Below are 72,089 nucleotides of genomic sequence, written 5' to 3'. Positions count from 1 at the left end.
ACATTATATGCACCTTCTGTCACACAAAACCAAGACCTCAGACAGGAGCAAACACATTTCAGCTGTCACTTGTTCTATCTTTATCCCATTTATTTTCACACGTGATTACCACATTTTGGAATTCATCTGCAAGTCAGAGTAGTTCCTTCGCAGCAAGACGGAGCAGGCCCGAGAAGGTGCTAGAAGCTGACCATGGAAAACTCATCACACTAAAGATGACAAAGGAGATACAGTCAAGCACACAATGTGTGGAGTCCGAAGCAAAATCACATTAATTACCAGAAGGGCCTGTGCTTGGGACTGATGGATAGGGGATGCTCAGTAGCAAGGGTTCTAGGGACAAGGAAACTAGGGAGAGTGAGGGAGCAATAGTCTGGAATGAAGAAATATTAAAATGACTTAATCTCTTCCTCAGTGACTTGAGGCAAATCCATGATGATTTTAGAGGTTTGTTTTTTTCTTAATTTTCCTTTTATGATGGAGTTAAATATCCTCTCTACAAGGTATGTCCCCCTATACCATGTAACTAGAAACTTTCACATCCGTAGATTCAATTCTTCAGGTTGAATGAGTATCCCTAAGATCACCTTTAGAAATGTTTGTATTCCTGGGAACAATAAATATGATTCCATTAGTATGAACTAGATGAGCAACTATTCTGTCACCTTGTTGCTGTTCAGTCACTCAGTCATATCCAACTTTTTGTGACCCCATGGACTGCAGCATTCCAGGCTTCCCTGTCCTTCACCATCTCCCAAAGCTTGCTCAAACTCATGTCCGCTGAATCAGTGATGCCATCCAACCATCTCATCCTCAGTCCTCACCTTCTCCTCCTGCCTTCAGTCTTTCCCAGCATCAGGGTCTTTTCTAATGTCAGCGCTTCGCATCAGGTGACCATAATATTGGAGCTTTGACTTCAACATCAGTCCTTCCAATGAATATTCAGGGTTGATTTCCTTTAGGATTGACTGGTATGATCTCCTTGCTGTACAAGTGACTCTCAAGAGCCTTCTCCAACACCACAGTTCAAAAGCATCAATTCTTCAACATTCAGTCTTCTTTTTTTTTTTTAATTTCAGCCTTTAATATATTTTCTACTAAAAATCAAGCTGTCAAGACAGGAAAATATTATTGGTTTTGTTATGACAAAACAAGTGAGAATTTTTAATTCACAGAGGATGAAAACATAAGACATTGATCTCACTGTACATACAATATTTCAATAAGATGATTAGCCATGGACTATTAAAACATTTAAGACTTCACATACACACATGTGCACTTTGAAACAAGAAACACAGGACAGTTTTAATCTTTGATATGTTGTAACTACCAAAAGAAAGAACATCACTGATTCACATCTAATTGTTTTCCTGGCATACAATCACTGCACAGGCCAGGCCTAGGGCATATTATATATTATTATGGACATCTTTAGGCAAATATAAACATTCTCATTTGGGGGATTTTTCTCCCTGCCCAAGATAATCTGCTTCCCCATTGCTGTCAAGTAGCTTAGTTTGTTATCAATTTAATAAGATCACAACAAGCAGTACTTTTACCACAAAACTCAGGCGAGAGGTTTTTAGACAGGTCATACGTCATACAAAAAATATTTGTTCCCAAGAAAACAAATCTGTAAGTTGTAAATGCAGTCCTAAGAAAAAGAGTGAGTCTTGGTTACAAATCATTCACTTTCAAATACTGATGAAAAAACAGAGTGAAGGGGGAGGGGGTGGGGAGGGCACTGGTGTGGCAGAGAGCAGAAAAGGTGTTGAAATGAGGGAGACATATTTTCCACAGGATATATCAGATTCACTTGATTTTTTAAAAATGAGGTATTCACAACAAAGGAAACTATAAGCAAGGTGAAAAGACAGCCTTCAGAATGGGAGAAAATAATAGCAAACGAAGCAACAGACAAAGGATTAATCTCAAAAATATACAAGCAACTCCTGCAGCTCAACTCCAGAAAAATAAATGACCCAATAAAAAAAAATGGGCCAAAGAACTAAACAGACATTTCTCCAAAGAAGACATACAGATGGCTAACAAACACATGAAAAGATGCTCAACATCACTCATTATCAGAGAAATGCAAATCAAAACCACAATGAGGTACTATTACATGCCAGTCAAGATGGCTGCTATCCAAAAGTCTACAAGCAATCAATGCTGGAGAGGGTGTGGAGAAAAGGGAACCCTCTTACACTGTTGGTGGGAATGCAAACTAGTACAGCCACTATGGAGAACAGTGTGGAGATCTCTTAAAAAACTGGAATTAGAACTGCCATATGACCCAGCAATACCACTTCTGGGCATACACACTGAGGAAATCAGATCTGAAAGAGACAAGTGCACCCCAGTGTTCATCACAGCACTGTTTATAATAGCCAGGACATGGAAGCAACCGAGATGCCCATCAGCAGACGAATGGATAAGGAAGCTGTGGTACATATACACCATGGAATATTACTCTGCCATTAAAAAGAATTCATTTGAATCAGTTCTAATGAGATGGATGAAACTGGAGCCCATTATACAGACTGAAGTAAGCCAGAAAGATAAAGACCAATACAGTATACTAAGGCATATATATGGAATTTAGAAAGATGATAACAATAATCCTATATGTAAAACAGAAAAAGAGACACGGATGTACAGAACAGACTTTTGGACTCTGTGGCAGAAGGCAAGGGTGGGATGTTTAGAGAGAACAGCATCAAAACATGTATATTATCAAGGGTGAAACAGATCACCAGCCCAGGTTGGATGCATGAGACAAGTGCTTGTGGCTGGTGCACTGGGAAGACCCAGAGGGATGGGGTGGGGAGGGAGGTGGGAGGGGGGATCGGGATGGGGAATACATGTAAATCCATGGCTGATTCATGTCAATGTATGGCAAAAACCACTACAATATTGTAAAGTAATTAGCCTCCAACTAAGAAAAATAAATGGACAAAATAAAAAATAAAAAAAATAAAAATGAGGTAGTATAAAAACGTGCCAGTAAATGCAAAAAGAAAACAAAATTAAAAACCAAAATGCACATTTCCAACAGAAAAAATTTCTAAACTTCCTATAGTTTTCTTTATTCGGATTAGACATTTCATTTACAGCACTTAATCTAGAAAAATACATTTTAAAAAATCTTCAGCAGACCATGCTCTCTGTAACAAAACTTTTCAAACCTTGTTTTATTATACAAACTGATCTACATTAGTAATGTAAAAAAGAAATTCTCAGTTTTAGTAATGCCATTTTCAATCCGACCTCCATGTAATTTACATATGGGTTTCCACTATTCATACTGCAGAGCTTGAATTCTGTAATACATTTTTCTAACGTATTCTGTACATATTAAATAATCTAAAAGTTTCCTCTTTTAGTTCATTTACCATTTAGCAAGTCTATTCATCATTTTTCCAGTACCACATGCATTACAGTGATTGCTGTAAATGTAATTAAAATCTAAAAGTGCACACAGTTAACTTCCTCAAATAATGGCCTACTTCTGGAGGAAACCTAACATTCATGGAGAAGAATTACCAGTATCGTGATTAGAAACAAAGGATTAGAATGTACTCTGAGACTATACAGCACAATTATATACATAAGCTGAAAGACAGTCTTCAGCCTGAACTTATATCAAAGAAAGTTCGTTTCTCCACAGGGTCATAACAAGAACTCAATATGGCACTAGAGAGAATTAGGATTGCTAGATACAAGTCAGTGTAGTATAGACAGCCCCAAAATACCCTGAACTGGCTTATGCTAAATTCAATTCTAGTATATCACAGTGTTTTAAATACTATTAGTGTGCTGCTATGTTACACAGTGAAGACAGCCAACCTTCATCAAGGGATGCTGTCTGGGTTGTAATGGGTCCTAGCACTCAGACTGCCACTGCATGCAGAAACCCTGGAAAAGAAATACACAGGTTTCAAAACAGACATACTTAACTTTGTTTTAAATGCCCAGGAGCATTTTCAAAATAACTGATTGTAAGTGTTGTTCTATCAAGTAATGAATCTATCAAATCGTGAGAAGAAAGTCTACATTATCCAGTTTGAGGAGAAAAAAATATATTCTTACCAAATTACCCAGTGTATATGACTGGTTAGAATTGCTGGTTTTAAATTTTTTTTTTTTTTAATGAAATTCAGAGTGTGAAATGCAAACATTCAGGATAAAATTAATTCAAAAGTACACACGGGTTTATCAACTTGCAACAAAGCAGCAAATAACACACATCTGGACCCTTCTGTTCCCTTCTGATCCCTCAGAAAAGTGCAGAAGAAAAGAGTCACTGCTTGGTCCAAACATACAATACTTCAGGTGTGAGGATCTGGAATCTGATGAAATCCAGCTTCTATTCCACAGGTTGTCTTCAGTAAGTGTCAGCATTCAAAGATGGAATTTTTCTCAAGAAGAATTAATTCTATGATTTGATTCTGGTAGACGGTGTGGACCACTATGTTACCAGTCTCCTTCTCTAGCTTGAGCAGAGTGGTACCAAAAACAATCGCTATGCTGATAGGTCATTCAGTTTTTTCCTCCATTTTCTATAATTCTTTTGAGATGTCTGAACAGAATCTGCATTGTGTCCTGATTTGACTTTGGCAACTGTTTGATCAGGTCCTTCACAGCAGAGACACGCTGTCACGGTTCTTGTTTAATTGCATCAACAAAATCATTAAAATGATTAAGTGTAAAGAGAGGTTCTGGTAATTCTCGAAAAAAAACATTTTGAGGGCTCCAGTGATGACATGAATATCTTCCCATTTACTATCCTTCAAGTCCAATTTCTCATCATGCTTGACTGCAAACCTCAGCTTCTGGATCAATGCTAGGTTGCACTAACTCTGTAAATCCCATCAACATCCAGCCCATATTGCTCAACACGTTCAATGCATAATTTCACAAATTTTGTCACTGTGCCATTCTCTCTCTGACACAGATTAGCAAGATTAGCTCCAAATACCTGATCTTTAATAGAACCTTTTTCACGAACAGCTTGCAAAGTGGGGCATTGTGTAAGAAACTTCTTTAAGTTTTTCTTGTTTTTTTTTTACCCTGTTCTGAAGAATCTATACTAGATACTTTCATGGAAAGAAGTTTCTTTGGCTTCTTCTGGTCCTTTTCTTTATCAAGTTTTTCAATTCCTGGTGAATCTGGTATCTCCTGTTTGATTGCTTCATTGGGTTCTACTGTCTGATTACTGATAGTACTACTGAGAACATTAAGCCAATCATTTATAAGAGTGTCACTGTCAGACTGAATCAGCAAGTCTGTTCCTTGACGGGTTTTCAGCTCAAATACATTCTTTTTGCTGGATTTACCTTTAGAAGCCATCTTGATGGTTGCTCCCTTAAGGTCCACTATGAACTCTGGTTTGGACTGATCACTCCCAAATCAACTTGTGCTACTTCCTTGGGTTTTGGTGAAGAGAAAAGATGAACCCTAAAAATGGCCCAAGAAGACAACCAGTCTTTTGAAACTTTTTCCCATTTTTAGTAATTTTGTTACATTTAATAATCCATATTTCTCTCAAGAGAAATATGGATTATTAAATGTAATGTTCAGTCTTTTTTATGGTTCAAACTCTCACATCCATACATGACTACTGGAAAAAACATAGCTTTCACTTATACGAACCTTTGTCAGCAAAGTGAGCAAAGTCAGCAAAGTGGGGAGTCCTAAAGGAATTGGACCCAGGGCTGAAAAGATTTAGTTGGGAGTTTAGCTTTTAGTTCTGTTCATTTCAGTCACTCAGTTGTGTCTGATTCTTTGTGACCCAATGGACTGCAGCACGCAAAGCCTCCCTGTACACCACCGAATCCCAGAGCCTGCTCAAACTCACATCCATTGAGTCAGTGATGCCATCCAACCATTTCATCCTCTGTCATCCCATTCTCCTCCCACCTTCAATCTTTCCCAGCATCAGGGTCTTTTCAAATGAGTCAGTTCTTCACATCAGGTGGCCAAAGTATTGGAGTTTCAGCTTCAGCATCAGTCCTTCCAAATAATGTTCAGGAGGGATTTCCTTTAAGATGGACTGGTTGGACATCCAAGGGACTCTCAAGAGTCTTCTCCAACACCACAGCTCAAATGCATTAATTCTTCAGCACTCAGCTTTCTTTATAGTCCAACTCTCACATCCATACATGACCACTGGAAAAACCATAGCTTTGACTAGACAGAACTTTGGTGGCAAAGTAATGTCTCTGCATTTTAATATCCTGTCCTTTTCTTCCAAGGAGCAAGTGTCTTTTAATTTCATGGCTGCAGTCATCATCTGAAGTGATTTTGTAGCCCCCCCCCCAAAAAAAAAATGAAGTCTGTTACTGTTTACATTGTTTCCCCATCTATTTGCCATGAACTGATGGGACCAGATACCATGATTTTAGTTTTCTCAATGTTGAGTTTTCAGCCAACTTTTTCACTCTCCTCTTTCACTTTCATTAAGAGGCTCTTTAGTTCTTCTTTGCTTTCTGCCATAAGTGTGGTATCATCTGTGTATCTGAGGTTACTTATATTTCTCCTGGAAATCTTGATTCCAGCTTGTGCTTCATCCAGTCCAGCATTTCTCATGATGTACTCTGCATATAAGTTACATAAACAGAGTGACAATATACATCATTGATGTACTCCTTTTCCTATTTAGAACCAGTCTGTTGTTCCATGTCCAGTTCTAACTGTTGCTTCTTGACCTGCATACAGATTTCTCAGAAGGCAGGCAAGGTGGTCTGATATTCCCATCTCTTTAAGAATTTTCCACAATTTGTTGTGATCCACACAAAGGCTTTGGCATAGTCAATAAAGTAGAAATAGATGTTTTCTGGAATTCTCTTGCTTTTTTGATGATTCAACGGATGTTGGCAATTCAATCTCTGGTTCCTCTGCCTTTTCTAAGTCAAGCTTGACCATCTGGAAGTTCACAGTGCATGTACTGTTGAAGCCTGGCTAGGAGAATTTTGAGCATTACTTTGCTAGCATGTGAGATGAGTGCAATTGTGCAGTAGCTTGAGTATTCTTTAACATTGCCTTTCTTTGGATTTTGAATGAAAACTGACATTTTCCAGTCCTGTGGCTACTGCTGAGTTTTCCAAATTTGCTGGCATATTGAGTGCAGCACTTTCACAGCATCATCTTTCAAGATTTGAAATAGCTCAACTGGAATTCTGTCACCTCCACTAGCTTTGTTCATAGTGATGCTTCCTAAGGCCCACTTGACTTCGCATCCCAGGATGTCTGGCTCTATGTGAGTGATTATCTGGGTCATGAATATCTGGGTTGATTTTAGGAAAGGTCAAAACAAAAAGGCAGACTCAACTTGTATAACTTCTATGAGGCCAAGAACATGAGAAATAAGCATAAAGGAAGAATAAGAGCCAGGAGTGAATGGACCATTGGATAAAAAGCACCAGAAGTCCATTGACTTCCTAATCTCCCCATTAAGTGGACATGTATTACTTATTCTCTTACTTGACTTCATCATGGAAATGACTTGGTTGACCTCTTCTCTCATTCACAAAACTCTCTTTTCCCTGGAGAGTTACCTTTGGCCTCTCCTTCTCCTTTATCTTCTCTATCAAAATAAACACGTTCTATTGAGTCTTTCTCAGAACTATTTTTTTCAAATCTCTCCCCTCCATCCCATTGCTTCTTTCACTGTCTTAATGCCATCCCTCATCACTTAGCACCAGAACACTACCATAATCCCTTCATAATTGCTGCTTCTGCAAAACTCCTATCCCATTTCTACACTAACATCAGAGTATCTGAAATCTTAAATTTAACCAAGTCTTTCCACTGCTGAAAATCCTTCTAGTACCCAAATGTTTTGGCCTTTGTCAATTGGTGAATACAAATGAGGCCATATTAATACTCTTACCAAAGTCACAATAGCTCTCAGCTTCTACCTGTTTGAATATAGAAAGTTCAGCCTTTTACAGAATATTTCTAGAAACCCTCGGGATGCCTACAGGTGTCCATAAGTCCTTCCTAGTCATCTCTTATTGATGCAGATGTCTGAGCCAGGATTCTGCAACCTGAGATCTATAAAGTGCCTAGGAAAAAGCACTTCAACCTGAAGTTTGTGCTGGCTGAAGTCACTATCACCTAGGGGCTCTGACCCTTAGAAACTACTATGTGAGCTATGTGGCATATTATTTGAACACCCACTAGTAGAATGTGGCTACTACCACAGTCTCTATCAAGTTAATACCCAACATATACAGGTCAATAATAAAAGATGTCAAAAATAGAGGACCACTGCTGTTCATTCCATAGTTTTCGGTCTATGACAGAGCAAGTGACTACCCAGCCTTCCAAGCAGATATGACTACCTCTGAGGGACTCTCACTGCCAACACCCACCCCAGAGGATCATCAGCCAGGCCTTCCTTCTACCCTGTAAGACAAAATATGAGTGAGGAAAACCCTCGGGCCAAATCCCCCTCCTCCCACCTCACAGAGAAACTCATCTCAGGAATATCTCTTCCCACCCTGTTCATCTTCTAGGATGTGCATATTGTCCTGAAAACTGGGGAAAGTGCCAGAGGAATAGGGAGGCTTTGGCTAAGAATTCACTCAAGATATCTATATACCACAATGACATCCACAATGGCTCAGTGATAAAGAATCTGTCTGCCAGTGTAGGAGGTGCAGGAGACATAGGTTTGATCCCTGGGTTGGGAAGATCCCCTGGAGAAGGAAATGTCAACCCACTCCAGTATTCTTGCCTGGGAAATTCCAAGGGCAGAGGAGCCCCATGGACTACAGCTCATGGGGTCACAAAAAGTCAGACACGACTTAGCAACTGAGTACACATGCATTGGCTACATTGGAGGGGACCTATAGACCTTGAGGAGAACCATAAGCTGGAAAAGGAAGTTAACTGACCCCACACTGCCCTCAGTAGCTCCAGAGAAATTCTTAGATATATTATACTACTATCATTTTTTAATTTTTTTATTTTTAAGTTATTTATTACTCCTTTAACTTTCATTTTTAAAACCTACTATTACATAGAAAAAAGACCCTATTTTTAAAGAAAATTTCATATATATATATATATATTTGTTTTAAACTTTTGTGATTTTTTTTAATATTGTATTTTTGAGAGTCTAACCTCTACTCTAGATTTTTAATCTTTGCTTTTTGGTATTTGTTATCAATTCTGTACCTTTAAGAATCCAATCTTCAGTACACATTTTTACTTAGGAGTGTGATTACTGACTTCATTGCTCTCTTGCCTTTTGACTCTCCTTTTTCTTCCCCAGGTCACCACTATCTGCTCCCACCCCCTTCTCTTCTCTACTTAACTCTGTGAATGTCTTTGGGTATTCTGGGCTGTGGAGAACACTTAGGGAACTGACCACAGGTTAGATTGGCCTCTCTCTTTTTGACTCACCCTCCCCTCCTCCTGGTCAACTCTATCTCCTTCCTTCTTCTCTTCTCTATGGAACTCCGTGAAACTCTCTGAGTGTTCCAGACTGTGGACAGCACATAGGGAATTGATTACTGGCTAGATTGCTCTAACCTCTTATGATTCCCCCTCGTCTCCTTCTGGTCACCTCTATCTCCATCCTCCCTCTTTTCTTCTCCATGTAACTCTGTGAATCTCTATGATTGTCCCCCACTGTGGAGAATCTTTTCACCATTTCAACATTCACTAGATGTTTTATCATCAGTGCTGTATGGATGGAGAAGTATTGAGGCTACTGTAAGAATAAGACTGAAAGTCAGGGGCAGGAGGCCTAAATCTAAAACTTGAGAACACCAGAAAACTCTTGACTCCAGGGAACATTAATCGAGAAGAGCTCATCCAAAAGCCTCCATACCTACACTGAAACCAAGCTCCACCCAAGAGTGAACAAGTTTCACAGCAAGACATACCAAGCTATATCTCCAACAACACAGGAACATAACCCCGAGCACAAAAATACAGGCGGCCAAAAGTCACACCAAACCCATAGACATCTCAAAACTCACTACTGGACACTCCAGCTTCACCCATCAGAACACTGATGCAAGCTTCTCTAACCAGGAAACCTTGACAAGCCATTCATCCAACCCCACCCACAGGGACAAAACTCCACAATAAAGAGGAACCACAAACTTCTAGCATACAGAAAGGCCACCTCAAACACAGCAACCTAAACAAGATGAAAAAGCAGGTAAATAAACATGATAAAAGCCTACCAAACCAGACAAAAGAGGAGGAGATAGGGAGACTACCTGAAAAAGAATTCAGAATAATGATAGTAAAATTAATCCAAAATCTTGAAAACAAAATGGAATTACAGATAAATAGTCTGGAGACAAGGATTGAGAAGATGCAAAAAAGTTTTAAAAGGACCCAGAAGAAATAAAAAAGAGTCAATCAATAATGAATAATGCAGTAACTGATATCAGAATCACTCTGGAGGGAACCAACAGTAGAATAACAGAGGCAGATGATAGGATAAGTGAGGTGGAAGATAGAATGATGGAAATAAATGAAGTAGAGAGGAAAAAAGAAAAAAGAATTAAAAGAAATGAGGACAACCTCAGAGACCTCTGGGACAATGTGAAACACCCCAACATTCGAATCATAGGAGTCCCAGAAGAAGAAGACAAAAAGAAAGGCCATGAGAAAATACTTCAAGACATAATAGTTCAAAACCTCCCTAAAATTGGGAAGGAAATAGCCACCCAACTCCAAGAAACTCAGAGAGTCCCAAAAAGAAACAACCCAAGCCAGAACACTCCAAGACACATATTTATCAAGTTAAAGAAGATCAAACACAAAGAACAAATATTAAAAGCAGCAAGGGGAAAACAACAAATAACTTATAAGGGGATCCCCATAAGGATAACAGTTGATCTTTCAATAGAAACTCTTCAGGCCAGAAGGGAATGGAAGGGCATATTTAAACTGATGAAAGAGAAAAACCTACAACCCAGATTACTGTCCCCAGCAAGGATCTCATTCAGATATGAAGGAGAAATCAAAAGCTTTACAGACAAGCAAAAGCTCAAAGAATTCAGCACTCCCAAACCAGCTCTTCAACAAAAGCTAAAGGATTTTCTCTAGACAGGAAACACAGAAAAGGTTTATAAACTCAAACCCAAAACAACAAAGTAAATGGCAAAGGGATCATACTTATCAATAATTACCTTAAATGTAAATGGGTTGAATGCCCCAACCAAAAGACAAAGACTGGCTGAATGGATACAAAAACAAGACCCCTATATATGCTGCCTACAAGAGACCCACCTCAAACCTAGAGACACATACAGACTGAAAGTAAAGGATGGAAAAATTATTTCATCCAAATGAAGCCCAAAAGAAAGCAGGAGTAGCAATACTCATATCAGATAAAATAGACTTTGAAATAAAGGCCATGAAAGAAGACAAAGAAGGACACTACATAATGATCAAAGGATCAATCCAAGAAGAAGATATAACAATTATAAATATATATGCACCCAACATAGGAGCACTGCAATATGTAAGGCAAATGCTATCAAGTATGAAAGGGGAAATTAACAGTAACACAATAATGGTGGTAGAATTTAATACCCCACTCACACCTGTGGATAGATCAACCAAACAGAAAATTAGCAAGGAAACACAAACTTTAAATGATATGATGGACCAGTTAGACCTAATTGATATCCATAGGACATTTCTCCAAAAAACGATGAATTTCAGGTTTTTCTCAAGTGCACGCGAAACCTTCTGCAGGATAGATCATGTCCTGGGCCATAAATGTAGCCTTAGTAAGTTCAAAAAAATTGAAATCATCTCAAGCATCTTTTCTGATCACAATGCAGTAAGATTAGATGTCAACTACAGGAAAAAAAACTATTAAAAATACAAACATATGAAGGCTAAACAACAAACATCTGAGTAACCAACAAATCACAGAAGAAATCAAAAAATAAATCAAAATATGCATAGAAACGAATGATAATTAAAACATAACAACCCAAAACCTATGGGATTCAGATTCATAGCAATACAAGCCTACCTCAAGAAACAGGAAAGAAATCAAAAAAATAACCTAACTCTACACCTAAAACAACTAGAAAAAGAAGAAATGAAGCACCCCAGGGTTAGCAGAAGGAAAGAAACCTTAAAAATTAGAGCAGAAATAAATGCAAATGAAACAAAGAGTGTCATAGGCAAAATCAACAAAGCCAAAAGCTGGTTCTTTGAGAAGACAAATAAAATAGACAAACCATTAGCCAGAGTTATCAAGAAAAAATGGAATAAAAAATAAACAAAATTAGAAATAAAACTGGACAAATCACAACAGCCAACAGAGAGAAACAAAAGATCATAAGAGACTATGATCAGCAACTATGTGCCAATAAAATGGACAACTTAGAAGAAATGGACAAATTTTTAGAAAAGTAAAACTTTCCAAAACTGAGCCAGGAAGAATAGAAAATATTAACAAACGCATCACAAGCACAGAAATTGAAACCATAATCAGAAATCTTCCAACAAACAAAAGCCCAGGACCAGATGGCTTCACAGGTGAATTCTACCAAAAATTTAGGGATGCACTAACACCCATCCTACTCAAACTCTTCCAGAAAATTGCAGAGGAAGGTAAACTTCCAAACTCATTCTATGAGGCCACCATCACCCTAATACCAAAACCAGACAAAGATGCCACAAAAAAAGAAAACTACAGGCCAATATCACTGATGAACATAGATGAAAAAATCCTCAACAAAATTCTAGCAGAGCCCAACAACATATTAAAAAGATCATACATGATGACCAAGTGGGCTGTATCTCAGGGATGCAAGGATTCTTCAATAGTAACAAATCAATCAGTGTGATACACCACATTAACAAATTGAAAGATAAAAACCATATGATTATCTCAATAGATGCAGAGAAAGCCTTTGACAAAATTCAACACTCATTTATGATTAAAACTCTCCAAAAAGCAGGAATAGAAGGAACATACCTCAACATAATAAAAGCCATATATGATAAACCCACAGTAAGCATTATCCTCAATGGTGAAAAATTGAAAGCATTTCCCCTAAAGTCAGGAACAAGACGCGGATGCCCACTCTCACCATTACTACTCAACATAGTTTTGGAAGTTTTAACCACAGCAATCAGAGAAGAAAAAGAAGTAAATGGAATCCTAATTTTAAAATAAGAAATAAAACTCTCACTGTTTGCAGATGACATGATCCTCTACATTGAAAACCCTAAAGACTCCACCAGAAAATTACTTGAGCTATCAGTGAATATAGTAAAGTTGCAGGATATAAAATTAACACACAGAAATCCCTTGCATTCCTATACACCAATAATGAGAAAACAGAAAGAGAAATTAAAGAAACAATACCATTCACCATTGCAACAAAAAGAATAAAATACTTAGGAATAAATCTACCTAAAGAAATAAAAGACTTATATAGAGAAAATTATAAAACACTGATGAAAGAAATCAAAGAGGACACAAATAAATGGAGAAATATACCATGTGCATGGATCAGAAGAATCATTATAGTGAAAATGAGTATACTACCCAAAGCAATCTATAGATTCAATGCAATCCTTATCAAGATAGCAACAGTATTTTTCTGAGAACTAGAACAAATAACTTCACAATCTGTATGGAAATACAAAAAACCTCGAATAGCCAAAGCAATCTTGACAAAGAAGAATGGAATTAGAGGAATCAACCTGCCTGATTTCAGGCTATACTACAAAGCTACAGTCATCAAGACAGTATGGTACTGGCACAAGGACAGAAACATAGATCAATGGAACAAAACAGAAAGCCCAGAGATAAATCCACGCACCTATGTATACCTCATCTTTGACAAAGGAGGCAAGAATATACAATGGAGAAAAGACAATCTCTTTAACAAGTGGTGCTGGGAAAACTGGTCAACCACTTGTAAAAAAATGAAACTAGAACACTTTCTAACACCATAAACAAAAATAAACTCAAAATGGATTAAAGATCTAAATGTCAGACCGAAACTATAGAACTCCTAGAGGAAAACATAGGCAAAACACTCTCTGATGTAAATCATAGCATGATCCTCTTTGACCCACCTCCCAGAGTAATGGAAATAAAACCAAAAATAAACAAATGGGATCAATTTAAATTAAAAGTTTTTGCACAATGAAGGAAATGATAAGGGGGGAAAGAAAGCCTTCAGAATGGGAGAAAATAATAGCAAATGAAGCAACTGACAAATAATTAATCTCAAAAATACACAAACAACTCCTGCAGCTCAATTCCAGAAAAACAAGCAACCCAATCAAAAATGGGCCAAAGAGCTAAACAGACATTTTTCCAAAGAAGACATACAGATGGCTAACAAACACATGAAAAGATGCTCAACATCACTCATTTTCAGAGAAATACAAATCAAAACCACAGTGAGGTGCCATCTCACGCCTGTCAGAATGTCTGCTATCAAAAAGTCAACAAACAATAAATGCTGGAGAGGGTGTGGAGGAAAAGGAACCCTCCTACACTGTTTGTGGGAGTGCAAACTAGTACAGTCAGTATAGAGAACAGTGTGGAGATTTCTTTAAAAAAACTGGAAATAGAACTGCCATATGATCCAGCAATCCCACTGCTAGACATATACACCGAGGAAACCATAATTGAAAGAGACACATGTACCCCAATGTTCATTGCAGCACTGTTTACAATAGCCAGGACATGGAAGCAACCTAGATGTCCATTGACAGATGAATGGATAAGAAAGCTGTGGTACACAATGGGACATTACTCAGCTATTAAAAAGAATGCATTTGAATCAGTTCTAATGAGGTGGATGAAATGGGAGACTACTATACAGAGCAAAGTAAGTCAGAAAGAAAAACACCAATACAGTATATTAACACATATATATGGAATTTAGAAAGATGGTAACAATGACCCTATATGCGAGACAGTGAAAAAGACACAGATGTAAAGGACAGACTTTTGGACACTGTGGGAGAAGGCGAGAGTGGGATGATTTGAGAGAATAGAATTGAAACATATATATTATCATATGTGAAATAGATCACCAGTCCAGGTTCAATGCATGAGAGAGGGTGCTCAGGGCTGGTGCACTGAGATGACCCTGAGGGATGGGATGGGGAGGGAGGTTGAAGGGGGGTTCAGGATGGGGAACACATGTACACCCATGGCTGATTCATGTCAATGTATGGCAAAACCCACTACAGTATTGTAAAGTCATTAGCCTCCAATTAAAATAAATTAAAAAAAAAAAACACAACTTAACATTCAGAAAACTAAGATTATGGCATCTGGTCCCATCACTTCATGGCAAATAGATGGGGAAACAGTGGAAACAGTGACAGACTTTATTTTGGGGGGCTCCAAAATCACTGCAGATGGTGACTGCAGCCATGAAATTAAAAGACGCTTGCTTCTTGGAATAAAAGTTATGACCAACCTAGACAGCATATTAAAAAGCAGAGACATTACTTTGCCAACAAAAGTCCATCTAGTCAAGGCTATGGTTTTTCCAGTAGTCATGTATGGATGTGATAGTTGGAATATAAAGAAAGCTGAGCACCGAAGAATCAATGCTTTTGAACTGTGGTGTTGGAGAAGACTCTTTAGAGTCCCTTGGACTGCAAGGAGATCCAACCATTCCAACCTAAAGGAAATCAGTCCTTAATGTTCATTTGAAGGTCTGATACTGAAGCTGAAATTCCAATACTTTGGACTCCTGATCGAAAAACTGACTCATTTGAGAAGACCTTGATACTGGGAAAGATTGAAGGTGGGATGAGAAAGTGGGAGAAGAGGATGAGATGGTTGGATGGCATCACAGACTCAATGGACATGAGTTTGAGCAGGCTCCAGGAGCTTGAGAGGGTAACATGCAGGAAGGCCAGGGGTCTCCAAATGGAGGAAATAGGCTGCAAGTGTCAGACATTTTTATCTTTTTAAGCGGCAGGAGGAAACAAACTAGTGATATATATTTTTTTCCCTTCTCTATACAAATTTAAAAGGAGGTTTCTCTTAAAATACTGTGTTGCCATAATGACACCTGCTTCTGCCTGAAGTTAACTATTCTCAAACATTGAGTTAACAAATGCATTCTTCTTATGGAAATGTTTGTCTTAAGCTATGTTAATGCACTATGCATTTACCCCAGACTCTGTCTTCAAGTTGGTTTTGCCTCATGGCTCAGAACCTACTTGACAAACCATTATGTTATACTCAGGCATTGTTCCCCTAATCTATGTAAACAAAACTATTTGTATGGTAACCTGCCTTTCTACAAGATTCAAGTCAATCATTTTATGGCCTAGAATGACTTGTGTGGTGCCAAGATTATTCCAAAATACATCTTATGGATGAGGGGACTGGTGCCATTCTGAGTTTTAAGACATTCCTTTCTTTCATTAACAAACTGCTAGTGACTATATAACATCCAGCTTAAGACTAGCAGGGGGGTACTCTTTCTGCCCCCTTCTGATGCTATGTCAGAAGCTTTCTCTATCTCCTTTATACTTTAATAAAACTTTATTACACAAAAGCTCTGAGCGATCAAGCCTCGTCTCTGGCCCCGGATTGAATTCTTCTCCTCAGGAGGCCAAGAATCCCGGCGTCTTTTCGTGGTTTAGCAACAACCTTTCAAGCTGGTGATGGACAGGGAGGCCTGGAGTGCTGCAGTTCATGGGGTCACAAAGAGTTGGACACGACAGAGTGACTGAACTGAACTGAAGATACAATAAATATCATCCCCATTTTACAAATAAGAAAACTGAGAAACAGAGAAAGCAACTTGCTCAAGGTTTTAGAGCTAACAAATTGTAGAACCAGGATTAAAACCCAGAGAGTCTGGTTCAAAGCTATATGTACTGGGCCTTCCCTGGTGGCCCAGTGGTTAAGAATCTGACTGCCAATGCAAGGCACATGAGTTCAATCCCTGGTGCAGGAAGATGCCATGTGCTGCAGAGCAAAAAAGCCCATGCAACACAACTACTAAAGTCCATGCTCCACAATGAGAGAAGCCAGCACAATGAGAAGCATGCGCACCACAAAGAAGAGTAGCCTCCACTAGCTGAAACTAGAGAAGGCCGGAGTGTGGCAACAAGGACACAACTTAGCCAAAAACTAAAAAATAAATTAAAAAAAAATAAAGTGGCCCTTTACTGCTGCCTAAAAAACAAAAACTACTCTGAATTAAACCACTCATCTTATTGGAGCTGTCCATATATAGCTGTGTGTGTGTGTGTGTGTGTGTGTGTGTGTGTGTGCATGTGTGTGTGTGTGTGCACACACTCAATCACACTCAACTCTTTGCGACCCCATGGACTGTAGCCCACCAGGCTCCTCTGTCCATGGAATTTTCCAAGCAAGAATACTAGAGTGGGTAGCCATTTCTTTCTCCAGGGATCTTCCTGACTCAGGGATCGAACCCATGACTCTTATGTCTCCTGCATTGGCAGGCGGATTCTTTACTACCAGCACCACCTGAGAAGTCTACAGCTCTAAGGAACAGTGATAATCTTGCCTCAGTTAGGTATGTGTCCTCCTTGCCTTCCCCTCCCCTCACCAACCACTACCACCCCACCTCACTGATAGCCTATTCAAACCTTCCGGTTACATCATATTCATAGCTTTAAACAAGCCTGTTCCCAACATGTGTGTGGGATGGGGACAAGTGTACAAATGGAGGTCTATATACCATGTGTCCAAATAAGTTTAACAAACTGTTAAATAAAATATGTTCTGTCTTCCTACCTTGATAAATATTCCTACGTAACAACTTGGAAGTTCAGGTTTGAAGAATTCTTGAGCTCCTTAGAGTTCATAAACATTTGGCAACACGAAGAAAGCTGGCCTACCTCCCTTCTCTTCCCACTCCTGGATGAATACTACATGATCCTGTCTGGTATATACGAGTGAACACTCTAGGCTGACTGTGAAAGATTCACTCACACATCCCACAATATCATTCTGGGGCCTAGATGTATACACACTAACAGTATAGTCTGCCTTTGGGAGACCAGACCCTAGAAAGAGACCTATGAAAGCTCTGGAAATAGGTTCCAAGCCTTTAGGGAGATTGAGAGAGAAAGAGGTTACAACAGTACCTGGTACACGGTAAGAGCAATAGAAATCATAGCTATGATTAATCCTCTCATAAAAAATAAAGACATCATGTGTGCAAATGAGGCAGAGTCCCACCTCTAAAAAAAAGCATAGCAACTACTGACTGCCCATGCACAGAATCCAACATGTTTTGGCAAGAGTAAGTTTATGAGCTGCAGAAACACAATCTTCTGTCCCAAACCTCCTCAGTTTCCATGAGTAAATTTAAACACATTTTTTTAAAGTACAGAGAATCACATTGTATGCAAACTCTTAATCTGTTGGTAAAGAAAATTAAATAAAAACATATCCTTAAGCTCTTTATGATGAACCCAGCTATTCTTCAACACAAATGCAGAGGTTATTAGTTTTTTCTATCATAAAGTTCAAAGAGTTGGAGAAAAAGACATGCAATGTGTGAAAATTAAATAAGTGAAGTACAGCATTGCCTAAACAGTGTGAAGATAAAACTGAAAGTTGCTCTACTCAAAGTTAATTTCCCCCAGGTACCAGAAATTTCACCAAGTGAAACTCATTTCTTTGGGCATCTTATCCAAGAACCACACTCTTGAATGCAATTATGAGCTGGAAGTTCTTTTATTAGCCCATTTTTAGCCTGAAATTATTAGTATGAAATTTATCACCAGATAACCAAGAGCTGAGAGCAAGGTCTTAGGGTCTAGATTCCCCAAGGTCTTCACTGATAAAAACAGGGGTGAGGGAGCTAGACCACCCCAGTGTTCCAAGGACAGAGCCAGAAAAGCAGAGAACGCCCAGAATGTTTTTGCTTCAGTGGTTGTACATTTCCAACTCAACAACAATAACAAAAAAGTACAAACATTCTAATTTAAAATGAGCAAATAACTTGAATAGACATTTCACTAAAGAAGATAAACAGATGGCCAAAAGTCACAAGGAAAAGTCACATAAACAAATCATTAGGGAATTAGAAATCAAAACCAAATGAACTATTACTTCATACTTACTTAGATGATTAACAAAAACAAAACACAACAGAAAATAGCAAGTGTTGGCAAGAATGTGGAGAAATTGAAGGCCCTGTGCACTATTGATGGGAGGGTAAAATGGTGCTGCTGCTGCTGTGGAAAACAGGATGGTAGTTACTTACAAAATTAAATAGAATCACTATGCAATCCAGCAATTCTACTTCTGGGTATATATCTAAGAGAACTAAAAACAGGGTCTCAAACATATTTTGTACAACCATATTCATATCAAAATTATTCACAATAGCCAAAGGGTGGAAAGAAGCCAAATGTTCATCAATAGATGAATTAATTTTTTAAAATGTGGTATATTCATAAAAAAGATTATTCATTCTTTAAAAGGAGGAAAATTATGATACATGCTACCACATGAATGAATTTTGAAAATACTATGATAAGTGAAATAAGCCAGTTTCAAGAAGACAAATACTGTATGGTTCCACTTATATGAGAAATCTAGAATAGGCAAATTCTAGGCCTAGATAGAAAGTAGAAAAGTGGTTGTCAGGGGCTGGGAAGCAAGGAGTTATTGTTTAATAGGTGTAGAGCTTCAGTTCAGTTCAGTTCAGTCACTCAGTCATGTCCAACTCTTTGCAATCCCATGGACTGCAGCACACCAGGCCTCCCTGTCCATCACCAACTCCTGGAGCTTGCTCAAACGTGTGTCCATTGAGTCAGTGATGCCATCCAACCATCTCATCCTCTGTCGTCCCTTTTTCCTCCCACCTTCAATCTTTCCCAGCATCTGGGTCTTTTCCAATGAGTCTGTTCTTCACATCAGGTGGCCAAAGTATTGGAGTTTCAGCTTCAACATCAGTCCTTCCAATGAATATTCAGGACTGGTTTCCTTTAGGACTGACTGTCTGATCTCCTTGAAGCCCAAGGGACTCTCAAGAGTCTTCTCTAACACCACAGTTCAAAAGCATCAATTCTTCAGCACTCAGCTTTCTTTATAGTCCAAATCTCACATCCATACTTGACTACTGGAAAAACCATAGCTTTGACTAGACAGACCTTTGTTGGTAAAGTAATGTCTCTGCTTTTTAATATGCTGTCTACATTGGTCATAGCTTTTCTTTTTTTTAATTAATTAATTTATTTTAGTTGGAGGCTAATTACTTTACAATATTGTAGTGGGTTTTGCCATACATTGACATGAATCAGCCATGGGTGTACATGTGTTCCCCATCCTGAAACCACCTCCCACCTCCCTCCCCATCCCATCCCTCAGGGTCATCTCAGTGCACCAGCCCTGAGCACCCTGTCTCATTCATCAAACCTGGAATGGCGATCTGTTTCACATATGATAATATATATGTTTCAATTCTATTCTCTCAAATCATCCCACTCTTGCCTTCTCCCATAGAGTCCCAAAGACTGTTCTTTACATCTGTGTCTCTTTGGCTGTCTCACATAACTTTTCTTCAAAGGAGCAAGTGTTCTTAATTTCATGGCTGCAGTCACCATCTGAAGTGATTTTGGAGCCCAAGAAAACAAAGCCTGTCACTGTTTCCAATGTTTCCCATCTATTTGCCATGAAGTGATGGGACTGGATGCCATGATCTTTGTTTTCTGAATGTTGAGTTCTAAGCCAATTTTTTCACTCTCCCCTTTCACTTTCGTTAAGAGGCTCTTTAGTTCTTCTTCACTTTCTGCCATAAGGGTGGTGTCATCTGCATATCTGAGTTTATTTATATTTCTCCCGGCAATTTTGATTCCAGCTTGTGCTTCATCCAGTCAAGCATTTCACATGATGTACTCTGCATATAAGTTACGTAAGCAGGGTGACAATATACACCCTTGACATACTCCTTTCCCAGTTTAGAACCAGTCTGTTGTTCCATGTCCAGTTCTAACTGCTGCTTCTTGACCTGAATACAGATTTCTCAAGAGGCAGGTCAGGTGGTCTGGTCTTCCCATCTCTTGAAGAATTTTCCACAGTTTGTTGGGATCCACACAGTCAAAGGCTTTGGCATAGTCAACAAAGCAGAAGAAAGCAGAAGTTGATGTTTTTCTCGAATTCCACAGGGACAGAGACCCAGAGCTTCATTTAGGGAAGATGAAAAAGTTCTGGCAATGGATGGTGGTGAGGGCTGCACAACAATGAATGTGGGCTTAATGTCACTGAACTGTACACTTAAAAATGGTTAAATGGTAAATTTTATTTTGAATATATTTCCCCATAATAAAAAAGTATTACTACCTGCCCACCATAATACTTTTCACCCCCATGAGAATACTATGTGGCTAATATTTATAAACATTTTATAAGACTTGTATCTTAAACTGTTTGGAATTCCAGACCATAGTATATTCATGTTTGTTCAATGCTTCTAAAAGGGTCCCAAATCTTGGATGAAACTTGTTCTAGGAAGACATTGGCCCAGAGGTTACAAAGCAGAACACAAGGTCCTCTGTCAGCAATTTGAGTACTGAAGGCATAAAATAGTTTCTTAATTGTGGGATTAATGACATTTGACATCAGATAATTCTGTTGTTGAAGGGCAGCCCCATGCACTATAGGATGTTTAGCAGGCACCAGTTGCCACTAGACTGAGCCCTATGTGAAAGGTGGTCCTGGGCAAGCACAGGATTCCAGTGAGGAAAACAAACTTTGCCTACTTAAAAATGTGGCTGAGAGTGGTTACGTAGATGTAGGGAGGTCTGTTAACTGAAAATGTTTTAAATGATTCTTAATTCATTAAACTGCTTAGTCTCTAGTTAAGCAGAAGAGTTATTTTTCTCTGAATTTTTTTTGCCACCTAATTTCTATCTTTGAATTCTCTTCTGTTCTTTCACTGAGTTCTTTTTTAAAATTAATTAATTAATTTTAACTGGAGAATAATTACTTCACAATATTGTGATGGTTTTTGCCATACATCAGCATGACTTGGCCACAGGTATACATGTTTCCACCCCATCCTGAACACCCCTCCAACCTCCCTCCCCACCCTATCCCTCTAGGTTGTTCCAGAACACCGGTTTTGGGTGCCCTGCTTCTTGCATTGAACTTGAACTGGTCATTTATTTTACATACAGTAATGTACATGTTTCAGAGGTCTCAAGTCTTTAAGTCACACAATGAAGTCAAAGTACCTCACATCAGTGACTTTATAGCTCTTTGGGAAGGGAAAACTTTCCATCTTTTCTGAGTTCATAAACTAGGCATTAATGGGCCTTAGACCTTGGGAGCATTATGATTATACTTCCTATTTATTTTGGGCCTACTATGTGCTCGGCACCATGAAAAGAAAGTGAAAGTGTTACTCAATTAGTTGTGTCCAAATTTTTGCAAACCCGTGAACTGTAGCCAGGCTCCTCTGTCCATGGGATTCTCCAGGCAAGAATACTGGAGTGGATCGTTGTGCCTTCTTCCAAGGGATCTTCCTGACCCAGGGATCAAACCTGAGTCTCCTGCATTGTAGCCAGATTCTTTACCATCTGAGCCAGCAAGAAAGCCATACATATGACTTAATTCTTACCTTCATTTTAATCCTCACAACAGTTCTCATAACAATACCTGTGAGGAAAGTGAAGTGAAGTTGCTCAGTCATGTCCTACTCTTTGCAACCCCATGGACTGTAGCCTACCACGCTCCTCCATCCATGGGGTTTTCCAGGCAAGAGTACTGGAGTGGGTTGCCATTTCCTTCTCCAGAGGATCTTCCCGACCCAGGGATAGAACCTGGGTCTCCCGCATTGTAGGCTTTACCGTCTGAGCCACCAGGGAAGTCCATGAGGAAGACGTTTTATTAATAATATTCATTTTCTATATGAAAATGAAGCTCAGGAAATTTGAATGCCTTAAGCAAGGCTGCATGACTTAGAAGTGGCAGATTTGAACATAGGTCTGTCTGACCCAGGAGTTGCACTATACACAGTGCCTCCCAGGGTGGATCTAGGCCCCCTACTTCAAAGCAGATTCAACCTGGAGAGCAGGGAAGAGCTGAACCAGAGGTTTCTTCCAGTCCAGGGACTTGGGTGGAGGACGGGTCGGGTGGCGAAGAAGGCTTAGAAACCAGTCCACTTACACCAAATTTCCAACTATAAGTGCCTCCTCTGTGACTGGCTCAATCACTGTATTTGGCTATCTAGATTTGAGATATTATGGGATATTGATATTATCTGAACTTGTCAAGTACCTTGCTGGTTCCCATACAACCTTTAAGATTAATGGTTCTCAAAGTCTGGTCCTAGACCAGTAAGTGTACCCAAGATTGTCATAGTTTTAAGCACTCAGAGTCCAAAGTTCTGGAAAACTCCCCACTTTCAGGCAAGCTAAGATAGTCACCCTGTGACCCACAGCATCAGCATCACCAGGGAAGTTGGTGCACCATCCCAGATATGGTGAATCAGAAACTCTGAGGGTGGCACTTGGCAATCTGTTTTAACAAGCCCTCCAGGCAATTCTGATGTGTAAGAAACACTCCAGAACAAACCTTCTGGATGACTGGGGAAAGTGCTCAGTTGTTCTTCTGCCTTTTTCTCTGAACATTCAAATAAAACATGCTATTGAGAGAAAGCCTACTGCTTTAGGTTTTTCTCATTTTTCTATCTCCAAGGTTGTATGGAATTACTAAGTAAGTCAGAGCTTTGAGTGAAACGAATAAATCCATTAGGCAAATGCTTGCTGAACATCTACTATGTATCACTGTGTATTCCACCACTGTTCTTGTTTCTTCCTTCTTAATTTTGGCAGTTGCATTGTCCACAGTATTGAACACTATATCATATGATATGATATATGTGGCATCTAAGAAAAATGATACAAATGAACTTATTTACAAAAAAAAACACAGGCTCACAGACATAGAAAACAAGCTTATGGTTACCAAAGGGGAAAGAGGGTGGATAGAGAGATAAATTAAGAGTCTGGGACTAGTAGATACACACTACTACATATACAGTAAACAAGGACCTACTGTATAGCACAGGGAACTATATTTAATATTTAATAATAACTTATTGTGAAAAGAATCTGAAATATATATATATATATAAAACCAAATCACTGTGCTGTATACATGACACTAACACAACACTGTAAATCAACTATACTTTAAAATAATAATATCATTATAAATAAGAAAAAACAGAATGTAGTACTTTGGGCAGGAATTTGAATGTTCTGTGATTAGTTAGAGTTTTCCTATGTTGCCTCTATAAACTTAGTGTATGCCTTTATAGGATTAAGAGGTTAGAATGGAAAGGAAAAGTTGTGTGTGTGTGTGCACACGTGCATGTGTGCACATGGGCATGCATGCGCTTAAGAGAAAATTTTGGTAAAATAAGATCCCTGCATCTTGCTTTAACCTGAGCAGATGGAAACTGTGCCATGAATGTTATACAAAAATGCACTGACACAGATCAAAGGAACCATGAGATCTGGGGACAAGGGGGTAAGAATTGAAGGCCTAAAAGAGCAAAGGGGCCCAAGAACAGATGACGCGAAGGATGACCATTAATGAAATAATGCAGCAAAAGAGCAAAAAGTGACCTGGAGAAAGGAAGATGTCAGGTCATTCCAGGTGCTGTGTAGAGCACTTGGGATCCTACCTGGCATTTGGAGGGGAGTCGTCCTATCCTCAGGGCCTTTGTCTGGGGCACAGGATGCAGTAAAGATCTTTCAGTCCCTTCCAAAAGGGTCCTACTGGACCCAGGGTCAGGAAAATTCCCAGGTGTCTTGGCTCTACATGTGACTGCACAAAGCACAACTGTTCTATGATTTAAAAAAAAAAAAAAAACAAACTGTGTGCTGCAAACTGTAACTGAATTTTAATTGATTAATAGTGGTAATGCTGATCTCTGGGTAAAAAGTTCTATGTACCCATCCCAATAGCTTTGCTGTTAGCAAGCATGGCTAACAAAAGTATAAAATGGCAACAACGCACTTTTTACTTCTGTTTAATGAAAGTGAATAAAGAAAAAAAAATGGTTCAAAATGCAAAATATTTTATTCCATTCAACATTTTAATTATATCCATTAAATTATACAAGCTGGATTGATTAGCACTACATTAAGTCATTAAGTTTGACAGTCTGACCACCTTGTGCTAAGGATGGCATCTAAGTGCCCTCATTTATATGCATTAGATTCACTCATGTAGGGTCTCCCTGGGAGAAAAGTAAAACTCATAATAATAAAAAAAAATCACCACTGGTAAGACAATACTAATTCTGAGGAACAACATCACAATTTTGCCTTCAGATTCTGTCAACATAAATGCAAACCTACTTCAGACAGGAACTTATAAACATAACAGGCAGATGGCATGCGGAAATTCACACAACTTTAGAAAAATGCAATAATATTGTGCTTTGTGTTGGCAGAACTCCTTCTTTGAAAGGAGCTTTAATCTTCAGATATGTGTCCTGTCTCTTTAGCACAGTCCTGTAGTCCGGGTGCAGATAGGTATGTAGTGGAAGGGCTTAGCAAGGTCATATCCTGCACATCATTCTGGGGCCTGAGAAAGAGTTGGGTCTTTGGATAAAATGAGCACCTCCTGCTCCCTCTATTCCATACACTATGGCTACCTTCTAGGCAACAGAAGCAAAGCTGACCTCCATCAGACATCCATTGACTGCTTCATTTAATCAGAGTATACATAGAATATAATCAATCATTCCCTTAATGAAGAGCCTCTTGGCTATGGGTGCATATTAAAATCAACTGGGGAGCTTTTAAAAGTTACTGGCATACTCAGATCTTCCGACTTTTTCATTGGAAGAATAAATATAGTATCACTTATTAAGCATAAACTTTGGGGGTTTTCTCTTTGTTTTGTTTTGTTTTTGCTCACTGACTTACTGAGATATAATTTACATACCAACCAAACAATTCACTCATTTAACATGTCGACTTTGGCTGTCACCTTCTGATATAAACTGCATTCTGCCTATGGAATGTGTCTCCTGCTTTCACTTTACTATGACTCATCCAGAACTTCTTATTGAATGAAGCCAAGGACGCTTACTCAGTAGCCTGTCCCAGGAATTCATCAGAGACCTGGGATGATGACCATCATTTTGCACCCCATTTCCCTGCAACCTCTTTACAAAGGATATTAATAAACCTACTTCCTACCTGTCAAAAAAATAAAGTTTCTAATTCAATGGCTTTTAGTACATTCAGAGTTGTACAACAAAAATCACAATCCATTTTGGAACTTATACTATCTGTGTAACTATGAGCAAGTTACAGTATTTTGATCAGTATTTTGTTCAGTATTTTGATCCCTTAACTGTAGAATGTGAACAGTAATACTTTTTTATTTGGTATATGTGAAAATTAAATAAAATATTTGGTATATGTGAAAATTAAATAAAATATTTGGTATATGTGAAAATTAAATAAAATTATGTGAGTGGAAAGAAATCCTTCACTCTTTAACTATCACCATTATTGCTGCACTAGCACAAGGTAAATTCAAATCTAATTTCTGACTCTACAGATTTACTTATACTGGATATTTCATATAAGAGGAATCATACAATCTGTGGCCTTTCATTTCTGGTTCCTTTCACTACTATAGTGTTTTCAAGGTTCATCTATATTATACCATGAATCAACACTGAGTTCATTTTTATGGTCAAATAATATTCCATTGTATAAATATAACACATTTTGTTTCTTCATTCATCAGTTGATGGACATTCATATTCTTTCCACCCTGTGCTATTATAGTAATGCTGATACATTTGTGTACAGTTTTTTTTATTAACATATGTTTTTCAGTTTGAGGGGTATATACCTAGGAGTGGATTTGGTAGGCCAAATGGTAACTCTATATTTTACTTTTTGAAGAACTTCCAGAATATTTTCTAAAGTGGTTACACCAATTTATATCCCCACCAATAATGTATGAGATTTCCACTTTGTTGATATCTTTACCAACAGTTGTTACTGTCTTTTTTATTATAGCTATACAAATGGGTATGAAGTAGTATCTCATCTTGGTTTTAATTAGCATTTCCTTTGTGACTAATGCTGTTGAGCATCTCTTCATATGCTTATTGGCCATTTGCTTATTTGCTTTGGAGGAAAGTCTTTCTGATCCTTTGTCTATTTTGAGTTACTTGTCTTTATATTGCTGACTATTAAATATTCTTTATACACTCTAGATAAAAGTCCTTTATCAGAAATATGATTTACAAACATCATCTTCTCCAAGTGTATTTTTACTTTCTTAATAGTGCCTTTTGATTAAGAAAAGTTTAAAATTTTCAAGAATTCCAATTTCCCTATTGTTTTTCTTTTGCTTTTGATGTCATATCAAATATTTATTGCCAAGTTCAAAATCATGAAGATTTATTCCTATGGTTTCTTCTGAGAATTTTGGAGCTTTAGTACTTACATTCATGCCTTTGATCCATTTTGAGTTAATTTTTACATATGGTGTGAGACAAGGGTCCAAATTTCCTTTGCATATGGATATTCAGTTGTCTCAGCACCATTTGTTGGAGAGAACATATTTTCTCTTCATCGAAACATTTTTGCACCCTTGTTGAAATTAAATTGATCATACACTTATGAGTTTATCTCGGGACTCTGAATTCTATTCTATTCACCTATGTGGTGGTGGTTTAGTCACTAAGTCATGTCCGACTCTTGCAACCCCATGGACTGTAGCCTGACAGGTTCCTCTGTCCATGGGATTCTCCAGGCAACAATACTGGAGTGGATTGCCATTTCCCTTTTCCAGGGGATCTTCCCAACCCAGGAATAGAACCTGGGTGTCCTGCCTTGCAGACAGATTCTTTACCAACTGAGTTACGAGGGAAGCCTGTTCACTTATATGGCTATCCTTATGCAAGTAACATACTAGTGTGATTACTACAGCTTTTTAGTAAGTTTTTAAATAGGGAAGTGAGAATTTTCTATTTTGTTCTTTTTCAAGATTTTTTTTTTTTTTTGGCTATTCAGAAAGTGAAATGAAACTTGCTCAGTTGTGTCTGACTCTTTGCAACCCCATGGACTATACAGTCCATGGAATTCTCCAGGCCAGAATACTGGAGTGGGTATTCTTCTTCAGGACATCTCCCCTTCTTCAGGAGATCTTCCATACCCAGGGACTGAACCCAGGTCTCCTGCAATACGGGTGGATTCTTTACTAGCTGAGCCACCAGGGAAGCTCAAGAATACTGGAGTGGGTAGCCTATCCTTTCTCCAGCAGATCTTCCCAACCCAGGAATCAAACCAGGGTCTCTTATATTGCAGGCAGATCCTTTGCTAGCTGAGCTATCAGGGAAACCCTTGGCTATTCAGTTCAGTTCAGTTCAGTCACTCAGTCATATCCAACTCTTCACGACCCCATGAACTGCAGGGAGAAAGTGAAGAAGAACTAAAGAGTCTCTTTATGAAAGTGAAAGAGGAGAGTGAAAAGGTTGGCTTAAAGCTCAACATTCAGAAAACTAAGATCATGGTATCCGGTCCCATCACTTCATGGCAAATAGATGTGAAAACAGTGGAAATAGTGGCTGACTTTATTTTTGGGGGCTCCAAAATCACTGCAGATGGTGATTGCAGCCATGAAATTAAAAGATGCTTACTCCTTGGAAGGAAAGTTATGACCAACCTAGACGCATTTTAAAAAGCAGAGACATTACTTTGTCACCAAAGGTCAAGGCTATGGTTTTTCCAGTAGTCATGTATGGATGTGAGAGTTGGACTATAAAGAAAGCTGAGCACTGAAGAATTGATACTTTTGAACTGTGGTGTTGGAGAAGACTCTTGAGAGTCCCTTGGGTTACAAGGAGATCCAACCAGTCCATCCTAAAGGAGATCAGTCCTGGGTGTTATTTGGAAGGACTGATGTTGAAGCTGAACATCAGGGAGGCCTGGCATGCTGCAGCCCATGGGATCACAAAGTGTTGAACATGACTGACAGACTGAACTGAACTGAACCACACCACGTCAGGCCTCCCTGTCTATCACCAAATCCCAGAGTTTACCCAAACTTATGTCCATTGAGTCGGTGATGCCATCCAACCATCTCATCCTCTGTCGCCCCCTTCTCCTCCTGCCCCCAATCCCTCCCAGCATCAGGGTCTTTTCCAATGAGTCAGCTCTTCGCATCAGGTGGCCAAAGTACTGGAGTTTCAGCTTTAATGAAACTTTCAGCTTTTAATGAAACTTTCAATGAACACCCAGGACTAACCTTTAGGATGGACTGGTTGGATCTCCTTGCAGTCCAAGGGACTCTCAAGAGTCTTCTCCAAAATCACAGTTCAAAAGCATTAACTCTTCTGCGCTCAGCCTTCTTTACAGTCCAACTCTCACATCCATGCATGACTACTGGAAAAACCATAGCCTTGACTAGATGGATCTATGTTGACAAAGTAATGTCTCTGCTTTTTAATATGTTGTCTAGGTTGGTCATAACTTTCCTTCCAAGGGGTAAGCATCTTTTAATTTCATGGCTGCAATCACCATCTGCAGTGATTTTGGAGCCCCAAAAAATAAAGTCAGCCACTGTTTCCACTGTTTCCCCATCTATTTGTCATGAAGTGACAGGACCGGATGCCATGATCTTAGTTTTCTCAATGTTGAGCTTTAAGCCAACTTTGTCACTCTCCTCTTTCACTTTCATCAAGAGGCTTTTTAGTTCTTCACTTTCTGCCATAAGGGTGGTGTAATCTGCATATCTGAGGTTATTGATATTTCTCCCAGAAATCTTGATTCCAGCTTGTGCTTCTTCCAGTCCAGTGTTTCTCATGATGTACTCTGTATAGAAGTTAAATAAGCAGAGTGACAATATACAGCCTTGACGTACTCCTTTTCCTATTTGGAACCAGTCTGTTGGTCCATGTCCAGTTCTAACTGTTGCTTCCTGACCTGCATACAGGTTTCTCAAGAGGCAGGTCAGGGGGCCTGGTATTCCCATCTCTTTAAGAATTTTCCACAGTTTATTGTGATCCACACAGTCAAAGGCTTTGGCATAGTCAATAAATCAGAAATAGATGTTTTTCTGGAACTCTTTTGCTCTTTCGATGATCCAGTGGATATTGGCAATTTGATCTCTGGCTCCTCTGTCTTTTCTAAAACCAGCTTGTCCATCTGGAAGTTCAGTTCACGAATTACTGAAGCCTGGCTTGGAGAATTTTGAGCATTACTTTACTAGCATGTGGGATGAGTGCAGTTGTGTGGTAGTTTGAGCATTCTTTGGCATTGCATAGTATTTGCCATAGTATTCTGGCTATTCCATATGTAATTCCATATGAATACCATGTAATTCCATGTACTTCCATATGAATTTTAGGATCAGCATGCCAATTTCTACTATGAAGCCAGCTGAGATTCTGATATGGCAGAACTTCTTACTTAACTGGTCATCCTAAAATATTTACTGAACAATTCTTGTGGATAAGAACTGTACCAGCATTTTGTGGGGCCTTCAGGACTGCACTGGGTGCTTCCAGTGCAGTAGATAGGAAGGAGGGAGAGCAAAAAGAGAAAGAGGAGAAAAGAGGAAGGAGAAGAAGAATAGAAAGAAGTAATATCTTGAGCTCCTACTATGTGCCAGAAACTATATTATGTGCATTTATATTATTTTGTATTTTTTCAGTTTCATAGAGATATAACTGACATAAAACATTGTAATTTTTTAATATACAGTGTGATGATTTGATGTAGATATATATTGTGATATGAGTATAATAATCACACCTCCATCACCTCACATAATTACCTTTCTTGTGTGGTTAGAGCATTTAAGATATACTCTTTGAGCAACTTCCAAGTATATAATACAATATTGTTAACTATAGTCACCATGCTCTATATCTCACATTACTTTAAAAAATATGAGATGAGCTTCCTAGCCACGAAGACTCCAGCTATATTTCAGTTGAAAATAGCCACAGAATGATACACACCATTAATGATGCAATAATATGAAATTATCTGATACAGGCTATGAAGATAAGAGTCCAGAGAAGAAAAAGGCCCATATACACTAGAAGATGATGAAAAGGCACGTTTGATAAGATGTAGGCTTTCAATTGGCAGAGGAGATGGGCTTCCACGAAGCAGAGAAGCAGGGGGAAAATATGAGCAATCATAGAAACAATTCATTAAGAACTTACTACAGGACAGGCACTATCTTAAGCACTTTGTGCATCACTGCATTCTCAGTTCAATTCAGTTCAGTTGCTCACTTGTGAACAACTCTTTGCGGCACCATAGACTGCAGCACATCAGGCTTCCCTGTCCATCACCAACTCCCGGAGCTTGCTCAAACTCATGTCCATCGAGTTGGTGATGTCATCCAACCATCTCATCCTCTGTCATCCCCTTCTCCTCCCGCCTTCAATCTTTCCTGGCATCAGGGTCTTTTCAAATGAGTCAGTTCTTCACATCAGGTGGCCAAAGTGTTGGAGTTTCAGCTTCAGCATCAGTCCTTCCAATGAATATTCAGGACAGATTTCCTTTAGGATGGACTGGTTGGATCTCCTTGCAGTCCAAGGGACTCTCAAGAGTCTTCTCCAACACCACAGTTCAAAAGCATCAATTCTTCAGTGCTCAGCCTTCTTTATAGTCCAACTCTCACATCCACACATGACTACTAGATAAACCATAGCTTTGACTAGACAGAACTTTGTTGGCAAAGTAATGTCTCTGCTTTTTAATATGCTGTCTAGGTTGCTCATAACTTTTATTCCAAGCTGTTATACCCATTCTACAGATGAGAAAACTAGAGCTTAGAAAATGAAATTATCCAAAGTCATCCTGTTTGGAAGTGGTAGAAGTAAAATTGGAATACGAATATGTCTGTTGTTGTTCAGTTGCTAAGTCATGTCCAACTCTTTGCGACCCCATGAACTACAGAATTCCCTGTCCTTCACTATCTCCTGGAGTTTTCTCAAACTCATGTCTGTTGAAAAATATATTTCTGTTGTTTAAGTCACCTAGTTTTTGTTATTTTGTTATCACAGCCCGAGCACTCTTAAAGTTGCTATGTTTGGGATTTTGTGTGAAAACAACTTTTATTCTCTGGGATAAATTTCCCAAGTATGCTATTGCTGGGTCATATGATAGTTAGATGTTTAATTTTAAGATAAATTGCCAAATTATTTTCTTGCTCTCTGGAGTAACTTACCATTTTACTTGCCTACCAGCAACATATGTTGTTGTTGTTGTTCTGTTGCTTGGTTGTGTTCGACTCTTTGTGCCCTCATGGACTGCAGCATGCCAGGCTTCCCTGTCCTTCACTATTTCCCAGAGTCTGCTCAAACTCATGTCCATTGAGTCAATGATGCCATCCAACCATCTCATCCTCTGCCGCCTGCTTCTACTCCTGTACTAATCTTTCCCAGCATCAGGGTCTTTTCAAATGAGTCAGTTCTTCACATCAGGTGGCCAAAGTATTGGAGCTTCAACTTCAGCATCAGTCCTTCCAGTGAATATTCAGGACAGATTTCCTTTAGGATGGACTGGTTTGTTCTCCTTGCTGTCCAAGGGACTCTCAAGAGTCTTCTCCAGCACCACAATTCGAAAGCAACAATTCTTCAGCAGTCAGCCTTCTTTATGTTCCAACTCTCACATCCATACATGACTATTGGAAAAATCATAACTTTGACTCTATAGACCTTTGTCAGCAAAGTGATGTCCCCACGTTTTAATACAGTCTAGGTTTGTCATACCTTTTCTTTCAAGGAGCAAGTGTCTTTTAATTTCATGGTTGCAGTCACCATCCACAGTGAGTTTGGAGCCCAAGAAAAGGAAATCTGCCATCATTTCCAATTTCCCCCCATCTATTTGCAGTGAAATCATGGGACCAGATGCAATGATCTTAGTTTTTGAATGTTGACTTTTAAGCCAGCTTTTTCACTCTCCTCTTTCACCTTCATCAAGAGGCCTAGGTTGATAAAACAAGACCTCTGGGAGTTGGGTGCAAAAAAAAAAAAAATAGTAGAACTTGTGGTTAGTTTGTTCTATGACCCTGAGAGGAGCAACACAACTGCTGGTTGCTGTTATCACTATCCTTCAGATATCAGATATACAGATCCTGGTGGCCTCAAAATAACTCCCTTATGGAAACACAGCAGGGTCAGAGTCATTCGAAAAGCACACACCCATGAATCCTATGTTTGTCTAGAAACAGAAAGAAGCAACCATGGCAGGAACTCCCCAAAATACTGTATCATATGGCACCTGGCCCAGTGTTAGAGCAGACCATCTTTCCCACTTCTAGTTTCCAAGAGAAAAACATCACCCTAAACACTCCTGATCCCTCTTTACCTTCTTCACTCACTGTTCCCTGTCAGAGGAGATCTCAACTGAGTGGTTAAAATGAGGGTGAATAAATTAAACAGGCTTGACTTGACTCCTCATTCCTTCCTCTCCGTGAACCAGCCTACCACCTGAGAACAATTTTTGGACCAGATGCTGAGTTTAACATGGGAGGTTTTAGCTGGATAGGTACACCCTCTAAACCTGGAGTTTAGTAAGCAAGCCTGTTTGGTTCACATCCTTAGCTGTCTACCCCAAGCTAGACTTTCTCAGGACTAAAGGCAACATTTTATACTCCATCTGCTTTACAATTCAATTGCTTCAGAACTTGGGTAGAGAAGACAGTGCAAAAATCTCAACTCCCAAACTTCCTGGGTTCCTACACTCTGAAAGTGACCATCAAATATAGGTCTTTCTTTCTTTAAATTCACAGGTGACGCTCTAGGGCAGAGAAACCACTAAGAAACACAGAAAGCCCAGACTACACTAAATATCTAGAACAGCAGGCAAGTCCAATGAATAAGACACTTAGCAAAATCCCCTTTAGCCTGTGTTTTGGTGAGGCGGTGTAGTGTAGCATCTTAAGCGTGCCACCTCTCAAGTGAGAATGCCAGCTCATTGACACTCAGCTCATTATCAGCAGTGTGATTTTGAGCAAGTTATTTTACTTCTCATTGTCTCAGTTTCCTCGTGTGAAAATTTTAATAGGTTTTTATGAAACTTACATGTTGTTGTTGTTCAGTTGCTAAGTTGTGTCCAATTCTTTGAGACCCCATGGACTGCAAGACACAACTGGCTTCCCTGTTCTTCACTATCTCCTGGAGTCTGCTCAAACTCATGTCTTTTAAGTCAGTGATGCCATCCAACTATCTCTTCCACTGTTGCCCCCTTCTCCTCCTGCCTTCAATCTTTTCTAGCTCCAGGGTCTTTTTCAGTGAGTCGGCTCTTCACATCAGGTAGCCAAAGTATTAGAGCTTCGTCCTTCCAACGAATATTCAGGGTTGATTTCCTTTAGGATGGACTGGTTTGATCTCCTTTCTGTCCAAGGGACTCCGAAGTCTTCTCCAGCATGACAATTCGAAAGCATCAATTTTTCAGTGCTTAACCTTCTTTATGGTCCAATGCTCACATCCGTACATGACTACTGGAAAAACCATAGCTTTGACTGTATGGACCTTTACATAAGTTGCTTAGGACAGTGGCTAGCATACAGCAAGCACTGTGTTAAGCATTCCTGCTTTCACTGTTGTCATTAATACTGTCAGTGAGCAATATTCTTTGATTTTCCACATGAATGAGTGATTGCCACTCATGGAGTATATTAAAGACTCTAAGAAAGGAATTGGTTCATCACTCTTCTCAGTTTAGGTGGAATAAGGCTGTCCATCCTTTACTCAGATGGAATCTAGGATCCAGGACCTATCCTCAACTCTTGTATTTGTCTTTTAGAAGAATAATTTTCAAATTAAACTGTGGTTCCCACTAATAGATTATTAGTTTCCAAAATGGCATTTTCCTTGATTTTTTAAGATCACATCTTTTATACTTAAGGTAATAATGAGCATTTATCCTGCACCAATCTGATATCCAATTTTTAACTGATACATTGCTCTCTTCCTATTGTAACTTTTCATGTTACAACAAAATTCACGGCTTTCAAATTATACAGCCTTTGATTAAAATGAAACTAGACACTGTGCACTCACTCATGTGTTTGTATATACATGGGGGTGTATGTTTAACTATCTTCAAAAACAAGTTTCTGTGTATGCTGGATGCATTCTTGCTTTTAGTAAAGATTTTGAGATAAGGATTTTTGAAGGTTGCTTAAATGTTATAGATGTTATCAAGTTTCTAAAGAAAGGTAATAATAATAATAGCCAAGAGTTCTTGAGTGCCTGCTATATGCCAGGCCGAGTGCTACATAAATAGCTTACTTGATCCTTATAACAACTCCATGAGGTAGATACCATTATGACCTTCACTTCATACATGTGAAAACTGAAGCCTAATGAGATTAAGTAAATTATCCAAAGTCACAGAACTAGAAATGACAGAGCTGAGATTGAAACCCAGCCTCTCCCTACAATGCCCTCTGTCTACACTGGTCTTCTTTCCATTTACATGGGACCTGGCTATGTGCACTGTGGCCATCTGCTAGACAGAAAAGCTCTAGGGAAAGAAAGAGTGCTTTGCTAGGCATAGGGGGTAAAGGTTAGCTTAATTTATCTCTCCCCCAGGGAGAAAAAAGAAAGATGTGGCTGCCCTCACTTACCAAGCCTCTCACTGCATCCAGCAAGTAGGAATTGATAGTGTGCAATGTTCTAGACACTGTGCCAAGCCCCTCACATCAAATGCCCCCCCTCCTTGCTAAGCTATGTCTCTTTTGTCCTTTGCAAGCTCATTTCAACACCTCTGTTCCAGGACACTGAGCCTAATTCAACTCATTCAGCTCTGCTGAGCATGCTCTCAGCATCCCTCTTTACTCTGCACGCTCCCACGACAGCACAGAGGATAGATGCACACAGTAAGAATTCACCAAATGCATTTGGATGACCTGGCCTCTAAATAAAAAGTAAGAAAGAGTTCATTGTTAATTCTATGCAGTGACATTAGGCCCAGATGGAGGACAGAACAGTCAGGAGGTTAGGGTGACAGACACAGACATGGGCTTTGGAGCCAAGCAGACCTGAGTTTGTAAACTGACTTTGCCACTTATAGCTGCATGTCTTTGGGGCAAGCAAGTTACTTAGCCTCTTGCCAGTTCAGTTTACTCATTTGTGAGATGGGGATGATAACAAAACCCTCATGGTGCTGCTGTGAGAATTCAATGATAAGCGGCATGTTAATCACTCAGCACAGAGCCTGGCATGTAAAAACCATTTAGTGGGACCCACTCTGATCATTAGTATCATCTAATGAAAGACCCACAAGTCCTTCTCAGAAGCATTCCTCAGGCAGGTGAACTGTTTGGCTTCCTTGGGTTAGGCACAGCAGAGAAGGAGGACACAGGAAGTGATAGCATACAGATGCTCTGTCCACCACCTGCCCAGAAGTGAGTGCTTCTGAGCTTGGCAGAACTGCAGTGACAAGGAAAGGCAGAAAAAGAGCTCAGCCTGTGCACAGATATAGCTGTCAGCTTCCCATCACCTCCAAAAGACAAAGGCAAAATGTCAATTCCCAGGATTCTTTCTTCCACCAGTAATGCCAGTAATTTTTTCATTGCTAGGAACGGTGCTGAAGTGAGCTCCATGAAGCAAGCCCCACAGTAGGGGCTCAGCCTTTCTACTGTGATTCCAGTGCTTTCTCGGGCATCAGTCTCTGAAAGCCAAGGCTGTCGTGGTCTCTTCCTGCCTCACTGCATTTAAAATGCCTACTCCCAGCTAACAACTTATGAGGGAGCCACCATCAGCTCTTGAGTCTCATTCTGACACCCCTCTCTGCACGGGAATGGCCGCATAAGAAGCCACAGGAGTAGGCAGTTACCAACCACCTCAGCTGGTCCTTGCTGTCTGTTCCTTTTCAGTTCACTGAAGCTATTCTCACAAAACTCACAACACTACAACACAGGTTGATGGAGTCTCTGACCAAAAACAGTAACACAGTGGTCTGCCCACATTTTTTCAGTGAGTATACTGGTATCTGGTTAACAGTAGGGCCCTAGACCCAGGCAAGAGGCCCTGCTCTAAGGCCCATATTTTAGAGGGGTCTATTCTGACTCTCCAATAGCAGCACCTCTCCCCTCAAAGTGAGGAGTCTACAGGCTCAAGGGGACATGCTCTCTTCAAGTCCAGAGTCTCAGCTTCTAGACCAAATTCCACTTAAACAAAGCTCAGAATTCTCTGCCCAAAAGCATGAAGCCTATTCTGGGGGATTTGTACAGGCCTTTTCCCCATGACCATCCTCCCAAAGTGGACAAAACCAGAGCTGTCTGCAACCCTAGCCTGTTGGGTGACCCAGGGCCACTTGTTTAAGATAGGGGAGCACTGCATGGAACTTGAACATATGATCTGGCATATCCATGGGCATGAGGTCTCTGGGGCTTCAGAAAGAGAGCCAGGAGTAGAAAGATGAGGGGACAGGGGTTTGATAGCTTCAGGCCAGGTACCTCCATTTATAACTTTGGCTTGTGCCTTACAAATATGAGAATGAGACTGCGCATTGATGCTGTTTGATTCTTATGAATTACATGGAAGAGGCAGAGGGGTGTAGCCCCATTTTCCAACCTCCCTAATGAAGTAGAGATGATGGCCCTCTAAGTAGAATTTCTTTTTGGTGGAAGAGAGCTGTCTATAGTGAAATCAACCATAATGCTGAGAATTTCCAAAATAGTCTTAAGTCAAAACATTCTCTCCTAAGTCTATGTTTTCTGTCTGTATTTTCCAGTTTAGGACTCAGAAAACTAAGATCATGGCATCCAGTCCCATCATTTCATGGCAAATAAATAGGGAAACAGTGGATGACTTTATATTTGGGGGCTCCAAAATCACTGCAGATGGTGATTGCAGTCATGAAATTAAAAGACGCTTACTCCTTGGAAGGAAAGTTATGACCAACCTAGACAGCATTTTAAAAAGCAGAGATGTTACTTTGTCAACTGAGGTCCATCTAGTCAAGGCTATGGTTTTTCCAGTAGTCATGTATGGATGTGAGAGTTGGACTATAAAGAAAGCTGAGCGCAGAAGAGTTGATGCTTTTGAACTGTGGTGTTGGAGAAGACTTGAGAGTCCCTTGGACTGCAAGGAGATCCAACCAGTTTATCCTAAAGGAAATCAGTCCTGGGTGTTCATTGGAAGGACTGATGTTGAAGCTGAAACTCCAACACTTTGGCCACCTGATGGGAAGAGCTGACTCATTTGAAAAGACCCTGATGCTGGGAGGGATTGGGGGCAGGAGGAGAAGGGGATGACAGAGGATGAGATGGTTAGATGGCATCACCAATTCAATGGACGTGAGTTTGGGTAAACTCCGGAAGTTGGTGATGGACAGGGAGTCCTGGCGTGCTGTGGTTCATGGGGTCACAGAGTCAGACATGACTGATCGACTGAACTGAACTGAAAACTGTCCACATCCACAGTGAGTTTCTTATGTAAGCTCTCCTCACATTGCTTCTATCATGTAACTGTAATTGAGCAGATATGCTTTAGGGATGAACCCTAAGACCTTTCCCAATATAATAACATCCTCATGAGTATCCTACTCTGGAAACCTCCTCTCTCCTTCAAACACAGTCCAAGCACTTCCCTGTCCTTCATTTAACACTTGGTTCCCACCAGGAAAACACGGTCATTTACTATTAGGTTGGTGTAAAGGTAACTGCGATTTTTGCATTGTTGAAATTTGCTGTTTGATATTGGAATACATTCTAAATAAATGTGGTTATGTTATACATCACTTTAATGTGCATTTCTCACCTTATGGATTTTTGCTAATGACTTCCTGTTTATTTTCTACTTATTTTAGCCTATGGAAATGATGTTACACAAAAAGCAAATTTGAGTGATTTTCTTATTTGAGTTCAAAATGGGTGAAAAAGCAGCAGACAACTCGCAGCATCAACAACGCATTTGGCCCAGGAACTGCTAACAAACATACAGTGCAGTGTTGGTTCAAGAAGTTTTACGAAGGAGATGAGAGCCTTGAAGATGAGGAGTGCAGTGGCCAGCCATTGGAAGTTGACAATGACCAACTGAGAGGATCATTGAAGCTAATCCTATTACAACTACATGAGAAGTTGCCAAAGAACTCAGTGTCGACATTGAGTCGGCATTCGACACAAATTGGAAAGGTGAAAAATCTCGATAAGTGGGTGCCTCATGAACTGACCAAAACTCAAAACAATCACCATTTTCAAGTGTTGTCTCCTCTTACTGTACACAACAGCAATGAACCATTTCTTGATAGGACTGTGATGTGCAATGAAAACTGGATGTTATATGACAACCAGCAATGACCAGATCAGCGGCTGGACTGAGAAGAAGCTCCAAAGCACTTCCCAAATCCAAACCTGCACCCAAAAAAAAAGGTCATGGTCACTGGTGGTCTGCTGCCCATCTGATCCACTACAGCTTTCTGAATCCTGGCTAAACCATTATATCTGAGAAGTATGCTCAGCAAGTCAATGAGACATACTGAGAACTACAACACCTGCAGCTGGCATTGATCAACAGAAAGGGTCCAATTCTTCTCCATGAAACACCCAACCACACGTCACACAACCAACACTTCAAAAGTTGAACGAATTGAGCTACAAAGTTTTGCCTCATCCGCCACATTCACCTGACCTCTCACCAACTGACCAGCACTTCTTCAAGCATCTTGACAACTTTTTGCAGGGAAAACACTTCCACAGGAGCAGGAGGCAGAAAATGCTAAGAATTTGTCAAATCCTGAAGCATGGATTTTTATGCTACAGGAATAAACTTATTTCTTGTTGGCAAAAACATATTGATTGCAATGGTTCCTATTTTGATTAATAAGGATGTGTTTGAACCTAGTTAAAATGGTTGAAAATCACAGCCCGAAACCACAATTACATTCTCACCAACCTAATAGCTCCAAATCTGTGTTACCCTGGTGCCCACCCTTTTTGGGGGAATGTGGTTAACTCTCAACACTGATTATTAACGTTCACCGTGAGGTTGTTGATGTGTTCCAGGGTAAATCTTGAGGCATAAGACTTCCTTAATGCCAAATACTTAAACTGAATCGGAGAAATTTTAAACCACCAGAAGCTGATGGTCTCTAGTAAAACAAGACCCCCATCCATCCACGAGTCTGGGCAATACTAATACTGTCTGTAGAGGTTTTTTGCTTCAAGTACATTTGCAACAGTGATTATTGCACCACAAATAGCTATCATATATCCAACACATCACACTTCTGAATAACAAGAAAATCACTCACCTGTTTTTATGCTAAAAAGGCTGGCTTCTCTGTGAGCAATCTGACTGGCAGAAGCCTCAGGGATCCCAGAGAGAAGCAGCAGTTTGCTGACTGACATTTCATCTAAATACTAAGGACACCAACTGAAGAAAAGATGATGGACTGTACCTTTATGCTTCTCAGGTGGCTCAGTGGTAAAGAATCCTCCTGCCAATGTGGGAGACACAGGTTTGATCCCTGGGTCAGGAAGACCCCCTGGAGAAGGAAATGACAACCCACTCTAGTATTCTTGCTGGGAAATCCCATGGACAGAGGAGCCTGTCAGGCTACAGTCCAAAGGGTCACAAAGCATTGGACATGACCGAATGACTGAGCACACATGCACCTCTATAGGCAGCTGGCCAAAGTCTCTCAATGTTGAAGCTGTTACATAGTCACCCCCTGCTCTCTTGCCTTCTTCTCTCTGGCCTATGACTCATCAAATGTGTGCTGCTGGGACACAGTCCTGGTGTTTCTAGTGCAGGTCTAGCTACTTTCAGACAAGCCCTGTAGATACAGGCCAACACAACTCCAAGTTCACTTCCCAAGCCTCTGTCCCCTTTCTCACTCTATATCTGCACCAACTCTAAATATTAAGGTAAATTAGGATACAATTTTTTTTGTTCTCGCCATCTCTTAACATCTAACATGAGGCTCCAAATTTGTCCCTTCAGTGGTACCCTCTTGCCTATACTCTGTAAAAGTTCTCCAGGCCAGTCTCCTTTCTCCCTTAAAATGCTCTCTACTCTTACTTCCCAGTAACCTGCCCTCATCTCATACTGAGCCCTTTAAGGTAATAAAAACAAACAAGCCAATGTGCACAACAGTTTTGAACAGAATAAAATGAATTAATACTCTTCCCCCAAGCATCATACCTGGAATTTATTAAAGACTTTAAATACCATTGGGCGGGGGGGGGGGGGGGAGTAATGGTTAAACATTTATCGAAAGCATCTGTTATAGTAACCACTAAATGCCACCTATATTATTTTAATTAAAATTAAATTAAAATTTACTTTTTAAGTGCTCAGTAATCACATGTGACTAGTGACTACTATATCGGATGGTGCAGATTTAAATATTTCTATCACTGTAAAAATTTCTATTGGGCTGGATTGCTCTGGAGGCTGACCCTAATGGTGGGACATTCAGGCATGCTAGTAAGCTGGCAAAACTGGTAGGAAAGATGGAGGTACCAAAACGACCATTCTGAATTCTTTGTGAGCTATCTTTTGCCTGTACAAAATGTACTCTCTTTTGCTGCTACCCAAAGAGACCTTCAGCCTTTGCCAAAAAGTCATTTTTGCCCCCTGCCAACCACAAGAATAGATGGAGAAAGTGACACACAGCTGCCTGGCCCCTGCTTTTAGAAACAGAGCAACCTTCAACTGAGTTCTTACTTTAGGGACATGAAGAATTATAAAGCCACTAACTTGTCCCTATATTGCAGGTTACTAAAACTATGAAAACAGTCCTTGGCAAAGTCCAAACAGAAAACTAGCAATTCCAAGAATTCTACAGCACCTGGGGGCATGCTCACTGCACTCACAGACTACCTAATGTCAAAGCCATCACCCTGGCATTGGAGGACCCTCTGCCTCTATTGTAGACTTGGAGAGAGTCACTAGACTCTTTACTAAAGGGAGAAAATAGCTACTGACATTTAGGAAAGATTTTCAACCATGAGGGCTGAAATCAATAGGGTATTCTAGCAACTCTTGGTTAACTAGAAAGTTAAGCTCAACATAAAACTCCATATTTGATAATCAAGGTTTTGCTGTAAGCAGTGTGCAGTCAAAAGTTAAACATCACCTCAAGGTTCAAGCATTTCTGTAACTAAATCTCCAAATTAATGTTATTTCCATTAGCACTGGTGAGAAAGAAAAAACATATTAATGGTAACAAGCAAAGCTTATTGAATGGTAACTGCATTCCATGTATGATTCTAAGTATTTAGTATGTTTTAATTCATTTAATCTTCACAACAATCTAATGAAATATGTACTATTATGATCCCTATTTTACAGATGAGGGAAATGAGACACACAGACATTAGGTGACCTACCTAAGGCCACACAGGCAGAAAATAAAGATTAGATTTGAGCCAAGGTGATGCAGAGTCAGAGCCTATGCTCTAGGTCATGATAGGATAGCATACTCTCTGGCCACTGTGGGTAACAATGAATGAGTCACAAAAGTTCCTTCAAGGCTAGCCTTATCTCCAGCTAGCACAGTGCACTGCAAACAGCAGATTTTCACTAAATATTTGGCAAATAAATAATAACTAAAATCTACTAAGTACTTCATATCTCATTTAATCCTCAAAGGAATCTCATTGCTATTTTTATAATTAGTTTATCACCCTCCATTTTTACAGGGAGGAAAATGAGACCTAAAAAGACAAAGTCACTTATCCAGGATCACAGAGCTAGAGAATGATGGAGAAAGAATTTGAACCCAAATCTAGATTCCATTCTTCAATGAATAGATGAGCTCTTACAGAATATACAGTCTGCCCTGCATGTGTGCTCAGTCACGTCTAACTGCTTGCAACCCTATTGACTGTTGCCCACCAGGTTCCTCTGTCCATGAGGCTCTCCAGGCAAGAATACTAGAATGGGTTGCCATGCCCTCCTCCAGGAGATCTACCCAACCCAGGAATCGAACCCAAGACTCCTGTGTCTTCCACATTGCAGGAGATTTTTTACCCACCGAGTCACCTGGGAAGCCCCCATCCCACTCTTAATTATTTCCTTATGTCAAGTGTGAGCTGTGGCAGCCTCAACCTGTCTTAGCTCTTCAAGGTAACTGTGAGCTCCTTGAGGCAAAGCCCAAGCCTGACTGCTCTTTCCCCTAAGCTCTTAATCCAGTGCCACTGTGCAAAGAATCAGGGTTCAATAAGCACTTCTAATTGATTCAATACTCCAGTGAGGGGCTTTTTCAGTCTAAAGCCTGGCTTCCCGTGGCCCCTTCAGGCCCTAAGCAGCATCTCTGGCATTAAAATAGACAGCCTGAGGAGAACTGCCTCCCAGGAGTGAGTGGTGGAAATGGTTTACTCTGGCAGCAAGAATTATTTGATTGCTGATACTGTTCAGAGTAGCTGAGGCATCATGATAATAGAAAACAGAATGACTTGGAGTTGGTTTTATTGTTGTTCTCAAATTCTCTACAATGCACTCCCTTACTGTCTGCACCTAGACAGATCACTCCCGCTACCTTCTTCCCAGCAACAGTATGTCATTGTGGCTTCTTGCCAGAAAAGTTCAGAGAGGCAGGGCTGTAATCATTCTAATCAAGCGCTAGACTTGGAGACCAAAGGCTAGGATTAGAGACTCAGTTCAGTCAATAACTAGCAGCTCTTGGGCAAGTCACCAGACTTATTAATGTTCTAATCCATAAAATGGAGGTACCATCACTTACTCACACATTGGTCCCAAGAGAAGAATAAAATAATACAGATATGCTACATGAAGTAAGGGGATTATCACTATTTTTGTTCTTCACTAAACTAGTGGTCACTATTTTGCTGACTCACTTATTAGCCTTCCTTTTGCAATTCACAGAATTGCATGGAACTTTTTTTAAAAATAAAAAATTTTTACTAAAGCAAAGGAAAGCAAATCCCTGGTTCAAGCTGATTCAGGGTTATCCCAAATAAGAATCACAGAGCCCTTAATAGAGAATGTTAACAAATACCAGTGCAATGCCATAGCCACCTAACCTTATTGTAGCTAAAGAAACCCACCACCACAACTGAGAGCCTTTGAGCCAGAAAGTAGATTGATAATGAAAAATGTGAAGAAGGAAATTCTGCTAAGCCAGAGGCCCCACAGCATCTCTCAGTCATCACACAGCAGTCAGAGCCACATCAGATTTTTTTAAATAATAGCATCAATAGCAAGAAGTTCAAAGGAAGTGAAGAAGGGGTGGTAGAGCATGGTTCCCCTGGAGAGTCCTTCACTAGCATACAGAATTGGGGCAGACACCTCAGTCAGCTTCATGCTTCTACAACAGTGATAGAGCTGCCCTGTTGTTAATTCCAAAGAAAAAAGCCTAATGTACCATCATTTTAGATAGCATTCCCAAGGCTCACCATTGCTGACTAATGCAAAGATGCATCAAAAGACCTTTGTTTTTTAATGAAAAGCAGTCAGTCTAGACATGAAATTTCAACGAAAACTGACGTCTCAAAGCTTAATTTGGCTTCACATGTGGGTGAGGGTTTGCCAGAGAGCTCTGTTTCTCTCTCATATACCACACATGGTTGCCTCAGACTAAGGTCCAAGCAGAACTTCATGGCTCCGAACACTGCTATTAACAATTAATAGAATATTCAGGCCAAAGGGGCCTTTCAATTCATCAAGTCCAGTCTTGTCAAATTATGGAGAAGAAAAATGAAGGCCAGAGAATTTAACTGATGAATCTAAAATCAGTAACAGAAGGGATCAGATGCCAGGTCTTCTCAAACTTGAGTATTATTTTACTAAAACACATGGCCTCATTCTTTATTCTGAACTCTCTGCTAAAGCTACCACCTTGGATGGTCAGACTGACAATTTTTACACACTCTCTCATTTCACCAAATTCATACACAGACTACCTTTAATTATATGTTTGATAGATCATTGAAAACCAAATTTTTCCTCTCAGATCAAGTTCTCCTTAGCACCAAATACATTCCCAGTTTCTCCCCCAGTCAAACCAAACTCATATTTATAACAATTTAAGGAGATCATAATTAAGAAGACAAACATGCTTCCTATAAAAGAAAATCAAAGATACTCAGGTTATTCATTTTTCATTCTTTGAATTACCCCGTGAGAGATACCATGTCATTCATAGTGCTGGGAATTGGGGATTTCGTGTATTTTAAAGACTACTAAGAGGAGGTTACTGTGGTTCAATATTTCTTTGGATTGCATACAGTTAATCTTTTTTTGAAACTGTATTTGTATGCAGTAAGATGGTGTTAGCTGTTAGGCTTTAAAGTTGTGTAAATTCCCATACCTAACATCACTTTATTCTTGGTCCCTGGGAACCCAACCTTGCACAATCTCTGTGAGAGAGGGTTGACTTATACTTTACTATGAATGAAAACATAATTTCATTCATAAGACTGAGAGTTCTACACTTGGAATGCAAATCAGAATTTCTAGAGGGCTGTTTTCAAGCTATAGATTTAACTATAGGGAGTCTAATCTGCCTCCTGAGGGGGTGAGTAATCCTGCTGGGTGATAATCACTGTGTTCAAAGAGTCTAGTTACTCACTAAAATGGTGTGGAGGCAGAAAAAAAAAGGTTGATCATTATCAGCATAATACTTTATATTTTCCAAACCACTTTTTAATGAAAATGACTAGCACTTACTGAACATTTACTACATGCCAGATACAGCTCTAATTTTTTTTACTATATATAACTCACCTAAATCCCTGATATATCTTATGACATATGTATTGCTATTTTCCTTATTTACTGATGAGAAAACTGAGGAGGAGAGAAGTGAAATCACATAGCTAGTGAGTGGCTGAATCCAGACTGAACCAAGGCAGGCTGAAATCAAAAGTCCTTCTCAGAAACCTACACACCTACAAGTCAACTATCTTTTGCAAAAGGAGGCAAGAATATACAATAGAGAAGAGACAGTCTCTTCAATAAGTGGTGCTGGGAAACATGGACAGCACATATAAATCAATGAAGTTAGAACACTCCCTCATATCATACACAAAAATAAACACAAAATGGCTTAAATACTTAAATATAAAACACAACACAATTAAAATGCCTAGAAGAGAACATAGGCAGAACATTCTCTGACATAAATCATAGCAGTATTTTCTTAGATCAGTCTCCCAACAAGGCAAAAGAAATAAAAGCAAAAATAAACAAATGGGACTTCATCAAACTTAGAGTTTTTCAACAGCAAAAGAAACCATTAACAAAATGAAAAGAAAATCTACAGACTAGGAGAAAATATTTGCAAATAATGTGAACAAGGGCTTAATATCCACATATGCAAACAGCTCATACAACTCAATATTAAAATGCCAAACAACCCAATCAAAAATGGGCAGAAGACCTGAACAGACATTTCTCCAAAGAGGACATACAGATGGCCAATAGGCATATGAAAAGATGTTCAACATCATTAATTGTTGTTATTGTTGTTGTTCAGCTGCCAGTCCTGTCTGACTCTTTGTGATTCCCATGAACTGCAGCATGCCAGGCCTCCCTGTTCCTCACCGTCTCCCAGAGTTTGCCCAAGTTCATATTCATTGCATCAATGATGCAATCCAGCCATCTCATCCAGGCCAGAATACTGGAGTGAGTAGCTGTCCCCTTCTCCAGGGGATCTTCCCAATTCAGGGATCGAACCCAGGTCTCCAGCATTGCAGGTGGATTTTTTACCATCTGAGCCACCAGGAAAGCCCCACTAATTGTTAGAGAAGTACAAATCAAAACTACAGTGAGGTGCCATTTCACACCAGTCAGAATGGCCATTATCAAAAATAACAAATGCTGAGGAGGACGTGGAGGAAAGGGAACCCTCCCACACTGTTGGTGGGAATGTAAATTGGTATAGTCACTGTGCAGAACAATATGGAAGGTCTTCAAAAAATTAAAAATAGAGCTACCATATGATCCAGCAATCTCACTCCTGGGCATATGTCCAGAAGAGAGAAAACTTCTAATTAGAAAAGAAGCATGCACCCCAATGTTTATAGCAGCACTATTTACAATAGCCAAGAAATAGAAGCAAACTAAATGTCCATCCACAGATAAATGGATAAAGATGATGTGGGGTGTGTGTGTGTGTGTGTGTGTATTGTTATTTAATCACTAAATCATATCCAACTCTTTGTGACCCCATGGATCAGAGCCTACCAGGCTCCTCTGTCCATGGGATTTCCCAGGCAAGAATACTGTAGTTGGTTGCCATTTCCTTCTCCAGGGGATCTTCCTGACTCAGGGATCTAACCCACATCTCCTGCATTGGTAGGTGGATTGTTTACCATTGAACCACCAAGGAAGTCTATATGTATATAGGCTTCCCTGTGTGTGTATGTGTGTATATACATATATACACACACATATACAAACACACATATATATATACACACACATGCATACACACACAATGGAACATTACCCAGCCATAAAAAAGAATGAAATAATGCCAATTGTAGCAACATGGATGGACCTAGAGGTTATCATAATAAGTGGAGTAAGTCACACAAAGACAAATCATAAAATACCATTTATATACAGAATCTAAAAAATGACACAAATGAACTTATTTACAAAACAGAAATAGACACACAGAAATTAGGAGTATGGGAATAACAGATACACACTACTATAAACAGATAAGCAAAAAGGATTTACTCTACAATACAGGGAACTATATTCAATATCTTATAATAACTTAAAACGGAAACAAATTTGAAAACATAAAAATATGTGTGTATAGATAAAACTGAATCACTTTGCTGTATACTTGAAACCAACACAACTATACTTCAGTTAAAAAACTATACTTCAATTAAAAAAAAAGACCTTCTTGATCCCACCTTCATCCCTGTAGCTCTAATCCCCTCTCCAGAGGTAACCTGAGTTAAATGTTTGATGTACAGCTTTCCAAAACTCATTCTATTCATTTATATACATAGTCATGCACCTATGTGAAATAAATATTTTGTTTTATTCTTTATTTTGTTGTCTATATAAATCATACCATCTGGTGTTCTTTCCCCTACAGTGCACTGCCTCAAGAAGGGTAAGTTAAGCACTATTTACAAATGATTCAGAAATCTCTTTTGGATATCAGCTTTCTCCCATGGAGTATGCTGAGACCCTTAAGGGTTTGCAGTTCCAGTATTTACAAAAGATCTGGGCCAAACCTGGAGCTAGAAAACACAGCTTTAGACCAGCAGTTCCTCTAAGCCATGGAAGTACATTAGAATTACCTGAAGAACTTCTAAAAAGAACTGATATCCAAGCAGGACGTTGAACCAACTGAGTCTGAATCATAAGAGACTGAGCCAATGGTCAGTAGTTTCTAAAGGCTCCCCTGGTGACCCTGATGTGTGCTAGGGCAGGGGTTGGAAAACAACAGCTCTTGTGCAAAATCCAGCTGGCCACCTGTTTTCTTACAACGTACAAGCTAAGATTGGTTTTCACATTTTAGATGGTTGAAAAAATGGCAAAAGAATAACATTTCATAACATAAAATACATGAAATTCAAATTGTGTCCATAAATAAAGTTTTATTGGAACACAGCTGTATGCCCATTCATTTACATATCATCTACAACTGCTTTTGTGCTACTTACTCATTTAGAGCTGAGTAAATACAACAGAGACCCTATGGCCTGCAAAGCTGAAAACAATTATTATCTGACCTTTTACAGAAAAAAAAATGCTAATTCATGATCTAGGTCATCACTTTTCTAAGAGGTCTACCTTCACAGACTCTGTAATCTCAAAAGAAACAGGTACACCACTCTCTAACTAAGAGGTTCTAAACCTGGGTCATGGCCTTCCTTGGGCTCACTCTATGAATGGAATTATGAACAAAATTTTGAATGGGTTTGCAGTTTTCTGGGGTAAGGTTTTATATCAAGAGTAATTTCTTCACAAGTTTTCCCAGATAGGGACTTCCTTGGAAGTCCAGTGTTTAAGACTCCACACTTCCAATGCAGGGGATGGGGGAGCACAGGTTCAGTTCCTGGTTAGGGAACTAAGATGCCACATTCTTCATGGCATGGCCAAAAAAAAGTTCCCAGATAATTAGTAAGCTGCCTAACTGCACAGGTAAAAGAAAGTAGTCAGGGGTGGTTGCAAATGAGTAGCATGAGATATTAAAGTTGCACCAGATTCAAAGTCATTGATGTCAGCTAATTGGAAATAGAAATACCTAAAGTCTAGCCATTAGCCATAATGTCACTAAATTTCATCATGGGGCAAAGAAAATGATCAAGTGCAATTGCAGAAGTGTTGTGAGGACCAGGTCACATTATGGATAGGAGAATGCTTAGAAAAAGAATAAAGCATGATAATTATTCGTTTCTGTTTAAAAGTTCATTTCTTTTAATTAAAAAAAAGAAACCCAAGCTATCAGATCATGGAAAAAAATGTAGGGACTATCCAGAGGAGCTCTATATTCACTCGGAAATATAGAAATAATTCACTTGGAGTGCGGCATTAGAGCTATGTATAGGATTTTCCAAATATTTGGAAAGTTGTCTAAGAAATATATAAACATCATTTTCCCATGGTCCCTGATGACCACATTCAACCTATTTCCAGAATTACCCAAAGGTTAACTCCCCAGGTAAATAGAGGAAAATTTTCTCTTAGGCTTGCATCAGTAATTACAAAAAAGGGGTTTGTGTGTGCATGCTAGCTCACTTCAGTCACGTCTGACTCTTTGTGACCCCATGGAGTGTAGCCCACCAGGATCCCCTGTCCATGGGATTTCTCAAGCAAGAATACTGGAGTGGGTTTCCATGTCCTCCTCCATGGGATCTTCTGACACAGGGATCCTGCTTTGCAGGTGGATTCTTTACCACGGAGCCACTGGGGAAGCCCATGAAGAAGAGCTAAATGTCCATATTATTCTTCAACTGTCTTTCAAGTAACTTGGAAAATATCCTTGCCCTTACCTCCCCAAAAGCAAGCAAACAAATGAACAGAAAAGAAGATTCTTCATCCCAGAAAAGATGGCACACCGATCTTTGGAAAAAGCATTCTAATGTGGTTGGCATGTCCAGTTTTTTCTTTTTTCCAAATGTTTGCTGTGTTTAAATTTTGTAACAGAAAGATCTCATAAGTGATACCATAATGTGTTTGAGGAAAGACTTATGAATGTCAGTTCTTTAAGATCTTTTCCAGTATGTCAGGATGCTTCTAATATATAAATATTATCATGAGCATGTAACAGAACACTTGCCTTATTTAACCTCATCCACTGGAACTGTGACCCTCCAGTCACAGGAATCCAAGTCATGATAACCTCAAATTAAAAGGAAGCAAGAGCTGCTGGACCACTCTCCCTGTGCATCTGGCTGTGGGATGCTGACATTAATGTTTCAGGCTCCTTGACACTCACTGTGATTCTCTGATGCAGTTCACCTAAGAGGACCCTCATAGCTTTAAGCAGTTAAACTATCTTCCCCCAAGTAGCTTACTCATCCCCATAAACAAATTCCTAATGAAAATCTGGCTCAAATAAAATTTGTAAAAGGCCCACTCCTTAGGTTCCCGGGGGTTTTATGGTATGTGTGTGCTAAATTTTGTTTTTGCTGAAGACAAGCAAAATCAGCACATGGCTCATTAAGAAAAACCAAATGGTATAGATGCTAGCATTTTAATTGTGGGTGGGCTTTCAGGTTTCACAAAATGGCCTATTTAAAATAAGTTACATGCACTACAAGGTGAACTGCCAAGGAATCCCCTTTAATTGGGTCATCCCCTTTCTTGGCCCGTACCTGGGAAAGGGGACAATTAAGGACCCAGGCTTCATTTCACAGGTGGTTTTGGGAGGCGACCTCATTACTTTATAGTCAGAACTCATATACCCGGTCACTGAGGAGAAAGCAAAGAGCAAGGAACTTTACTGAAGCCCATACCATTTTCTCTTCTGATCTATTGCAAATGTTCTCTCCCCAAGGCACAGGAAGGACACATGGAGTGCATCTTGGCTACAACATATGGTGCTGAAGCAGCAAGCTAATAAGTCTTTAGCAGTACTTGACAGTAGTAAGAGATCAATTATTGTCACATAAATATTAAGTAGCTCCCCTAGTACTCTGTTGCAATGAGAGTATATTTAACCACGATAACTGCCTCCCTCTTAATAGCAACCGAATTTGCCTGAGAAACAAAATGTCACCCCATCAAGTGAAGTTCAATTAAAGGCTCAGTTGGTCCAAAGTTGTTACTGCTGTTGCTGCTGCTTCTATCTGTAATGAAAGCTAAGATGTGAAACAAGTACCTGTTACCTTCCGTGGAGAATGTGATTCTATCCTGCAGGTGATGGGAACTTTTTGGAAGGCTGCTCAATGGGGATTTTGCCTAGGAAATTCTGACCTCCTAAATCCTATGAAGACATTGAACCTGGCCCTGAGATCTGAAGCACAAAGTCTTTTGCCCTGGAGGTTCCAATTTTTTTTTTTCTGGAGCAGATTCTAGAAATCAACCCCCTAACAAGAACTGACTAAGTACAACTAATTAGCTCAAGCCCCCACTCCCCAAGTCTCAGCTTTCTCTGAGCAGAATTAGAGAGAGTAATGAAAAAAAAAAAAAAACAACTCTCCAAGAGGTTGAAAATCCCAAGATTCAGATGCTTATGTGATCCCATGATTCTGAAGGAATCATGTAGTCTGGAGAGCTCAAGTACAGAATTTCTAGGCTGGGTCACTGGGAAATACCTTCCCACTATTCCAAAGCTAGAATGGGAAGGCATTCTGTGAAAACTGAATGCATCTCCCCTGATTTTAGTTGTAAGTCTGATTCCAGTGCACTAAGACACTCCAGCTCCAAAGAGAACAATGATGTCTGCTTACTAAATCAAGAAGAAAAACATTTTAATTATTTGAGAGTATCAGCAGTTGTGCACAGGACAGGTGAGAAAGTATTCAAAGCATCAAGACACTCTTGACTGAAACAATAAATAAATATCAACACACATATCATTGTAGAAAGGATATTTATATTCTATAATCAGAACCCATTGGCTGTAGGGTCAAGAGAAGAAAACCCTTTCTCTGAACCGAACATGAGACAGCAAAGCAGCGTGTGTCGTGTACTGGAGCCAGACTGTTTGGGTTCAAATTGTGGCTGGGCCACTGACTTGAGCAAATCACTTAGCCTTCCTGTGTCTTAGTTTCAATCCATATTTTTAAAAAAATTAAATCCTCAACTCTAGAATTCATCTTTATTTTTAATTTATCTCCAAAAAACAGCAGCTGCCACCATTTTAAGTCCCCTATCTGCCTCTGAGTTTCTCTGGGCACAAAAGCTCAAAGATTTCTAAGCAAAGATTTTTCTTTGTGGGGGTGCCAGGTGCTGCAAGGAAGGCTGAGGCCAACTTTGTTGAAAAGACAAAGCTTTACCCCCATTTTCAACTGGGCTTTGGAGGGTGGCTGCAGATCAGTATGAAATGTTCTCAGAGGGGCCCCTCCCCGCAAAGTTTCATGAGAAGCTCTCCCAAGAAGCAAAATCCCCTCAGGCTGGCAGAGTTAGGGAGAAACTATTCATTTCCAGGGGTGTTATTAATTGTTGTGACACCTGCCTCTGGCGTCTGCACCTTTTGCTGTAAATAAACGATTGGCTAGGGCCAGAGCTTTGCCTGCGACGAGATGATTAGAAGAAGCAATGTTTTGGTAAAACCGCCCGCGCAGCGCCTCCCAGCAGCCCCTCCTCCACACATTTTTCTCCCTGTCCCCACTACCCTATTTTTTTTTAATGAGGAAAAAAGAAACCTGTCTTTTCTTCATATTCTCATCCCAGCTGGTGTTTATTTCCTCTCCCTTTCCCTCCCCCTTCACTACACTTAGAGGGAAAATTAAAGGAAAAGTGGTTTCTAAGCAGCTGAAGTAATGCCTCATTCTGTGGGTAAAGGTCAGCAATTTGGGTAGGAGGGGGTAGCAAGGCAGGAAAATTCAGTGAAATTACCATGAATGAGCAATGGCCGTTGGACCTACAGCACCCCCCTGGCCCTTCTCCCCATGTCAAGGTTAGTTGTTCTTCTATATCTTATCTCATTTTGAGTACAAGCTTCCAGAATTCAGGGATGTAGCTTGCTTTACACTGTTACCAGATCTAACATAATCATGGCTAACATTTGCCAAGTGCTAAAGTTCTCTGGTGGCTCAGAAGGTAAAGAATCTGCCTGCAATGCGGGAGACCTGGGTTTGATCCCTGAGTCAGGAAGATTCCCTGGAGAAGGGCATGGCAACCCACTCCAGTATTCTTGCCTGGAGAATCCCATGGACAGAGGGGCCTGGAGGGCTATAGTCCATGGGGTCACAAAAGAGTTGGACAAAACTGAGTGACTCATACACACACACAAACACACACACACCCATATACCAAGCACAGAGATAAACACACATGCATTATCTCCTTCAGTACTCATAGCAGCCCTATAGGATCAGGACTCATGGACCCTCTGCCAGATGCAGAAACTGAATCAGAGAGGTGAAAGGAACCACCTAAGTTCACACAGTGAATAAGAAGAGGAGGTTTCAAAGTGCACATGGGTAACCACATCTCACATAGACTGTTTTAGTTGTCCCAGATCACACATGAGCTCATTATGAGTTCAAGCTTTTGGAAGGCAGGTTGCAGCTACTTTTCCACTAGAGACTAGCTTACTGGAGGCACCCAATCCACATAAAATAATCCTTCTCATGCCTGGAAACAGCAAAGCTAGTCTTCAGAGTTTCTTTGATAGCTTTAGAAAAGACCATAAATTCTAAGTTACTCTCCTGCTCTTGTGTCTGAAAATGAGAGGTGAGCTATGAGCCCAACAGTATTATTCTGAGGTAAGGAATGGCCCTTTGTATATGAGTATTCATAAGTTCCCCTCCCCCAACATAAAGTGAAGAGAAACAATATAAGCAAAATTAGGAAGCTATGTTTTAAAAATGGAAGAGTAAATTTAGTGCTCCTGAGAGTGAGGAACTCAACAGGATGACCTGGAAGAGGCCACTGAAGTTTCACAACTCAGACTCTGTCAATCTCCTCCATAAATACCCAGGCTATTCTAGGCCTGCTTCCTCTCTGGAGCAGATGCCACCAGTCTCAGAACATCATGGGGGTAAAGATGTAACAGGCAAAAGAGGCAAATATGGTGACACCACTGCACATTCAGTTAGGGCTTTATATTTTGTGAATCACCAGTACCTGGATGATCTCATTTGCTCCAATTATATGGGGGCCAATTAGCACCAACCCCATTTTCCACACTAGGATCACGAGACTCCAGGCAGTGACTGGACATGGCCCAGCTTCCACAGTTACAGAAGTAACACAATCGGGATTTGAAAACAGGTCAGCTGACTCCAAACCCCTGCATTTTCCAATAATGTACTTTAAGTGCTAGGAATTTGGTTTTTGTTTTGCTAAATTGCACCAGATAACAGAGGCTTCCCTGGTATCTCAGCTGGTAAAGAATCTGCCTGCAAGGCAGGAGATCCATGGGTCAGAAAGATTCCCTGAAGAAGGGATAGGCTACCCACGCCAGTATTCTTGGGCTTCCCTGGTGGTTCAGATGGTAAAGAATCCAGGTACAATGAGAGAAACCTGAGTTGGATCCTTGGGTTGGGAAGATCCCCTGGCGGAGGGCCTGGCAACCTACTCCAGTATTCTTGCCTGAAGAATCCCCATGGACAGAGGAGCCTGGTGGGCTACAGTCCATGGGGTCGGAAAGAGTCAGACATGACTGAGCGACTAAGAACTGCACAGCATCAGATACCAGAGAACATCCAATTTCCAGTGTCGATATTGAAGGCCTGATACACACGCTAGAGGGTCCCTGAAAAGTTTCTATGCTCTTATTGAGTATGGTTAGGACATTTCTGGTACATGTATCACCCAGCCATACATCATTCCATTTCTGGCTCTGGTAACCCTCTTCTCTGAACTCCTAGAGAACGTAAATATAGAAGAGTCTCACTCTGTGCAGTTTTGCACATATACTTTATTTGAAATAGTGGTACACTCCATCTTACCAGGTTTGATGTTGTTTAAACATTTGAGTTCTGTCTCTCCAGACAGACAGATTAAAAGGTCCTATATGTTGTGCTACTGTACCCAGGGCTGTGTTTTCACTGGTAGACACTCATATATATATATATATATATATATATATATATATATATATGTATGTATATGTATATGTATATATATACACACACATATATATGTATGCATCTATATGTATGTATGTATATATATATATATATATATATATACACACACACACATATATATGTATGTATATATATGTATGTACCTCCACATTACAGTCAACAAGGAGGTTAGTTATAGACCCTCAGCAAATCCAGCAAATGATATTGAAAAAACATAATGCTTTACCGAGTACCAGCACTGGGCTAGGAGCTTTATGTTCTTTATCTCATTTAATTGCCTAACAATTTTCTGAGGTTGATACTATCATCATTTCTAATTTTCAGAAGAAACTAAAGCCTAGAGGAATGGTCCTCAGACATTTGTTCTCAAAACCACTTTGTGTGTGTGTGTGTGTGTGTGTGCTCAGTCACTCTGTAGTCTCCAACTCTTTGCAACCTCATGGACTGTAGCCTGTCATGCTCCTCTGCCCATGGAATTCTCCAGACAAGAATTCTGGAGTGGGTAGCCATTCCCTTCTCCAGGGGATCTTCCCGACACAAGGATCAAATCTGGGTCTCCTACATTGCAGGCTGATTTTTTACCATCTGAACCACCAGGGAAGCCCCTGAACCACTTTACATTCATAAAAAGCATGAAGTACCTCAATGAGCTTTAGTTTGTATGGCATATATGTATCTCAATATTTGTTGTTGTTTAGTCCCTTGGTTGTGTTTGACCTTTTTGTGACCCCACAGACTGTAGCCCGCCCAGCTCCTCTGTCCATGAGATTTCCCAGGCACGAATATTGGAGTGGGCTGCCATTCCCTTTTCCAGGGGATCTTCCTGACCCAGGGATTGAACCCATGTCTCCTGCATTGGAAAACAGATTCTTTACCATTAAGTCAACAAGGAAGCCCATTTTAATATTTAGCATATTAGAAATTAAAACCCAGACCACACTTTGAAAACCATTAGACTGGAGGGTTGATTAAGTGTGTAATATCACTCAAGGGCTGCCCTGGTAGTTCAGTGGTAAAACATCTGCCTGCCAATGCAAGAGACACTGGTTCGATCACTTATCTGGGGAGATCCCACATGTCATGGAACAAACGTAAGCTCGTGCACCACAACCATTGAGTCTGTGCTCTAGAGCCTGTGAGCCACAACTACTGAAGCCCATGTGCCTTAGAGCCTGTGCTCTGCAACAAGAGAAGCCACTGCAATGAGAAGCCCATGCACTGCAAAGAGTAACCAATTAAGACCCAGCACAGCCAAAAATCAATAAATATGAATATTTTTAAATGTTTAAAAAAAGATAACTCATAAAGATTTGAATCACTACAGTTTGAGTGCAGAGGCCCCACTTTTAATCAGTGGATTATATTGTCTCCCTAAAAATATTTCTTTGATTTGCTCTTGAGTCAGGGAGAAAAGGGGTAGCTACATAGGTAGGGAGTAATCATCATGATGGCAATGAGAATAAATGTTAGAAAAGCCCAGTGGCATGCTACAGTCTTTCCTTAGCTGGGGATGGCTGGTTGTTCCAAGTCCTGGGACCTCACTCTTCAGTCTGCCCTAAGGTCAGAGCAAGTATCTTGCCTGGAGCCTTGATCACCCTCCCTCTTATCTACAGCCTCTTGCCTTCTTCCTCATGCAATGGTGGGGAGAGGAAGTTTTACTGCTTACTGGTTGTGTGACCCGAGACAAATGACTTATTTCTCAAAGTATCAGTTTTCTCACCTGTACAACAGAGATAAGAATAAAACCTATCTCACATCTGTGGCAGGCTTCCAAGGTGGCTCAGTGGTAAAGAACCTGACTGCCAATACAGGAGACGCAAGAGACGTGGGTCTGATCCCTGGGTCAGAAAGATCCCCTGAAGGAGGAAACAGCAATCAACTCCAGTATTCTTGCCTGGAAAACTCCATGGACAGAGGAGCCTGATGGGCTACAGTCCATGGAGTTGCAAAGAGTTGGACACAACTGAGCACAAACACACACACCTGTGACTGAGACTAAATAATATGCAAGTTTTTTAGCACAGAGATAGCCATGTACTCAATTAATTATTCAAAAGGCTATCAAAACCAGGAAGCAAATACTATTACAAAAAAATAACTTGTTAAGCGATTCCTTTCCATGATGCAGTGTACTATTGTTTTAAAAGTAATAACTCATTTAATCTTCACACAAGCTTTACAATTGGGATCATTTTGTCAATGGAAAAAAAAAATGGGAGAAGTTAGGCGGCATGTCCAAGGTCACAGAATTCACAAGTGATGGCCCTAGAAATCAAACCCAGGTTTCCTCTTCCCAGAACCTGAGCTTAGAAACACAGAGATCCCCTCAAATATAAGTCAAAGCTGCTATAAGTGTGCAAGTGAGCAGCTATAAGTGTGCAATGCTATATCCACTGGACTCAGACAACCACATCGTTATCTTCAAATCTCTAGATCCAACACGAGCATGAGGAAACAAATGAGAGTGCTTTTCCTTGACGGTGTAAAAAGGTCAAGGAGATGAGGATTTTTAGTCTTTGTAGATGGGATACCCACCAGGGTTGCCTATGGATGGCAAGATTAGAAGGCATAATGTCCGTAGCATTACTTATGTTTTTCCAAAGCATAAAATTTCTGCACCAAATAAATGGCAACCCCTTACTTCATTCAGTTCTTCTTCACTGACTAATATAACGGCCAACATGCTGAACTGCAAGCACCTAGTTGGCCCTGAGGCCACATTGTGGAAATCAGAACCACTCATTGGTGATCTGCTAGGGAATGACTGGTTTATGGGTCCCTTATTTTCCTGTCACTTCAAAGTAAAATGCACAAGACACTTATTTCATTTTCCACTTTGCAACTTAGGCTGTCAGGGCAGCTGCTGGATTTTTGCTTTGTCCTCGAGTTTACTTCTCCTCTGGAAACATTAGTGATATTCACAAGGCAGGAGCTGCAAAAATCAAAGGATCCCTTCACTACCTGTCTCAGTTCAGTTCAGTTCAGTTCAGTCACTCAGTCGTGTCTGACTCTTTGCGACCCCATGAATCACAGCATGCCAGGCCTCCCTGCCCATCACCAACACTTGGAGGTTAATCAAACTCATGTCCATCAAGTCAGTGATGCCATCCAGCCATCTCATCCTCTATCGTCCCCTTCTCCTCCTGCCCCCAATCCCTCCCAGCATCAGAGTCTTTTCCAGTGAGTCAACTCGTTGCATGAGGTGGCCAAAGTATTGGAGTTTCAGCTTCAGCATCAGTCCTTCCAATGAACACTCAGGACTGATCTCCTTTAGGATGGACTGGTTGGATCTCCTTGCAGTCCAAGGGATTCTCAAGAGTCTTCTCCAACACCACAGTTCAAAAGCATCAATTTTTCGGTGCTCAGCTTTCTTCACAGTCCAAATCTCACAGCCATACATGACCACTGGAAAAACCATAGCCTTGACTAGATGGACCTTTGTTGGCAAAGTAATGTCTCTGCTTTTTAATATGCTGTCTAGGTTGGTCATAACTTTCCTTCCAAGGAGTAAGCGTCTTTTAATTTCATGGCTGCAATCACCATCTGCAGTGATTTTGGAGCCCCCAAAAATAAAGTCAGCCACTGTTTCTACTGTTTGCCCATCTATTTGCCATGAAGTGATGGGACCAGATGCCATGATCTTAGTTTTCTCAATGTTGAGCTTTAAGTCAACATTTTCACTCTCCTCTTTCACTTTCATCAAGAGGCTTTTTAGTTCCTCTTCACTTTCTGCCATAAGGGTGATATCATCTGCATATCTGAGGTTATTGATATTTCTCCTGGCAATCTTGATTCCAGCTTGTGCTTCATCCAGCTCAGCGTTTCTCATGATGTACTCTGCATATAAGTTAAATAAGCAGGGTGACAATATACAGCCTTGATGTACTCCTTTTCCTATTTGCAACCAGTTTGCTGTTCCATGTCCAGTTCTAACTGTTGCTTCCTGACCTGCATACAGGTTTCTCAAGAGGCAGGTCAGGCTGTCTGGTATTCCCATCTCTTTCAGAATTTTCCACAGTTTATTGTGATCCACACAGTCAAAGGCTTTGGCTTAGTCAATAAAGCAGAAATAGATGTTTTTTCTAGAACTCTCTTGCTTTTTTGATGATCCAGTGGTAGGTGCCCAATATGCTACCTGTCTCAATGACATCAAATCAAGTAATGGGGTGAAACAGACAACAGGGGAAGGAGGGGAAGGAGTTGACCCAAAGAGTATGAATCAAAATGCAGTGCTATCTCTCTGCCACTGGTGTCAGAAGGTGTAATATCTGTAATGAGCAGCTATACACCATTGCTTAGTGTACTGTGAGGGCTGCTTTTATAGCTCAGCTGGTAAAGAATCCACCTGCAATGCAGGAGACCCCAGTTCAATTCCTGGGCTGGGAAGATCCCCTGGAGAAGGGAAAGGCTACTCACTCCAGTATTCTGGCCTGGAGAATTCCATGGACTGTATAGTCTCTGGGGTCACAAAGAGTCGGACACGACTGAGCAATTTTCACTTTCACAGTGTACTATGAACCAAGGGCTTTAATAAGATAATTGTTGTTGCTTAGTTGTATCTGACTCTTTGTGACCCCATAGCCTGCCAGTTTCCTCAGTTCATGGAATTCTCCATGCAAGAATACTGGAGTGGATTGCCATTCCCCTCTCTAGGGGATCTTCCTGACCCAGGGATTGAACCTGTATCTTCTGTGCTGGCAGACGGATTCTTTATTAGTGAACTACCAAGGAAGCCCAGTGAAATAATGGCTCACATTTACTGACTGTAGTAAATATGCCAAGCATACACTTTACATATATTAACTCACTTAGTCCACACAACAAAACTATGATGAAGAGAAAACTGAAGCAGAGATCTCAAGTGATTTTTCCAAGGTTAAACAGCAAGTAAATGGAAAAGTTAGGATTTGAACTCAGATAGTCAGGCTCCAGATCTGCATTCATATGCTATACTGCCTCTCTTGACAGAGTAAATGGTGAGAAATATTCTACTTTCATATACTGGATCTTGTTTGATGTGTCATTCACGTGTCCACGTATCCATCAAACCACTGCTGAGTACCTAATGTAAATGAAGAATTATGCCAATAATGAGGAGCCTAAAAGTCACAGGAAATATTTCTGCCCTAGTGAAACTTTGAGTCTAAAATGGGAAACAGACATTTGTCTTTTAAAAATTACACCAGTAAACCACAACTGTGACAGGTGACGCCAAGGAATATCTGGTTCTTTGAAAACAGGCAACAGGGGACCATGACCTTGAAGGAGGTGGTGACCCACTACTGGGAACTCTTCTCTGAAGAAGTGACAATTGAGTTGCAGTCTCACGAAGTGGGAGAAGAGCATTCCAACAGAAGGAACAGCACGTGAAAACTTTTTTTTTCCTTTTCTCCCAAGCTTCTTTGACAGCTGCACTGGGCTCGTTTCTCTGGCCTGTTTGAATTAGATGGTTTGCTTTATCATGGTGAGACAAACATGAAAAACCTAAAAATAATGGCTTCCTTTTTTTAAAAGCAGCCTGGTTGCAAAAAAAGATTTCAAGCTCAGGGCTCACCACTTTTTCTCTTTTCTCTTAATGCCCAAAGATGAGTGGAGGTGTCAACGAAGACTAATTGTTCCAATTGCAGATTAATTTGCCTTTTTCTTCTGAACTGGTTCTTAAAGTTCCATGGTGACAAGGGAAGAAGGGTGATTCAGAGTTGGAGGCTCTGAGAGATGGAGGGTAAGGATGCTTCCATCTATCCACTAACTTTGGAGCCTGAGCAGGGACCTCTTAGAATCCATTTGAACGTGTGCTGTCAGCCTTACTGGAACTTGGAATCAGGCTGGTAAAGAATCCGCCTGCAATGTGGGAGACCTGGGTTCAATCCCTGGGTTGGGAAGATCCCCTGGTGAAGGGAAAGGCTACCCACTCCAGTATTCTGGCCTGGAGAATTCCATGGACTGTATAGTCCATGGGGTCGCAAAGAGTCAGACACAACTGAGCAACTTTCACTTTCACTTCTAGTCAAGAAAGACACATCAGGAAAACAGCTTCCCATTCGCAGTGGCCCCACACTTGCTGTGTCCCTCTGACTTGAAGGCAAAGCTGCTTCCACTCCTTACTTGCTAACCACAGAGCCCCAGAAGTACCCTGACATACAGGTCATTAAAACTGGAGCCATAACTCTCCACCCAAGTGGCCAGGAGCTGCTTTATTGATTTACTTATTTTGGCAACAAATAAAGGTTAAGGATACTCTTCCTACCTTTGAACATGAAAAGCTTAGCAATTCATATCCCAGCAGGAGCCACAGCCCTTGGGCTACCGATTTCTTCACTCTGGGCCTCAGATTCATTATCCCCACAATACAGAGAGAGGCTGGTATAAATTATCTATAAGGTTCACTTCAGGAGAATATGAAAAGCAGTAGCATCGCTATTCATGGGAACCCCTATTCCCATGGATGGCTATAAACATAGAATTAGACTGCCAAGTTTGAATCCCAGCTCCACCTCTTGCTAATTATATGTAACCCTGGGTAAGTTTTTTATGAGCCTTAGTTACCTCTTCTGTAAAACGTGAATGATAACATAAAGTGGGGAGTATAATAATACTTACAATATAAAGTTGTTTTAAGGCTTAAATGAGGTAATACATGTAGAAGAGAAACCTGACACCCATTAAGCTCTCAATATTTCTCAACTATTATTCTTCATGAACCCATTTGCTCTAATGTCACAAGGATAATTAAACAATTCAATGAGGACCACAGAAGTACCCATCTAGTGTCACCTGTGATTCTCTTTGTTTACCTCAGTTACACAGGTAAGTATTAAATAATTACATTGTCCAATGTAATTATGCATGTTTGACAACTGTTGCTACCAGAGAAGGCAATGGCACCCCACTCCAGTACTCTTGCCTGGAAAATCCCATGGATGGAAGAGCCTGGTAGGCTGCAGTCCATGGGGTCGCAAAGAGTCAGACATGACTGAGCAACTTCACTTTCACTTTTCACTCCCACACATTGGAGAAGGAAATGGCAACCCACTCCAGTATTCTTGCCTGGAGAATCTCAGGGATGGGGGAGTTTGGTGGGCTGCCGTCTATGGGGTCGCTCAGAGTCGGACACGACTGAAGCAACTTAGCAGCAGCAGCAGCAGCTACCGATAATCCATTCTCGTACTCGTTTGGTTTTTGAGTTTGAGTTCTGTAAAGAATTTTGTCCTTTCTTCATTGTGAACCTCTTAAGATATTTCAAACCCTTTTTTTCTCAAATACAGTTATATAATAGATTTCTCATAATTTCACATATGTAGTTGGAGTCAAAATATGCCAACCCTGAAGGGACTTTTATCCTTCCTTTTAGAAGAGTCATATTTCATGCACATTTTTAAACACCAAGGTTGAGGCTTTCTTCATTTTATTTAGATGCCTGGAGATAGTGAGAAAAATCTGTGAAGACTCGCTGTTGTTTTTCTTTTTCTCCGGAATCAGTAGTGACACTGATTTATAACTTAATAGTGATTCCATCGAGTACTTAATAACATAGATTGCACCCTAATAAATGCATTTCCTGTAGGCTTAAGTGACTAACACGTTGATCTATTAGACTGGTATAATAATATAGGCAGCTTCTTCTTGGTTACTGAGAAATTTTCTAAGGAATAGGCACCTTCTAAAATAAGAATATTAAATAAACATTTTTTCCCACTGGTAGATTCTTTATACCAATTAATTCTTACCTGGGGAAGAGAAATGCATAATTTCATATTCTCAGAATATGCTCACCATGTGTATTTTGAAGAGCGGGCCCTTTTATTTTAGTTAATGTTAATTATCCTTAAAACGTTCAGGATCATTAAGAGAATTAAGATGTTTAGTACTCTTCAAATGTACTTAGCAATGTCAAGATTCTCGTTTTGCATTTTATTTTCTGATTTCTCAATCTAGGTCAAATCTGCATGCACTGTGCTTCTCCAAATGTGCTTTATCTTTTTTTTCTCAGTCCTTGAGCACTGTTACATGTTGATCAGTTTTAAAAAAATATCTTAACATACAGATGTTTGTACTTAGCATCTGTCAGTAATCCTGTGATTAATGACTCCAGTGTTGCCTAGCATGTCCAAACATCATAAGGCTTGGCTAATGTTTTGATCAGGTCTGAACAGCGTGTTTAAGAGCTTCTCTTAAGGACAGCTAGAGGGTAGGAAGTAATCACGTTGAATGAAGAGTCCAAGATTTTGCAACTTGTGGTGAAATCTTTCTGAATATTGATTCCCTTTGCTAATAAGCTCAGAAGTTCAAAGCAAGGACCGGAGGCCATGGCTCCCCCTTGCCTCCTTCAGACAAACTGCACTCCTCCTCCTTCTAAATGGACAGGATTATGAAACAGAATTTTTAAAGCTATGTTACCCCCAGACCTCTTTTCAAGAGTTTCTGTTACTAACATTAACTTAAATTCCCTCTGCCAGAACCAAGTTTTCAAATAAATTACACTCAGATCATTCTTCCCACCTCATCCTAGTGGTATTTTAAAAATGATGCAATGTGGATAATTTCATATCTAATGGTGAGGCTTTTAAAATTCAGCCTCAGGTAAATGAGCATTGCTCTTGATGAGTAGCAAGTAGGTGTGGCAACTGGCTGCTAAGCCTACAGAGGGTACCAGGCACTGGTAACTCAGATACTAAGGCAATTTGAAGGTTTTCTCATCTCTTGTCCCTAAGAGAAGCAGAAAGAAGCTCCACTGTACCCCAGAGAGTTGGGGGCCAGTACCTCACTATACGGTAGGTACACGAAAGTCTATGTCAAATAATCAATGAAAAAAATCAATGCCTATTTTGTTTTTAGTCACATCAAATAAAGAAAGCCCACAACTCCCCCCTACCCCACCACCACCCACATGTCTTGGTGCCACTCCAGAAACAAACATTGTCATCATGTGTTCTCATTTATTCCTCAGAAAGACGGACTGTATGTGCCCAGTGACTAAAAACATCAGTGTATTTAGGAAACCTTAATCAAACTAAAGGCTTCCCAGGTGGTGCTGAAAGTGAAAGAAAGGGGAAGTGTTAGTCATTCAATTCTGTCTGACTCTTTGCAACCCCATGGACTGTAGCCCACCAGGCTTCTCAGTCCATGGAACTCTCCAGGTAAGAATACTACAGTAGGCTGCCATGCCCTTCTCCAGGGGCTCTTCCTGACCAGGGACTGAAATCAGGTCTCCTGCATTGCAGGCAGATTCTTTACCTTCTGAGCCACCAGGGAAGCCCACCCAGGTGGTGATAGTGGTAAAGAACCCATCTGCCAATGCAGGAGTGGTAAGAGATACCGGTTCTATTCCTGGGTCAGGAAGACCCCCTGGAGAAGGAAATGTGAACCCAGTCCAGTATTCTTGCCTGGAGAATTCCATGTACAGAGGAGCCTGCGGGACTATAGTCCACAGGGTCGCAAAGAGTAGGACATGATTGAAGCCACTTAGCACGCGTGTGTGCAATCAAACTAAAGGCTTAAAAAGATGCCACTAGATTGAACATGTAACAGACCACTGGTTACTTTGAAAAGAGCAGCTCCAGTCGAGTGGTGAAGGCAGAAACCACCCTGCGGTGGGGTGAGGCAAGTGGGTGGGAAGGCAACAGAGGCGAGAAATGTAGGCCACACTTTTAAGAAATTTGCTGGCAAAGGGAAGGATGGAGACAGAGAATAGCAGCTTTAGGGAGATAACTATTTCCCATAATCTCCCTAAGAGACGAGGGTGTTTTTAGGGAAGGCATTTATTTTATTTGGACAAATTTCTGGGCCTTCTTCGCCAAGGGTAAATCAGTTATGGAATCAGAAAGGTTGTAGATACAGGAAAAAGAACAAAGAAAATCATAAGGTGGTTCCAAAGAGCAGTTGAAGACTAGTCTTGTCCTTGGAGGCAAGAGTGAGGCACACATCATCCTTTGCAGGGATATGGATGAGGAAAGAATACACTGGAATCCAGAGAAATGTTGGCTTCCCTGATAGCTCAGTTGGTAAAGAATCCACCTGCAATGCAGGAGACCCCAATTTGATTCCTGGGTTGGGAAGATATGCTGGGGAAGGCATAGGCTACCCACCCCAGTATTCTTGGGCTTCCCTTGTGGCTCGGATGGTAAAGAATCCACCTGCAATGCTCAGGAGACCCCAGTTTGATTCCTGGGTTGGGAAAATCCCCTGGAGAAAAGAAAGGCTACCCACTCCAGTATAGTCCATGGGGTCGCAAAGAGTTGGACACGACTGAGCGACTTTCACTTTCACTTTCAGAGAAATGTTGAGAGGTAGAGGTAGCGACCTGGATGTGTTAAGGATATAATAAAGGGATTCAGGATTGAAAAGAAGAGATGGGCTGTGAACTCAATGGTTTGGCAACAGTGGTGACTAGTAGCGAACAAAAGGCCTTCTTGTCTCCTGATGAAGAGCAGTCAAGGGGGGCACTTGAAGTCTTTTCTTAACCACTGGCACCAGTAAGAGTAAGGCTCTGGCCTCTAATGAAAGCAAATGCTATCTGACCAGACCCCATTCTCCAAGTTTTGGGTGCAAGACAAATGACCTGAGAGCAAATGACCTGGTGGAACAAGCAGCCTACCTGCTATGTTTTGCAGGAAAAACTAGAAGAATATTTTTAGCCCATGGGGCTCATCAGTTCTAAAACTGTCTTCCTGTCAGTGGAGTGGGAAGGGTCTGCCTGATTTACATAAAAAGTAAATCCTAATTTATAAGTGAGGTCGAGTGGGAAGTTATCAGAAGTCTCTCTGGGGGAATTCTCTGGTGGTCCAGTGGTTAGAACTTGGCACTCTCACTGTCAGGGCCCTGGGTTCAGTCCCTGATGAGGGAATTAATATCCTGCAAGCTTTGCCCTGTTGCTGTGGCCAAAAAAAAAAAAAAAGTTTCTCTGGCTTCCTGGAAAGTTTTAAAGCCAGGCTCAGATCATTCCAAATTCCATGTCTCTTGCCCCATATTTTAAAACCTCACCGCTGTGTTTGGACTATGTCGCCTCCCTGCCTGTTAACTCAGAAAATTCTCCTCTACAGACAGCCACTCTGTCTGAATTCCCAAGTTTAACCACTTATTTGGGTTAAGGCTATGTTTTATAAACACATATCAAAATCAGAGAGATCACCTAGCAATACATGGGCACTAAGTGAAAGAAAGTGAAAGTGAAGTCACTCAGTCATGTCTGACTCTTTGCAACCCCATGGACTATAATCTACCAGGCTCCTCTGTCCATGGGATTTTTCAGGCAAGCATACTGGAGTGGGTTGCCATTTCCTTCCTCAATACATTTGTATGGAGCTCTGTGTCAGATTAGTTTGCTATTACCTTGGGAGCGTGGACCTTAAGCAAATGAAGCACCACAGAGGTATGGAAGAAGTAGGACATGATGTGCTGCCAGGAAACCAGATTAGAAAGTGGCAATACAGTGTGGGAAAAATCAGGGCACTGGATTCTGAAGCAGCTCTCATCTAGAGTGTCTGAAAAAGGGTTTAGTGGCCCTCTAGAAGACAACTTTTACCCATTATATATTTTTCCTAGGTCCAATATGAGGTCCTCCAGAATGTTATTTCTATGAGAGCACATGGAAAAATGATTCATGCTCCTGCTCTCACTAACATATTCCAGGTTACTGTTTTAATGGAAACAAAGCAATGCTGTGATAGCTCCCATGGAGAAAGATCAGTTAGTTCAGAAGTCTCAACCCAGAAACTACCTCAATTCAGGCTCAGGCCCAAAGAGATATTCAGAAGGCCAGGGAAGATTCACTGCCAAAAGTCCTTGTCGTGACCCACGATGACAAAGATCATTTTCTCCCTGGAAAAGACCTGTCACTTTCCATGGAGTAGATGCCTTAGGTTGCATATATGCCTGGGAGGGGGAACACACTTACTTCACCATATACTGTGATTTTTATGATTGAGATGAAAGCCTATTCTGGGAGCAATATTTTCGTTTTTCCAAAATGGAGATATCTTGGAACTTCCCTGGCAGTCCAGTGGTTAATCAATGAAGTCAAGTGGGAAGTTACTAGAAGTGTCTCTGGAGGACTTCCCTAGTGGTCCAGTGGGTTAAGACTGAACTTCCACTGCAGGGGGCGAGAGTTCAATCCCTGGTTGGGGAACTAATATTCCACATGCCGCTTGGTATGTACAAAAAAAATAGAAATACATCGTTCCTGTGATTATAGAAGTAATACATGTTCTCTGTAAACACTCAAATAATACAAAGGTGTGTGTGTGTGTGTGTGTGTGTGTGTGTGTGTGTGTGCACATGCACGCACTAAGTTGCTTCATTTGTGTCCCACTCTGTGGGATCCTATGGACTGTAGCCTGCCAGGCTCTTCTGTCCATAGGATTTTCCAGGCAAGAATACTGGAGTGGGTTTCCATTTTCTCCTCCTCCAGGGGATCTTTCCAGCCCAGGGACTGAACTGGTGTCTCCTGCTTGGCAGGCAGATTCTTTACCACTTAGCGCCACCTGGTGGTGTCACTTCTCCATAGAGAAAAAGTTGTCTATAACCGGAGGAGCTAAGACGGCAGAGGAATAGGACAGGGAGACCACTTTCTCCTCTACAAATTCATCGAAAGAACATTTGAACGCTGAGAAAACTTCACGAAACAACTTCTGACCGCTAGCAGAAGACATCAGGCACCCAGAAAAGCAGTCCATCATCTTTGAAAGGAGGTAAGACAAAATATAAAAGATAAAAAGAGAGACAAAAGAGCTAGGAATGGAGACCCGTCCCGGGAAGAGAATCATAATAGAGGAAGTTTCTTAACACCAGGAAACCCTCTCACTAGCGGGTCTGGGGGAAGTTTTCGAATCTCGGAGGGCAACCTAACTGGGAGGAAAAATAAATAAAACCCACAGATTACACGCCTGAAAGCAACTCCCAGCAGAAAAGTACCCCAGACGCCCAGATCCGCCACCAGCAAGTGGGGGCGGAACGGAGAGGAGTGGGCGGCATTGCTTAGGGTAAGGACCAGGCCCAAATGCCCTGAGGGCAATCGGAGGGAGCTAACGTGAGATAGCAACTTAAACTGTGGGATAGCAAGACAGAGAGAGAAAATTAACCGGCCTGAACACACTACCAGCCGTTCGCAGAACAAAGGGACTGAGCAATTCCAGAGAAGAGCTAGCCGGCTGCGGACCGGCCCATCCCCCACTGGAGGCAGGAGGCAGGGAGGAAGGGAAAGGGGCAAACTCGGCCCCAGAGATGGCATCCCCTACCAAACTGCAAACAGGCTCCCAGTTTCTAACCAAAGACTTCCTGAGATTCTGGATGGTCGACATCCACTGGGAGGGTCGCAGATAGTGGCCAGCTCCGGAGAACAAACACAAGGCGCACGCACCTGACTGGCACGTGTGGAAACTGAGGCTGGGACCCTGGAGGGAATAAGGCCAACCGCACCTGGGGAGATTGCACCCGTCAAGCTCCTGGATGCCTGAGCTGCTCAGGCCAGGGAAGGCACAAAACGCAGGCCAAACCGAGTCTGCGCTTTTGTGGAATACCCGAAAACTGGAACCGCACTCAATGCAGGGCCAGCTCCATATACAGCAGCTGGGAGCCTGAGCAATGTAGACGGGGAAAGCATACACCTGTGAGCGGGGGCAAACCCAGTGTGGCCGGAACACTGCAGGTCCTCCCCACACAGGCCAGTGACATTTGTCTGCAGCGCCCCTCCCTCCCCACAGCACGACTGAACAAGTGAACCTAAACAAGAGACCACCTCCGGCCGCCTGTGTCAGGGCGGAAATTAGACACTGAAGAAACTGGCAAACAGAAGCCAAATAAACAAACGGAACCGCTTCAGAAGTGACCGGTGCAACAGATTAAAACCCATGTAGGTAACACTGACTACACCAGAAGGGGCCTACAGATATCAAGAAGTGTAAGCTGGAATGAGGAGCTGTCTGAAACTGAACCAAACCCACATTGACTGCAACAGCTCCAGAGAAATTCCTAGATATATTTTTACTTTTTTTATTTAAAAATTTTTTCTTTTTTTTCTTTTTATTTTTTCACTTTTATTTTCTTTTAAAATTCCCTATCACTCTTCCATTACTCCTTAACTTTCATTTTCATTTTCATATATTTTTACTATTTTTCTTAATTAGAAAAAATTTTTTTCTTTTTTTATTTTTTTTCTCTTATTTTCTTTCAAAGTCCTCTATTACCTCTATTACTCCTTAATTTTCATTTTCATTTCACTATAACCTTGCAAAAAAAAAAGAAGAGGCCCTATTTTTAAACTGAACTTCATATATATTTCTAAAATATTTTCTGTTTTTGTTTCTGTTTATAATATTGTATTTTTAAGAGTCTAACCACTACTCTAGATTTTTAATCTTTGTTTTTCAGTATTTGATATCAATTTTGAACATTTAAGAATCCAACCTTCAGTACCCAGTTTTACTCATGAGTGTGTTGATTACTCTCTCCCACTTTTGACTCTCCGTTTTCTCCCTCAGATCACCTCTATTTTCTCCCTCCCCCTTTTCTTCCCAATCCAATTATGTGAATCTCTGTGGGTGTCTGGGCTACGGAGAACACTTAGGGAAAAGAGAACTGCATAGACCTGTCTCTCTCCTCTCAAGTCCCCCTTTTCCTCCTCCTGCTCATCTCTATCTCCCTCCTCCATCTCCTCTTCTTCATGTAACTCTGTGAACCTCTCTGGGTGTCCCTCACTGTGGAGAATCTTTTCACCAGTAACCTAGAAGTTTTACTATCAGTGCTGTATAGTTGGAGATGTCTTGATACTACTGGAAGAATAAGACTGAAATCCAGAGGCAGGAGACTTAAGCCCAAACCTGAGAACACCAGAAAACTCCTGACTACAGGGAACATTAAGTAATAAGAGACCATCAAAAGCCTCCATAACTACACTGAAACCAACCACCACCCAAGAGTTAATAAGTTCCAGAGCAAGACATACCATGCAAATTCTACAGCAACGCAGGAACATAGCCCTGAGCATCAACATACAGGCTGCCCAAAGTCACACCTAACACATAGATCCATCTCAAAACTCACTGCTGGACACTCCAGTGCAATCCAGAGAGAAGAAATCCAGTTCCATGCACCAGAACACAGACACAAGCTTCCCTAACCAGGAAACCTTGACAAACGAATTGTTCAACCCCACCCACTGCGGGAAACCTCCACAATAAAAAGGAACCGTGGACCACCAGAATACAGAAAGCCCACTCCAGACACAGCAATGTAAACAAAATGAAAAGGCACAGAAATACTCAACAGGTAAAGGAACATGAAAAATGCCCACCAAACCAAACAAAAGAGGAGGAGATAGGGAATCTACCTGAAAAAGAATTTAGAATAATGATAATGAAAATAATCCAAAATCTAGAAAACAAAATGGAGTTACAGATAAATAGCCTGGAGACAAAGATTGAGAAGATGCAGGAAAGGTTTAATAAGGACCTGGAAGAAATAAAAAAGAGTCAATTAAAAATGAATAATGCAATAAATGAGATCAAAAACACTCTGGAGGGAACCAACAGTAGAATAACAAAGACAGAAGATAGGATAAGTAAAGTAGAAGATAAAATGGGAGAAATAAATGAAGCAGAGAGGAAAAAAGAAAAAAGAATCAAAAGAAATGAGGAAAACCTCAGGGACCTCTGGGACAATGTGAAACACCCCAGCATTCGAATCACAGGAGTCCCACAAGAAGAAGACAAAAAGAAAGGCCATGAGAAAATATTCGAGGAGATAATAGCTGAAAACTTCCCTCAAATGGGGAAGGAAATACTTACACAGGTCCAAGAAAGCCAGAGAATCCCAAACAGGATAAACCCAACACAAAACACCCCAAGACAAATATTAATCAAATTAACAAAGATCAAACACAAAGAACAAATATTAAAAGCAGCAAGGGAGAAACAACAAATAATACACAAAGGGATTCCCATAAGGATAACAGCTGATCTATCAATAAAAACCTTTCAGGCCAGAAGGGAATGGCAGGACATACTTAAAGTAATGAAAGAGAATAACCTACAACCTAGATTACTGTACCCAGCAAGGATCTCATTCAGATATGAAGAAGAATTCAAAAGCTTTACAGACAAGCAAAAGCTGAGAGAATTCAGCACCACCAAACCAGCTCTTCAACAAATGCGAAAGGAACTTCTCTAGATAGGAAACACAGAAAGGTTGTATAAATGTGAACCCAAAACAACAAAGTAAGTGGCAAAGGGACCAAACCTATCAATAATTACCTTAAATGTAAATGGGTTGAATGCCCCAACCAAAAGAAAAAGACTGGTTGAATGGATACAAAAACAACACCCCTGTATATGCTATCTACAAGAGACCCACCTTAAAACAAGGGACACATACAGACTAAACGTGAAGGGCTGGGAAAAAATATTTCATGCAAACAGAGACCAAAAGAAAGCAGGAGTCAAGAACAAGACAAGGATGCCCACTCTCACCACTACTATTCAACACAGTTTTGGAAGTGTTGGCCACAGCAATCAGAGCAGAAAAACAATAAAAGGAAGCCAGATAGGAAAAGAAGAAGTGAAACTCTCGCTGTTTGCAGATGAAATGAACCTCTACATAGAAAACCCTAAAGACTCTACCAGAAAATTACTAGAGCTAATCAACAAATATAGTAAAGTTGCAGGATATAAAATTAACACACAGAAACCCCTTGCATTCCTATACACTAACAATGAGAAAACAGAAAGAGAAATTAAGGAAACAATACCATTCACCACTGTAACAAAAAGAATAAAATACTTAGGAGTATATCTACCTAAATAAACAAAAGACCTATACATAGAAAACTATAAAACACTGATGAAAGAAATCAAAGAGGACACAAACACATGGAGAAATATACCTTGTTCATGGATTGAAAGAATCAGTATTGTCAAAATGAGTATACTACCCAAAGCAGAATCCGTATCAA

At 40.4% G+C, this 72,089-nt stretch overlaps 1 long non-coding RNA gene and 1 pseudogene across 1 annotated transcript; one reads left to right on the top strand and one right to left on the bottom strand.

The window, feature by feature from the left end:
• Positions 1–4,400: 4,400 nt before the first annotated feature.
• On the bottom strand, positions 4,401–8,534 carry LOC122690388 (annotated as a pseudogene).
• Positions 8,535–54,482: 45,948 nt separating this feature from the next.
• LOC122689293 lies at positions 54,483–61,063 on the top strand. Its single transcript, XR_006339793.1, has 3 exons — positions 54,483–54,537; positions 56,923–56,930; positions 60,972–61,063. It is a non-coding gene; the product is annotated as an uncharacterized LOC122689293 (long non-coding RNA).
• The last annotated feature ends 11,026 nt before the right edge of the window (positions 61,064–72,089 follow it).

The sequence above is a fragment of the Cervus elaphus genome, chromosome X, assembly GCF_910594005.1.
Source record: "Cervus elaphus chromosome X, mCerEla1.1, whole genome shotgun sequence".
Classification (NCBI taxonomy): Eukaryota; Metazoa; Chordata; class Mammalia; order Artiodactyla; family Cervidae; genus Cervus; species Cervus elaphus.
This window is presented reverse-complemented; position numbering and strand designations above follow the sequence as displayed.